Source organism: Dermacentor silvarum, chromosome 5 (assembly GCF_013339745.2).
Source record: "Dermacentor silvarum isolate Dsil-2018 chromosome 5, BIME_Dsil_1.4, whole genome shotgun sequence".
NCBI lineage: Eukaryota > Metazoa > Arthropoda > Arachnida > Ixodida > Ixodidae > Dermacentor > Dermacentor silvarum.
Genome location: NC_051158.1, coordinates 144,767,308 through 144,839,396, shown reverse-complemented (window position 1 = coordinate 144,839,396; position 72,089 = coordinate 144,767,308). Strand labels below are relative to the sequence as shown.

Below are 72,089 nucleotides of genomic sequence, written 5' to 3'. Positions count from 1 at the left end.
TGGTCATGGCACCATCCCCCTTTCGGCCTCCCGACGCAAGGTTTTCCCACATCCATCTCGACATCGTCGGCCCTTTTCCACCATCACAAGGGGCCTGTTACCTACTGACATGTGTCGATCGCTTCACCAGATGGCCGGAAGCGTTTCCCATTTCCAACATTACTGCACCGACAGTGGCTAAGGCTTTCACAAACGGCTGGGTATCACGCTTGGGATGCCCTTCTGTCGTCACCACCGATCGCGGTCGTCAATTTCAATCAGCCCTTTTCACCACACTTGCCAATATCTTGGGCATTCGACACATCCACGCCACTGCCTACCATCCTTCTGTCAATGGCATAGTCGAACGGCTTCATCGACAACTGAAAGCTGCCCTCACTGCTCACCAGCCAAGAGAACGTTGGCTTGATCACCTCCCCTTCGTACTTCTGGGCATCCGATCAGCATTGAAGACGGATCTCGGCTGCTCATCAGCCGAACTAGTCCATGGCGTGTCCCCGCGTCTTCCAGGGGAATTCTTTGAGCCGTCGTCGCCCCCTTCCACTCATGATGCCTCCACGTACATTCGAGACCTGCGCACCATGTCTCACGACCTTGCTCCTGGAATTCGTGCCGACCGACACCCCCAGTCTGTCTTCGTCAGCCAGGATCTGCATAACTGCAGTCACGTCTTCGTTCGCCGTGACCAAATACGGCCCCCACTCACACCGGCCTATGATGGCCCATTTCGCGTACTCCATCGTACACCTAAGACGTTCACGCTGGACATCAACGGCCGTGAAGACGTCGTGGCTGCCGATCGACTAAAACCTGCATACATTACCGCTCTCGTGTCCGCGGAGCTTCCATCTCCAGTCTGGATGCCCACATCCAAGCACGTTCACTGGGCGACTCCTATGGCTCACGCTCTACGGGGGGAGCCCTTTAGCGCCTCAGCATGCGGCGCTCGTCAAGGAAGAAGTTGGCATTTGACCGCGCGGCAGGTGCAGAGCGAGAATAAAAAAATCAGTTCGAAAACTCAACGCTGTCAGGGCTGGATCTATCTCGTGTTAGCTCCGACAAACCCCTTTGATGTCACTTGGGTCACTGGGTTAATTGTCGGAGTCATGAGGGAGGTAGTGGCCGAGTACGTCACCAGGGAGGCCAATTCCTGTTCTGGTGAGGGAGTGACTTTGATGAAGCTTAGTGGGTATTGATGAAGCTTAGCGGCTCTGTAATTCGCCTGCATTGTTGCTGAATAGGACATGGTCCTATTCAGCAGCAATGCAGACGAATTACAGCAAATGTTTCAGGACCTTAATCGAGAAAGTGTAAGAATTGGGATGAAGATGAATATGCAGAAGACAAAGATAATGTTCAATAGCCTGGCAAGGGAACAAGAATTCAGGATTGCCAGTCAGCCTCTAGAGTCTGTAAAGGAGTACGTTTATCTAGGTCAATTACTCACAGGGGACCCTGATCACGAGAAAGAAATTTACAGAAGAATAACATTGGGTTGGAGCGCATACGGCAGGCATTGCCAAATCCTGACAGAGAGCTTACCAGTGTCGTTGAAAAGAAAAGTGTACAATCATTGCATTCTACCGGTGCTAACATATGGGGCAGAAACTTGGAGGTTAACAAAGAAGCTCGAGAACAAGTTAAGGACCACACAAAGAGCGATGGAACGAAAACTCTTAGGACTAACGTTAAGAGACAGGAAGAGAGCGGTGTGTATCAGAGAACAAACGGAGATAGCCGATATTCTAGTTGACATTAAGCGGAAGAAATGGAGCTGGCCAGGCCATGTAATGCGTAGGATGGATAACCGGTGGACCATTAGGGTTACAGAATGGATACCAAGAGAAGGGAAGCGCAGTCGAGGTCGGCAGAAAACCAGACGGGATGATGAAGTTAGAAAATTTGCAGGCGCAAGTTGGAATACGCTAGCGCAAGACAGGGGTAATTGGAGATCGCAGGGAGAGGCCATTGTCCTGCAGTGGACATAAAATACAGGCTGATGATGATGATGGTCATGATGATGATGATGATGGGTCACTGGGTATCTCCCAGTAGGTGTGTGCCGGTCTTGACTGAACGTCTTTGCCGCCAACTTGGGTAACGAGGTTTGGTCCACTGGGATTGGGCCACTCTACAATGGCGAAAGTGATCTCTTAAATTTATCTGATACTGAGTGGAATCGAACCCCACGTCACAAGGTTTCCACAAGGACAACAACCCTACACTTTAGTCGGCTGCGCCACGCATGCACTGGGTATGCGCTGTTTTTTAATTAACTTCTTTGACGCCAACGTTTTAGCGAGCTGCGCCTTCTATTCACTGGGTACCTGCCGAAGTTCAATGGAACTGTCGCCAATTTGGATTATCAGAACAAAACTTGGAACAACAACTTGGAACAAAACCAACAACGTCTTCTTCGTCTCCACGCTTAGCCTAAACGCCCGCGCTACTTCAACCTCGTCCCCAGTGGCACATACCCGCGGCAATATAGTTGTTCCAATTTGTGCCACTGAGTATACGACAAGCACTGGAACAATTCTCAGCGTTCATAGGCACCGGCGCGCCACACTTCGCGCTTTCGATGCCACGCGCGTATGTCTCGGAAGTGCCACTAGATGGCGAATTGTGTCCAGAAGGAAGCGTACGCTAGACGTTTATTCTCTCTCTCTGAAGCGCGAGAAATGAGCGTGCTGGCCGCATGACGCATCTCTCGTGTTCGCACGCTCCGGCGCGTCAGGCATTTCGGAGGTCACGCTCATGCTTCGTGTTGGTGGGGCTGGATGTCACCGAATGTTCTTAGGGAAGCGCCAAAATCTCGCTGCAGTGCATGCCTCGTATATAACTGGTTTAGACGGTGGCAATACGTTGTGTCTCTATATTTATACAACGCTAACGCATTACCGTTGACAGTCACCATGAGATGCATGCAGCCGCAATTTTTAGGGGCGAAGCTCCTTAGGGTTTGGGTCGTTCCCTGTAGTAGTAGTAGTAGTAGTAGTAGTAGTAGTAGTAGTAGTAGTAGTAGTAGTATGTAGCCACCTGTACTTTTATGAAGTGTTCACTAGATGGCGTTCCGGTTCCGCTTCCACTTCCGATTCCGGTTCCACTTTTCGCGGGCTCGGTGCGAACGCGCGCAAAACGCCGACGGCACCGACAACAGTTCTGCGCGTTGCTGGTGCTGCTGCATGTCCAAGTTTATACAGCTGATAAATTTACCTTGAGTCGACCCCATGGCTGCTTCGCATACTACTCAGGGTTCCCCTACGGGAAGATGGTGTAATTTTCTCTCTCGTTCCCGACGCGCGCTCTCTTTATCTCTCGTCCGTAGCTGTGGTTTACCCGAATTATCCCCCGGTGCTTCGCCCACTCATCATCATTCACTTCGTGGATATGCTGTGATTTTTTTTCCGCACTCACTACCGGCGTCCATGCAGATGATCTTGGCGATGGTGTCACGCATCTCCCTGTCGGTTTTGGCTGCTCATTCTGATAGAATCATGGGGATTTCCGGTCAATTTCCCGCTGCACCAACTGTTTCATCAGTCCGCGTTCCTGGCACTTAGGTGGTTTCACCGCGCTGCTCATCCCCGTCGACCTCCACACCTAGCGAGATAACGGGACTGCATTAAGACCTCAACAGCCTCGAATAACTTACCCTTTTATTTATTTATTTATTTATTTACAGTACCTACAGCGCCCTTGCGGGGCATTAGTGTAGGGGGAAGTACTAACATTCAAATACAAAAAATATGAATACGTAGCAAAATGCAGATTGGTGACATGTCATTTGGAATAATCCACAGAACAACTATGAAATTTCGTTTTTCATCTTACCACAGACCTATCGAAATGGCGATCACGACTCTGGTTCTGATTTCTGCAGGAGATCCTCCCCTCACCGTGTCCCTCCCCCTGAAAAACCGCGCGATGTCATTGGGTTCATGTCTACATCCCCGTCGCGGGTGAACGCAGTAATTTGAGGAACATCAGGCAATCGAAAATAATTTTATGGTCTTCTCTAGGGAAGAATGCTGCTGTTCCAGTAAATGAACTCCGAGCCGGGGGAATTGCTCAAGTCTGTTGCTTTTTTCTTATTTTTTTGTGTCTAAGAAATAGGTAAACGTGGCATTACTAGTTAGATGTCTACGTTACGTCTACAGCCAAATTCAATACCGAAATTTATATAGCTTGCAATCACGTGATTGCAGCCTCCATGCTGGCACCGGTGCGACGAGAAGCCATCGTTTATGCCTGGGGCTATTTGCTCCTCTCAGCCATCCGCCGCCTCAGACTGTTAGCTTACCCCATGCCATCCGGAGCAACATCACCGTACCTCCTCTAACTCGCAACATGCACCCAGTGCTCCACGCACAGTGAAGGGAGGCCCGGGCCCGGGCCATACACAAGCGATACGGGACTTTGCCCTCTAAAGCCTACATGGATGCGGGGTCTTACCCCATACGCGCAGCCACAACAGCCACCGTAATCGTCAACAAAGAACATCGGAGCAGCATTTCGCTCACCCGATACAATCCCCTCCAAGCCGAGGAAGCAGCCATAGCCCTCGCGCTCTTCCAAACACAGGCGGAAGTGATAGTGACCGACTCCCAACAGGCGTGCCGCAACTTCGCTATCGGCAGAATTCATGCCACTACGTCAAGATCATCAATCAAAAGCCACCAACCAGATCAGTCATGATCATCTGGGTGCCAGCTCACCACGTCATTCCTGGCAACGAGGTCGCCAACCACGTGGCTAGAGATTTGACCCACCTAGCCGACGCCAAGGAATCTGAACCCGAGCGTATGCACCCTCTAGTCTCGTACCAAGACATTACACAGCACTACAAGCTAACCCACAGAACATGTGCAACCCCTCACAAGTCTACCTAGAAAGCAGGTGCGATTCCTCCGAGCTATACTAGTTAATACATTCCCCCACCCAACCAGAAACCACCTCATAGCCCCTACACAATTCTCTCCGTGTCGATGAGACTATAGAACACCTACTATGCTACTGTCCATCTTTTCAAAACGAAAGACATGACCTCTGCAACGTTCTCAATAGGCTAGATAGAAGACCGTTCACTTTGAGCAAGATCTTGGGACCATGGCCTCGAATATCACAGCTGCAAAAGGCCACAAAAGCGCTGCTGCGATTTTTAAAAACTACAGGACTGAGTGACCGTCTATGACCCGGACTGATTGATAATCAGTGATAGAACAGAGATCTGTTGCTACGTTGGCGATATCAACAGTGGACTTTCTATTCTTCTCTTAATCTCTCTCACCCCTTTTTCCTTCCCCCAGTGTAGGGTAGCCAACCGGGCTCAGTCCTGGTTAACCTCCCTGCCTTTCATTAAATCATTTTCTCTCTCTCTCTCTCTCTCTCCGAAATGCCGCTTCTGCGCAGAGCCCAGGTACCTCAGGCACATAGTAGGGGGTTGTAGAGAGGCACCACTCAATCCTCCGAACCATTACCACACCAACGAGCTTTGGGAGAGAGCCTTGGCCAGCTCCGACCTCGAAGATCAGCAACGGCTGATTGGGAGGGCCCAGGATGCGGCCAGAGCTCAAAGTATTCTGGAATGAGGACGCCTCTCCAAAGCAGCATTTACATAATAAAGATGTTAATTCTCTCTCTCTCTCTCTCCATGACGACACATGAAAGCTATCAAAATTTGGAGGAAATTTAAGCTTCGCCTTTAAGAGTGTACCCCGAAAGCATTCAAGCATCCCTGACTGCTTCTCGCGTTCTCGGCGCGGTGGCTTAGTCAGCTAAGGCGTTGCGTTGCGCTGCTGAGCACGAGATCGCGGGATCGAATCCCGGCCACGGCGGCCGCATTTCGATGGAGGCGAAGTGCAAAAACGCCCGTGTTCTTTCGTTGCAGTGCAGGTTAAAGAACCCCATGTGGTCAAAATTAATCCGGAGCCTTCCACTACAGCGTGCCTCATAATCAGAACTGATTTTGGCACGTAAAACTCCAGAAAGAAGAAGAAAAAAGAACCTGCCCAAGAAGAAAGTGCGGAGCGTCTATAGGATTTGCTCAGCTCTTGTTGCGGACAGGGACTGCCTAGGCCGCGCAAGAACTACACTCGCCCGGTCAACAATGCTGTTAGTTAGGGCGCCTTTTAGTTTACCAAAATGTGATTTGGTCGCATGAGTGGTATAGTTCGTTTTTAAAGGCGAAGAATTTCTTAGAGAACATTTGCCACTTTGAGAGTATCTATCTATCTATCTGGCTGCCTACGTCTTGGTGCTCTCATGGTCGTATCGTTAACTTGGTATTTTCCAAAATAAGCATACTATGACAAGAGTGCATGACGAACATAAATGATAGGTCATAACATGCGTGTCATGTACGTCATAAAACAGCCGCTTAAAATGACATTGACCCCGCGAAAAAAACATTAACACTCTAAAACCACTGAAATGTGTTCGGACTTAAGGTACTAAGTGAAGGCAAAACCAAAGGATGGTGCTAGTAGTAATAGTCATGAGCATGGCTCAGCAAAAATGGGAATGAGTCAGCGAAAAGAGATCAATACTCAGAAACCACTCATACGCGTTCTGACGTGGGTACAAAGTGAAGGAAACACTAAAGGATGGTGGTAGAAGTCATAGTCAGGAGCATGACTCAGCAAAAATGACAATGACTCAGCGAAAAAAGCTTACCACTTAAAAACCATTCAAATGGGTTCTGACATGGGTACTAAGTGAAGGAAACAATAAATACTAGTGGTAGAAGCCATAGCCATGACCATGACTCAGCAAAAATAACAATGACTCAGCGAAAAAAGATTAACACTGAACAACCAATGGAATGGGTTCGGATCTGGCACCAAGTGAAGGAAAAGGCTAAATGTCAGGGGTTGAAGTCATAGTCATGAGCATGGCTAAGGCTTTCGCCTTAAATTCTCCTAGGCATTCCTAAAGGCACTCCTGAGGACTCATGACGTGAATGTCATGACATGCGTATCGTGTAGATCATGAAAAAGCAGCCTACGTCTGGGTGTTCTCATGTTCGTTTCGTTACCTTGGTTGGCTCCCCGCACACTGCTTCGCATAACATCGATTCCCACAGGGCGTGGTATCTGCCGGCTTTTTCAAATTACTGTTAGTTTTCCCGCAGAACGCACTCTACTTGAAATGAAACGGGATTATTAAGCCACAAGGTGTTCAGCGTGGTCCGAATTTCAATCAACAGTGCTCAACCATGATAAAAATGCCTTACTTGAGTCTAGCATATGCGACAAGTACGTGTAACACCGAGTAAACTTCTCCTCCGGAAGATTTTTCATAAACTGGAAAGCTTTTTCACTCAGCACAAATGTCGCGAAGGTCGAAGGGAAGCGCAAACAATTTTAAAATAACGTAAACAAACTTACAGCTCAATAAATAATCGCATTTTGTGAGAGCGTGAGAAAGCACTGCCTGAAAACAGTTACGCATGTGGAACAGCTAGAATGTTCTTTCGCGCTTCCCGGAAACCTCATCTTTCTTTTTCTTCTCTCCACCTTCGCCTCCGCGCGCCATGGCTGCGCTAATGCGTGCGAAATCTGGATGGCGTTAGGAAAGGAGCGGGTCATGCCGCTTTATGAATGGTAGAAACGCTAGAAAAGGCGTGTGTGCTTGCGTTTCCGCGTAACACAATTATGTTTTCTCGTATATTGAAATTATAATCCGACGCTACCATGTCTGTAGGTTGTGTTTTAAAGGGACAATAAAGAGAAACCGGAAGTTGAGCTTAAATGGTAGATTATCCTTTCACGATCACAGCCATACCATTCTTACTGCAAGCAGATATTTAATAAGCGAGAAAATAGCGAAAAACTGAAGGATAGGTGCTGACACCCCTTCGAATTTCCCGCACTACATGTTCGTGACGTCGGAGATTACAAATGCAGGTCGGTCGCGATTGGTCGAGAACGATTTATCGCTGTTAATAAAACGCAAAATGAAATACAATTTTAACGTACATAAACAGCATTTTCCCACTTTTTAAACCGTTTCAAGCGAGAAAGTACAAGTTTAGCACAAAATTAAATAAATAAGAAAAAAATGCCATGGCGATACATCCGGTCGTGATAGTTTCGTAGTTTCGTTTTTGGTCAATGCATCGCCGCGCGCGCCTGTTCCGCTCTACGGTGTTTGGTTGCGTGTTGCGTGGCTCGAAAAACCTTGACTTCGCAGGAAACAGCCAGAAAATGGCTTGTGTGTGTAGTGTTGAGGGCTGTATAAATGGCCCAAGGCGCTTGCTCAGGGGCAGCGGCAGTGTTGACTTGATTGTGTCCTTTCATGTGGTGCCGTGCGGTGAGGCCCGGCTCCCCGGCGTTCGCAATATCTCAGTGCTCTGCTAACGATAAAACGGCAAAAGAGCCAGAGAAACCGATGGTGTGCTCTCTGCATTTCTCGCCCTCAGATTATGTCTATAATCCTGCCCTCGGAAAGTATCTTGGCGTGCCCCAGAGGCCAGTCCTTTCTCGAGCAGCTGTTCCCTCAATGTGGCCTTCGTCAAACCCCCTACCGGTGACCCTGCAGCAGCAAACTGGCGGCTCCGTGACTGCTGAATGTCATTAAATAAAGCCACGAAATAACCATACCGAGTACGTGCGTAACTGTCTACGCTTGTTCCGTCGGGAACATCGTCGCCTGGTGGACCGGACGCTTCGCTTCGCCTTCCGTCGACGAAAACGAAGCTCTGCTTTCCGCCGGCGCGGCCGGCGCCTCACCGCCATCGCACGCGGAAACACCTACCGCTCGAGCACAGAGGATCATTTCGCGCTCCGTTTCGCTAAATATCGCTGAAATGCAGTGCTGCTTCGCTGGCGACCTCTTCGTTGCAAGGTACAGCGGCAGCAACGGTATCCGTCGCTGCGAACACAAACGCAGCGACCATGCATGCAGCCATGATGCATCCAGCGCCTCGGCCGTTTACGCAAGCGGTGAGGTATCATGGCGCATTCTGATTCGCTGAGAGCAATGAAATCTGTGACGACACTGCTTCAGCGCCAAATCTGGGGTGAGAGAAATTGAGGAAGAGATATTTGGTCTTCGTTTACGAATTTCTCCGCTAATAACTGATATTTTTGTACCCAACAGAAACTGCATGCATTGCTGAAGGTCCCTCTTTTATTCCAGCTGAACTTACTGTTTCTCTTTAGTGTCCCTTTAAGTTGTGTACTTAATAATTTTTCTGACGCATTTTACATTAAGAAATTCGATTAGTTCAGTATCGCCTCTGCCCCACGCGGAGGGCCGGCGTGCTTGTGGTTCGGAATGATTTGTCGCCAAACGACGGTCGGCGCCGATCCGGATTTTTGGCGCCACGGGGACCTTAATGCTATCACGTTTATGTGTCATAGTCCTGTCAGATAAGGTTCATAAGGACACAATAGACAGTTTTAGTTTAGCGTTTTCAAGCAAACGTTAACGCATTACGTGCATAAGAAATCGCATTGTTATCACTGTGCATGCTCTGAACGTTATTTGGTTTTTGCTATTATACAGTTTTAGTTTAGCGTTTCTCGACTTACGTACGCTAAACGCAAACACTTTACGGGACGTTAGGGCGTGCGTCGCTTTAGGACTTTTAGTTTAACGTTCGAGAACGTAAACGTATTATAAAACGTAAGCGAACGTAGCGCCATCTCTTGCCTGAATCAACCATCCATTCCTGTCTTGGCTACAAGCGAGTCACTTGTAGCCAAGGAAGTGGCCAATCCGTTTATGTGTGCGCGAGAACGTCGCGAAAACGATTCAGCAGCAGGTTCTGCGTCGCACGTCCTGTTCCTGTTCATAAACTCATCGAGCGGTCAAGTATTCTTTGGGACCGTCCTTGCTTGGCTTGCCTAAGCTGGCACGACATTGAAGCTATTACGATGCGCGAGCGCGAACCAAGACCCAGGTTGTATGCAGCCAGGAATGGGCTCCTCAACATTGATGCCATTCCAAACACACGTTCCGTTGCCAATTCCGGTTTCAAAAACAAGACTTCCCTTTTCTTGTGAAAGCGTTACAAGTGCCGGACTACGTGACACGCGCTCAAGGAGTTAGAGTGACTGCCCAGAAAGCCCTGTGCATGTGCTTGCGTCGCCAGGCCTGCCCTAACCGCCTGAGCGACTTACAGGACTTCTTCGGTCGCCACAACAGCGTCATTTCAAGTGTGTCGAACAAAATGATGTTCCACATTTCACATATCTTAGCAACTTTCAAACAGTAAGAGAGACTCGGAGCTACTCATTTTTCAAGCTGACACGAACAGACGACAAACTACAATTCCACTATGGGGTTTATTTTTTGCTCACCTTCTGCCAACTGTAGCAGACGACGCGCGCTGCGGAAGCGTTATACTGAGCGCAGCGCCAATTTTGCGTCATGACGCGGACTGCACTCCAGACGGGCCGGTCGGCACACCTACCCATCTGGACACAGTAACGGTATTTTTTTGTTTGCGTGTTTGCATTCTGCAGAATCGGGCCTGCCAATTTACTTTCAAGGACATGCTCGGTAGTTCTTGGCGAAATGCGCTAGCGGAAGCTTGCATCTCTCACGCAGGGTTCTTCCGTTGAACACCTTCTTCGTCGCAAGTTCCGTGTTTTTCGAAGTCTCTTGCCCTTTTGATGAATTTCGAAGCTGGTTGGAAGCATTCACTTCACGGAGAAGAGCTAAAATGTCTTTCTCGCTGAAGCGCAAGCGTGTCACACTTGTTGCTGGTACAGCCTCCATTTTGTACACTGTTTTCCAAGAAAAAACTTGCCTTACTATGGCACCGCCAGCGATCTTGAGTTTTGCCAAAGCCGTCCTAGACAAGACAATTCATTAGCATCCATCCTGGACTTGCACATCATAATATGAATTGTCCGCTCTTTCTGCGCATGCGTGATGAGTAGTGGGTGCGAGAGAGAAATGTGGGGACTTTCGGTCCCTCAAATTTCTCTTCGCCTAGGTACTACGGGGACGAAAGTTGTGAGCGCCGTTCTTCCCTAGCCGAGCTGCCAGCACAGAATCGACAGAATGCGTGCCGGCAACGCGAAGAAGCTGTGTCCGAGGTGAGTTTGTTGCGACGGTAGCATATCAAATTTTTATAGTCGCAGGGCGATAGTGTGTGTTGTGTTGTGTTTAATGGCGCATAAGCAACTAAGGCTATCATGCGCCAACCACAAGGTGAAGTTTCTTTTCGACAGTTGGGTCACCTGATCAACAGTCCTTGTCTAGGCAAGGACCCCCAGGATCCCAACAAATTAAAAAACCTCAGTCTTCTTCTCAGAGAAGAGAAGGTGAATGAGGTGTATCATAATGTGAAATGAAGCGCAGGGTCAGATTCATAGTTTTTCGAGGACACCTGCTTCCCTTAAGAAGCTAAAAAGGTATGCCATATTTACTAGTGCGTCTTCGCCTAAAATTAATGATGGATGAAAAGGAATGTGTTCATTGTAAAACAAAGTAAAATATTTTTTTCTCAGTGTTTCGAGTTTCGTGCATGATATTAATATGTGGCTTACGGTAAGTTCATCTCCGCATTTTTCACAAACAGGCTTGTCTTGTTTTGTCAGTAGGAAATTGTGAGTAAGATGCGTGTGTCCAATGCGGAGGCGACCTAATATGACTTCGATGAAGCGTTTTTGGTGTGAGCATGACTTCCATTCTTCTATGTTAGGTTTTACTAGATGTAGTTTATTGTTTACTTCTTTTTTCCATGTAGACTGCCATTTATTTCGCAGTTTATGGAACACTAATTTCATGGAATCTTTGTAAGGAATTCTCACATTTATGATTTCTTTATGCCGCGCTTTCGCAGCACAATCATCTGCTTTCTCATTGCCACTGATTCCGACGTGACTCGGCACCCAACAAAATTTTATGTTGTGTCCTTGGCTTGTGGCTCTTCTTATGTTATGTAGGATGTTGCCGATTAATGGTGTAATTGCATTTCTAGGCTGAAGTGCTGTGAGTACACTTAGTGAGTCTGTGTAAATGATGCTGTTCTCAATGTTCTCATTTATTTTTTTTTCTACAGCCACAGAGACTGCGTAACACTCGGCAGTGAAAATGGATGCACACTGAGGTAGGCGTACAGTTTTTTCCCAATTGCCTTGTATCACGGCACTTCCAACGTAGCCTGCTGTTTTCGAACCATCGGTATAAAATGCTGAGTGTTCCGCGTATTTTTCGTTTAGTGCTAAATATTCTTGTAATATATGTTCATGCGGTGTTTGTTTTTTCTGAAATTGCGTTAATGTGAAGTCGCACACAGAGGGCAGGCGATACCAAGGCGGGAGTGGATCGGGATTCTGGGCTATATGAGGCAATGTGTCCATTATACCTAATTCTTGGCATCTCTCTTCAAAGCGGAGAAGGAGTGGTCTTATTGCATGGGGTTTGTTGGTAAACAGTGTTCGCGATGGGCACCTTGTAACTATTTGGTAACAGATATGTTTTGGCAGTGAACGGATTTTTATAATGTATGAGCATGTGAGCATAGTTCTTCTGTCTGAAAGTGGTGGTTCATTGGTTTCTACATACAGACTGTTTATGGGCGAGGTCTTGTATGCACCAGTTGAAAGACGTAAACCTAAGTTATGTACTGGGTCCAGGCGGTTCAAGTATGACTTCCTTGCTGAACCATACACTATGGAACCATAGTCTAAGCGGGAGCGTATAACGGAGCGATAAATTTGTAGAAGGCATAGCCTATCAGAACCCCAGTGTTTGTGTGAAAGGACTTTGAGTATGTTCAGGGATCGAGATGCTTTCTTTTTAAGCGCGTTTATGTGCGGAAGGAAAGTGAGTTTTTTGTCAAAAGTTATACCAAGAAATTTGTGCTCATTTTGGGCAGGTAATTCAGTTTCGTTCAGGTGTAGGGTGGGGTCTGTCTGTAAGCCTCGTTTGAGTGAGAAAAGAATGGCCACTGTTTTCTGTGGAGAAAAGCGGAACCCATTTCTGTCTGCCCATGTTGCCACTTTATTTATTGTTAACTGTACTTGTCTTTCGCATGTTGATATGTTGGAGGACGTGCAGGCTATCTGAAGATCGTCGACGTAGACTGAATACATAATGGATCTTGGGATAATTTTGCTAATAGAGTTTATTTTTACAATAAAGAGTGTTGTGCTTAAAATACATCCCTGGGGTACTCCGTTTTCCTGAATAAAATTCTTTGAAAGGGTTGAGCCTAGGCGTACATGGAACGAGCGATTAGATAGGAAGTCTTTTAAGCAGTTCAGCATCCTGCCGCGGATGCCAAGCTCAGCCAGGTCTTTGAGAATCCCAAACCTCCAGGTTGTGTCATATGCCTTCTCTAAATCGAAAAAAACAGCAAGACAGTGTTGTTTGTGTATAAAAGCTTCTCGAACTGTATTTTCAAATCGAACAAGATGGTCAGTTGTGGAGCATGCCTTTTTAAAACCACATTGATGATTGTCGAGAAGTTCGCGAATTTCTAGCACAAAGGTGAGTCTAATATTCAAGACACTTTCAAATGTCTTTGCAAGACAGCTGGTGAGGGCTATGGGCCTATTACTCGGGGAAGTTGGTGGTTTTCCGGGTTTCGAAAATGGAATGATAATGGCTTTCTTCCAGGCTTCAGGTATATTCCCCGTCACCCAAACTTTGTTAAAAAGTCCTAAAAGGGCCTCTACGGCAGGTTCGGAGAGATGAGCTAACATTTGATAATGTATCTCATCCGGACCCGGTGCAGTCTGTTTACCAGCAGACAGTACTCTATGGATTTCATGAACTGTAATTAAAGTATTGTAGGACTCATTTGTGCTGCCATTTACCGGCAGTCTTTGTTTCTCAGCGGTATTTCTGAATTTTAAAAATGATTCTGTATAGTGTGATGAACTGGAAACTGCCGAGAAGTATTCCCCCAAAATGTCTGCCTGTTCTTCAATACTTGTCTGTATACCTGGGGCTGTGAGGAGGGGAATTGTGAATGGGGAGTAGCTGCCATTTAGGTTTCGAACCTTCTCCCACATTTGTTTTGATGTAGTTGAGCTGTTTATGGAAGACACGTAGCTTTGCCACGAAGATTTTTCGACATTGCGGCGGACGTATCGGGCTTTTGCTCTTGCTTTTTTAAAACTGATAAAATTTTCCGCCGTTGGGTATCTGCGAAAAGTCCCCCAGGATTTGTTTTGTTTCTTTTTCGCTTCTCTACATTCTTGCGTATACCAAATTTTGTGGTTTTGTTTTACTACTCCAGAGGATTGAGGGATAGCTAGGCGTGCTGCGGCAATAATACAGTTAGTGAAAACTTCATTAAGTTCGTCTATACTCAGATTATTCGAATTTATTTTTTCTAGGCTGGCCTTTTCTTGAAACAGTGCCCAGTCAGCTAAACGGAGCATCCACCGTCGTGGTTTCGTCGGGATTACTTCTGGTGAAGATGTTAGGCTGATTAGTACAGGTAGGTGATCGCTTCCATATGGGTTGTCTAGGACATCCCACTTAAGATCGGTAAAAATTGAGGGTGAACTAAACGATAAATCAATACAGCTCATTTTTCGTGAGCTAGGTGAACAATAGGTTGGTTTTTCCGTGTTCAGTAGACAGAGGTTATTACTCAGTATAAGATCCTCAATAACTTGGCCTCTTGTATCGGTTTTGTCACTGCCCCAAAAGCTGGAGTGTGCGTTAAAATCTCCGACTATCAAATATGGCTTCGGTAACTGTTGTAAAAGGTCTTCCAATTCATGCATAGTTATTTCAAGATGTGGCTCCAGGTATACACAGCATACTGTAATTGTTTTGAATGTGTGCAGGGTGGCTGCCACAGCTTCTAATCTGGTTTTAAGCTGATGTTCTCGAGCTGCGACCCCATTTTTAATTATAATAGCAACGCCACCCGAGAGCCTGCTTGCCTGCTCGTGGTCGCGGCGGAAGACTTTATAGTTTTTGAGTATGTTTTCGTGTTTAGGACCTAAGTTTGTTTCTTGTAGACACAAAGCTACGGGTGAGTGTGTCGCTAGTATGTCTTTTATGTCATTTAGGTTATGTAAAGGTCCCCTGCAATTCCAGTGTATGAAAGCCACCTTGTAATTATATGTGTCGAAGACTTAGGTAGTGTTTTTAGGCCCCGTGATTCGGGGCTTCTCTCTTTTGTGGCGTTCTAGGGAGCCCCGCCGGTCATTCGACGTCGACGGCACAGGGCTGCCTTGACTTGTGTCCATTGTATCCTCAGATACGCTGGACGCCCGTGCTGGACGCACGGGTGTGTTCGAGCTGGGCCTCGCCGTGTGGAGAGAGGCCTTGAGGCTTGCTGATCTGGGGGTCTGCACAGCCTGCTTTTGATGGGGTGGCGCAGAGCTAGCTGCTTCCACCGAAGGCGCTGGAGGCTCTGCCCCAGCCTCACTGTGTGTGACCTGGGCAGGCCCTGGGAGCCGCTGTGCTGCCGGGCCATTTTGCAGCACAACGGAATAACTTTTTTTCTGCACCAACGAAAGTCGCTTCCGCGCTTCTCTGAAAGTGATATTTTCTTTTACTTTGAGTGTGATGATCTCTTTCTCTTGTTTCCATGTTGGGCAAGCACGTGAGTAAGCAGGATGACTGCCCTCGCAGTTTACACAGAGGTGTGGTTGAACTTCACAATTGTCTGAGGGGTCGTCATGGGAAGCACACTTAGCGCATGTGGTTTGGCCCCGGCAGCTCTGTGAGCCGTGGCCATACCTTTGGCATTTGAAGCAGCGTTGGGGATGTATGGTCGAAGTTTCAGTTTGGAGTAGCCTACCTCCACAGTCAGGCAGTATGCTCAATGCGAATGTTAGGACGAAGTGCTTTGTTTCGATTTCCTTGCCTTCCCGTCTGATTTTTATTCTGTACACATTTGTGACATGTTGTTCTTTGAGTCCGTTTAGGAGTTCTTCTTCGGTCACATACTTTAGGTCATCGTCAGAAATGACGCCACGAACAGTATTCAGTGATCGGTGGGCGCTGATAGCTATAGGGATGTCCCCAAAGGCTGTTACTCCTGAAAGCTTCTCGTGTTGATGCTGGTACAACACCTCCAAAAGAAGGTCCCCATTGGCTAACTTCTTTATTTTATATCCTTGTCCTATGGCGTCAAATAGGGTTCTTGTGACATTGAAAGGAGAGACATGTCGTGCAGTAATTTCTGAGTGCTCACTATGGATTACGTGGAATCTGGGGAAGTTGGTTTTGTTCTTCGTGAAGAACTGAGCAGTGACATCGGTGCGCCCCCTTTTGTGCGGAGGGCGATCAGTTGAAGAAAAAGCACTAGCCATAAAAATTATGCCTTTTTCGGCCACGGTACCAGCCACCCACCACGGAGCCCAACGAGGGGACGTGTCGGGAACTTGCAAGCAAGTCCTGCCCACGCCAGCTGTATACCGCAACTATAACCCAATATGGCGTAACTCAGGGTAGTTAGCCACACAAGGTTAACCCTAGCCGCCAGGAAAAAGAAGAGCTAAGAAGTGAGGAGGAGACAGGAGAGTTGAGGGAAAGAGGATAGGAAAGTGAAAGGTGGAGAGGAGGACAGGAAAAGGCGACTGCCGATTTCCCCTGGGTGGGTCAGCCCAGGGGTGCCGTCTATGTGAAGCAGAGGCCGAAGAGGTGTGTTGCCTCCGCCGGGGGGCCTTAAAGGTCCGAACACCCGGCATCGGCTCAACCCCCAGGATCCCCCTTTCCCCAGACACGGCTAAGCCGCGCACGGCTACACGCGGGAGGATCCAACCCCCATGTGCTCGGGTCCGTGGTGTCGCAACCCACCAAACGCCTGCTTACGCAGGCGCCCCTGCGGGGGCAGGGCGATAGGTTTGGAAGTGAGGTGTCTTCTCGGATGGACTTTAGTGGCAAAGCATTACATCGTGCCGATGCATTGTTCATTAGTGTCGTTGAGCAAGGTCAACATGCCGCACACTTCAGGCGATTCGCGGGTACGGAAACTGTTTATGAATTCAACGGTTTGTATGTGAAAATAAGAAAACTCAACGTCGCTATGCACTTTAATTGTCATAGACCATTGTGACGTACAGCAACACTGATAAAGCATTACGCTGCGCCGATGTTTACGAAAAGGCTTCGATGAATTAAAACACACATCGTATCCTGTATGTTAAACCCAGGTGAAAATTTCCAACTGGGATCCAACTGGGATCAGCTGGGATGAACTGGTTCCAGCTAGAAACCAACTGGTCCCAGTTACACACCAACTGGTCCCAGTTGGAAAGCAACTGGGTAGCAACTGGTTCCAGTTGGGATCCAACTGGAACTTTGACTAGTTGTACTGGAATCAACTGGTTCTAGTAGTGAGGCAACTGGAACTTTGACCAGTTGTATCAGTAGCAACTGGAACCAACTTAAACATTGGCCAGTTGTTCTGGTAGCAACTGGTTCCAGTTTGAATCCAAATGAAATGGTGGCCAGAAGTTTAAATGAAAGCAAGTAACATGCAGTAACATGCAGCAGCTAGTCCTACTTATACTGAGCAATTAAGTTTGGCAGTTTCAGCAATCCTAGCAAACATTCTAATAGAAGTTTGTAATAATTAGTCTAATACGTCAGTTTTGTATTAGTTGTATAAGTTTTGTATTAGACCAATAGAAATGTCTATTAGTCGTACTGATTCACCTATAAGACCAAGAGGCCGTGTGTATTAGACTTGTTAGTCTTTTACAAGCAGCGTTGCGTGTCTACTAGTTTTGCTGGTCTGATACAACATACGGCTAGATTCCGTAGCTCTTGTTTGCTGGTGAAAGTTAATTGACAAAAAATTAGACTAGCTGACCGCTTGCTTGCATGGAGGGGTGTTTCTAATTAATCACTGAATAATTAAACATTCTACTGTACAATTGTGCAGCAGATTGCGTTCGCACGTTTGCATTAGTTTCAGCACACCATCTCTCAGCGACGTACACAAAAGCGACGTGCGCCTACATGGTCTTGCCAATTTTGCTTCACTGAGCCTCGCCGCGATGAGTCGAGGAAACAGCTAGTGTTTACAGCACAGCGAATGCTCCACCGCGAAAAAAAAAAGAAAACACGCGAACAACCAGCCATCAGATCGCAGTGCCCGGTCAGCTTACGAACAACCATATTTGTTTGCCGCTGAAGTTTCGTCAGTGTCGTATTTTCTGTTGAAGTGCGCATAAAGTAAACGTTAAACTTTTAATCTAAATTGCTAACTTGATATCGCATATAAAAGGCCGTAATATTTATTGACATCAAAGAGCAGTATCGCAGAGAAGAGAACACGGCGGGTGGGAAGGATATAAAACTGCGGCCGTAGTCAGCCGTAGTTGCGCACAGCACGTGTGTAATGGCGGCCGCCATGCCAAGGCGAGGCGTCACGCGAGGCGTGCGTGCGTGTTAGTGAATGAACGACGTGTTTTTAAGGAACCCGTGGTGTTAGCGCCTGCGCAATCTCATTCGTGCAGTAGTATATGTGGATAGTTTCATCTATGGCTGCTGTTGTGACTTCAAAACAACCCAAGGCAACTGTTTTACCCCTGTCCTTCGGGGCTTTGTGGATTTATCAGCGTGCATCGATGTGCAGTGTTCTCCCCGGCGCCGATTTACCATTTCGAGGTAATTATACTTCTTGTTTATGCTTCTATAGTACAGTATGAGGTGTTTTCTTCTTTCTTTTTTATCCTGACGGTGGATGTAAGTACTTCTGTACAGTGCCGTCGGGCCGATTGCTGTGTGCGTTGCAGCAATGATCGACATGACTGTTTCCGACAACGCTGTGCAAGATTTGTGTCAAGAGTTCTTTATATCTGCCTACTGTTTCGATGGAACACACATCTTATGTTGATTTTGTGTTCTTTATAATTGTCCTATCGTGTCACTTGGCGTCATTTTTTATTATGATAAACATTTTGAGCTAGCATAATATCACACTGTCCTAAAATTAGTTTGGTAATTGCGGAGCCACATTACTCTAATGTGGAAGCAAATATTGCCAGCTTAAACGTTTAGTGGCAGAACTAGCACCGCTGTTTTTAGCTGCTTATATATGTGTGTATTTTTGTGCACAGGTTTTTTTAACCACTTCCTCAAAAGGACGTCCTTTCGTCGAAGTCAACGAAAAGCTCTCAATCAAGATTGCTGACCTGACGAAGATCTCGAAGGAGGAATCTGCAAAAATACATGCTGTGCTAATAAATGCTTTCAGAAATTTTACCTGTTTTTCGTTATGTATCTGGTACATTGCAACATTTTCTTTCACTCCAATAGACCTATTACACTAATGGACCTACTAGACTGTATTAGTGTCGATAACCGAATAGGCTATTACAGTTTGTATTAAAATTTTTGCTATGGAATCAAGCAATAATAGCTGAACAGCCTTAGTTGTATGAAATCCATCAGCAGAATACACTTTTGATAGGCTTCTGCACGGGCCAGTTGCAATGGGGACCAACTGGGACCAGTTGCAACGGGGACCAACTGGGAATTGTTCCATAAACCAGTTTAACTGGAACCAGTTGCATTCCCAGTAGGAAATTTTCACCTGGGAAGTAAGAAAAGTGAACGTCGTCATGCAATATTTCATAGCCGTACATAGACCATTGTGAAAGCTGTACCGAAACACTCATCAACCACGTGGTACAGATTCGTAGTTATTCTGAGGATCTTGTATATAATTAAGGAACGCGTATTTTACACCAATTCCCGGGCCGTTACGATCATTGTATCCGACCCGGCGTGCTAGGTGGGCGAAACAAGTGCTCAAATCACCACAACCACGTCCGAAATATCTCTGAAAGCCTGCCAGCCCATTCATTAGGCGTCTCTGTGTTTGTACTGGGACAGGAGAGGTGACGGCGAGCGCCGCGAGTATCACACTATATCCCGTGACAATGGCCCCTTTACACTCGGCATGCTTCACCGCAGTACTTTGCGTATGCTTGACCGCGTAGCACTCATGCATTGTGGCGAAGCTGATAGTAGGGAACCGGGCATTATGCAGCGCTCGAGCCTAGCTTCTCGTCAGTGACTGCGGATGGAAAACACATACACGTTCAAGAGCTTTTCGTCGATCTTTACACCTCTTTATTGAATGAAAAGGATAACGTAAGCCTGTGTCCGTGAGTTAAAAGATCGATAAAGACTCTGGGCACTTACTTGCAGTGTGGGAAAAATAGAGAACTTTATTTATGCAGGTGTCCATGCCCTGCAGTCCTGTGGTGACCCTGTGAAGCTGGATCCGGCCTCGTGGAAACACAGCCGGCTCATCAGTCACAAAGTAGGAGCAGAAGAGAACAGTCTAATGCTGATATAACACCTGATTGTATATAGTGCTTAACTTGTGGTTAGCAGTGACAGACATTGCACTAAAGATTGAGAGTATGTCTTAATACGCAACGCTTATCTGGCGAATAGGAGAGCAGAAGGTGAGAACAATGTTTTGAGATGAGGTATGACTGCCTTCATCTGTGTAGTGAAATCGTGTTTATTATTTGTGTAACGTCAGTGCACTCACTTGCTTAAGTATAACGTTTACTGCAGCTTACAGCTTCTGTCGATGCAGGTGCTTCTCTACTGGAAACAACCTTTCATTTACCAAATAAAGTTGCCATTTTGTAGTTTTACAAGTTTTCCTCTGGGGTTTTAGTCTCTTCTGAATCTGGAAGATCTGACTGAATGCATGGGTATCAGAGTTTGTACTCCATCACATTTAATAGTACATTCCACCTCGAGATAGCCAACGCACTTCCAAAACCCCAGGATATACTGCACGTGGTTCAGTGCAGGTAAGCACTGCGAATTCATTTATGTTGATAAGACACCTAATGTTTCCTTCTGCTCGCTCTTGCTACTATTGAGTTCTCCAGCAGCTACTGTACTAGTTTCTGTGCGCGCGTATACCCATGCAATGGCGAGTGCCAGAGCAATTCATGTGCTGCTCACAGTTGGCACAAACACTTGTGCATCACAGACTAGTGTGAGCAAAAGAAGCACATGATAACTGTTTCTTTTCATGCCATATAGCGCTGTGCCTGGTAGGCATGAGATATTTCTACTGTGTAAATGCACTTAGCTAAAGCAGTGAAGTTGGCATCTGAGTCCCTCGCTTTAGTCCGCCCTGACATCCAAGTCAGGCCTCCCCTTGTGCACCAATAAATGTGCAAGCACAGTCTCTCTGCCTACTATACCAAGTGTAACATGCTGGCTGACATCACATTTTTATTGCGATAGCAATTATATGGACACTTCAACCGGATTTCTGCCGTCGCCGTCGTCGTCGCCGTCGCCGTCGCCGCGAGGTTCCGTATAGATAAAATCTTCGCCGCGCGCCGTATGCCCCAGCGGAAGCGTGGGGGGACGCGCGCAATCACGGAGAGCGAACGCACTCAATCGCCCACGCGCAAGCAAGGAAGCGGAAAGCCAGCGCCGGAGGGAGCAGGGGGGGGGGGGGGGGGGGCACTTCTCTGCCAACAACCGCGCTCGTCGCTCGTCCGCACAGTCTCTTATCTCTCCCACGCGCAAGCCAGGAAGCGGGAAGCCAGCGCCGGAGGGAGCATGGGGGGGGGGGGGGGGGGGGGGGGGCGCACTTCTACGCTTCCAACAACCGCGCTCGTCGTTCGTTCGACCGCACCGTCTCTTATCTCCACACGGCTCTGACCTTTATTTCGCCGCTCAGTTTCCGTTGAAGCGATAGACAGCACGTACCTTCGCCCGCTGCCAGCGTTTTGACAGTCGTTGGCTGCAGTCATTCAGTGTGATCTATTCATGTTTGTTTGTGCGCGCTCACACCACGCTTGTTCATTCGGTTAGTAATAGTCGGGCCACATTTTCCAACGCACGCTAGACATGCAATGCTGCCCAGATCGGCAGTGCAGCAATATACAGGTGTGTCCCTTCGCACGCGCTGCCCACGGTAAGCGCTTCTCATCAACACCACCGTTTCACACGCGCCTTCTCGTGGTCATCGAGTCTCTCTTCATGTCGGTCTACTTACGCCGCAGCACACCTGCTTACTTAATCAGCTCATGTTTACTACAATTCATATTGCTACCAAGGCCGCTCACCTTACTTCGTATGACATTGCTGTGTTGCTATCGCATTCATTGCTTCGCCCTTAGGGTGAAACTGTGACATTTTTTTAACTGCACAAACTGAACAGCATATCCAAACAAAGAAACGCAAATGGCTAGCCCCATCACAGTCATGTCAAGTCTCATGCTATTTGAAAACTTGGCAGTTTATGTATCATCCCATCTCGTATCGCCCTTGTAGTGGCAGTGATGACGTTATGCAGGGTGTCCTACATAACTTGAGCCAAGGTTTAAAAAATGAAAGGCACGTGAGAAGCAAATTGAACCAAATGCTACTATTCGCATTGGCCTACAGTAACTCAGGCCATTTTTTGTTTTCCCCATAACTCACTCATTAATTATGTTTGATTACCTAACTTTTTAATTATTGGCTAAGAACCCCAAGTATGATTCACAGATTTATAGAGCACCTTCAGAAACCACCGATGGTGTTGTTTCCTGTGCAATACATCTCGCGTAGTCCTTTTTCAGCATTGCAAAGAAAGCCCGCGAAATATGGGACAAAAGCCACGTGACGGAGCCCTTGCGCAGTGGTATCGTGCTGCTCTCAAGCATGCGTTCGGTGAACAAGGCCGGCTGCATCGCAACAGGGAAGCAGCAAGGCGTTGTGATGGTTATAGGCCGCTGGGCTGGCGGCTCCGTCGGATGACGGCGCAAATGCATGCTGCTGGCCGAGTGCTGCCGAGGAGACTAAACAGTCAAGACTGATAAAGAAAACAAGGAAATACCTTTTTATTTACTTTTGAACTTGGAATGTGTCAGAGGGAGGGCGACGACGTGGAGGATGTGGAAGTAGGGGGGTGCTAGTGGGGGGGGGGGGGGGAGGGGACATTAGCAGTAGGTTTTTTTTTTTCAGGGGTCAGCACTTGCGAAATCGTCCCATGATTATAATGCGTGTTCAAACAGATCGCCATCTGCTGCTATGCAACTCTGGCATCTCTTTAGCACATTTACCATGGCATTCTTGATCATGGTTTCGGGAATGAAGTTGCAAACTCGTCTTATTTTTTCCTTTAAGTTGGCTGATGATCTGGTTGTTCTCTGGTATACTTGATTCTTGACGGACCCCCAAAGAAATAAATCCAGAGGGGTTAAATCCGGTAACCTTGCTGGCCAGGAAATGGGCCCATGTGGATTTATCCACTGCTGCGTGAAAACTTCATCCAGCCAAATGCAAATTTTGTGACTGCCATGCGCAGGAGCTCCATCATGCTGATACCAGATATCCTTGATCCTAGCCAATGGAACTTCGCAGAGAAAATCCTGAAGAAGCCCATTGAGGATATTGTTGATGTATCGTTCACCGGCAAGCGTGTAGTAAAAAAATACAGGCGCAATGTTAGTGCCACTGTAAATTCCACACCACACATTAAAGGACCACTGATATTGATGATGCGCCTGCAAAACCCAGTGAGGCTTTTCGTCCTGCCAATAGCGAGCATTGTGGATGTTCACTTGGGCATTGCGCGAAAAGTTAGCTTCATCGGTGCACAGGATCTTGCTAACAAAACCTGGGTCCTCTTCTGTTTTGATTAGAATCCAGTTTGCAAAGTATTTTGTACTCTAGAAGTCGCGGGGCTCCAGCATTTGGTGCAGCTGCACGTGGTAAGGATGAAGTTGTCTCTTCTTCAGTATTCTCCACACTGAAGATTTCGACACACCAGCTTCAGCAGCCACACTACAGACACTTTCCCGGGGGTGTGCAGAAAACTTGGACAGAATATCTGTCTCCGCTTCCTCTCCGAAAATTGCAAATTTGTGTCGTTTAATGGCAAATGTCCCATTCTGTTTCAGCGTCTCATGCGCACGCACAATTGTCATTGAGCTTGGACAGGTACCTGGATGCCAGCCTTGAAACAGCTTAACTGCCTGCCTTCTATGGCTGCTTGACGCACCAAGAGCCAGAACTATATCCGCTCTTTCTTCATTGTAATACGGCATGTCTGCTGCTCTGTGTTGATTAAAGCCAAATTATGAAGCAGTCGAGAACACGAAGGGATATGGGCGCCTGAGGAGCACCTAATGAATGGCGGCGAGGTCTTTCTTTTCCCCCCCCCCCCCCCCCACCGGCGAAATCGAAGCAGCCGTCATCGCCCTCCATAGTCCTCTAGCGCTTTACCCTTTCCTTCCTTAAACACAATGAAAAGGCTATTTTCTTTTTTTAGCACTCTTGGACGCTTTATTGCTATCTCCTCGGCAGCGCTTGGCCAGCAGCACGCATTTGCGCCGTCCTCCAAAGGGAGCCGCTGGCCCAGCAGCCTACAAAAATCACAATGCCTTGCCACTTCCCCGTTGCCACTCGCGATGCAGCTGACCTTGTTCACCGAACACACGCTTGAAAGCAGCACGATACCACTGTGCAAGTGCTCCGTCATGTGTCTCTTTTTTTCACATTTCGCGGGCTTTCTTTGCAATCCTGAAAAAAGGACTACGTAATACGATCGGATCGCACAGGAATCAACTCTACCAGTGGTTTCTGAAGGTGCTCTACAAATCTGCTAATCATACTTGGGGTCCTCAGCCAATAATGAAACAGTTGGGTAATTAAACTTAATTAGTGAGCGAGTTATGGGGAAAACAAAAAATGGCCCGAGTTACTATAGGCCAGTGCGAATGGTACGAGTTTGGTTCAATTTGCTTCCGACGCGCCTTTCATTTTAAAAATTGGCTCAAGTTACGTGGGACACCCTGTATATGTATACAGCAAGATCAGTTTTATTAGACTGTGGTGCTTTACATGCATCTATCTTCAAGCACAAAGATGTCTTTGCATGTCGCCTGTGTTGATATGAAGCCACTGCAGCTGGTGAGCAATGTGCACGCACATGGCGCTGGCTTCGTCCTTTGGGAAACCATCATATTATTTTACAATGTAGTGATGGTGAAGTCCTTTAAATCAATGTCTGTACTTGAGTTTTATTTACCTTTCACCTACTCTTGCTAATAGAAATGGTGCCTTCTGGTAAGTCAGATGCCTGTGAATGTTGCAAGGCACAGTGTCGGGCAACCTTTCATAATCATAAACATAAGACTGTTGAAGGCTGCTTTCTGGTTTGTATACATGAAATCAACAGCAAAGCAAGCTAGACAGACTAAAGGCTGGCTGATCTGACAGTCTGACAGCTCTACACAGCCTGTACTGCTTAGAGCAGGCAAGTCACATTGGTCATGGGACCTATAGCAGTGGCATGCAGATTGATGTAGTTGTTACCTTCGTATATTGTGCGTGTACATAACCTTTCTTTGAAAAATATGTTTCGTCACTTTTCATTAACTTTACCTTGTCAGCACATGCATAACCACTTAAATTGTTTGGTCTTCAAATAAAAGAAGTGAGCACTTTCTGCATAGTAACTTTTATTATTCACATGAAATATGTAGTGGTGTTGACGTGTAAAAGGGTAAACAATACCGAAATTATTTAAGCAGAACGTTCGAACTGTCAAATTGGACTGTGAAACACAGTAGTATAGGGCATTTACAAAGACTTTCTTGATAGCCTAGTTCCTACAAAGTATTCTAGAACGAGAACATTGCAAACTGATTGGAAAAGGAAAGGAGACAGACACGGCACTGACTTGTGACTAAATATTTTATTTTGTGTGTGGCAAAGTATATGCATGAAAAGGATGGGGTTCAAGAACACAAACAAGAACATGTCTGTTGAATGTGGGGTAGGAGTGAAATGTCTAAACCAAGGCAGCAAGCTAACCTTGAAATGATTAACAGAACAGGAATGCTAGGGGAGCTGCTGTACCCTTAAGTGCAACAACTACTCGAATGTTGAAGTGTCTTTTCAACGTCCCATTAATTTCCACTGCTGTCATTCTAAACGGGCAAATGCATCTCCAGTCATTTACCAGAAGACGCAAGTTTTCTTCAAAAGACAAAACCTACTAATGCTAGCCCTTTCTAGGCCACTGAAGCAAAATAGTATTTGGCTCATTGAGAATTGAAGTAACTTTCCAATCACTCCCATCATGAAATAGTTCAGTCGTCCACCTTGAGCAAGGCAGTTATTAGGTCGTATAATGTCAGGATTTGTCTATTGTTTACCGCTGATGACCTGCTGATCCTGGTGATAATGTAGCTAGAATGCTGTTGCAACCGCTCACAAAGCGTGAAAAGGAAAATTATTGCATTGTTCCAGGCATCAGATCCTCAAAAGGCCACGTGTGCACTTCTGGGCAGTTCCATTAGATGGCGTATTCAGAAAGAAGCGTGGGAGGAGCCTGGTTGCCGCATGCCGCATTTCTTAGCGTTCGCACGCACCTGTGTACCATTGTCACGGTGTAGATCTTTTTACCATACTAGGTTCTCTAACGTGGTCAGTACATACCGATTTAGGAAATGAAATATGACGCGTATGTTCTCTGTCGCACACCCACAAATAATGCTATATATCAATTCGATGACCTATAACTGCTGACAAACGTAAATATGGAACACCTTTAAGTATGGAGTCTCAAAACAGTCTGCAAACTACTGAATCAAATGATTAATGTTCACACATCCCCATATGGTTGGTGTGAGGCGTCGGACAAAGTCACGGCTGGAATGTTGCAGACGAGTGGGCTGCTGCTGAGGTACCCCAGCTGGAGTCGAGAGGCGAGAAGATGTGGCACGACGGGACAGGAACATAAGCCTGGAGGGAAAGCCGCGAGCAAAGCCGTGGTCGGTGCTCTGGTGGACAGCCCGCAGTTGAACACCAGCTGCAGACGTTGAGCCGCAAGCTCAGGAACACCAGACACAGGCAGAAGCCTGGACCCAAGGGCTAACGGGCTGCTGCATCCGCCGTGGCTGTCTTCTTCGCTCACTTTCCTCTCTCACAATGGCGCCTCTCCAGCATTCCACGCTCACGCGACGAGGTTCTCTATAGATTCTTCTTTTGCTTTCGTCTTTTCTGGATGCCAACGCACAGTCATGCTCGCGCCTTCATCGTGGTTTTCGCCTTCGTTGCAATGCAGCACGTGCACCCCATGACAGCCATATATTTCAGAGGTCAACGCAAAGGCTTCTGGGCAGTGGCATTACATGGCACCAAGTGTGCTTGCAGAAGGGCGAAAGAGGAGTACCACTGCAATACACGCCTGATGCATAACTTGTTGCGATGGTGGCAATACGTTGTGTCGCTATACTGATTCAATGCTAACACATTACCATCGAAAGTCATCGTGATATTGGTTCTGTAGCGATTTTTACACTCTCCGCTTTCATTCATGCCACCTCACACTTCTACAACTGAGCCTAGCTTTTTTTGGAGAAACTCTACATGTCTCGAATTTGTGTGATTATATTTACGTGATCCTGATCCTGATAAAGAAATTTAAAGAAGAATAAAATTGGGTTGAAGGGCATACGGCAGGCATTGGCAAATCCTGAGTGGGAGCTTACCACTGTCATTGAAAAGAAAAGAGTACAACAATCATTGCATTCTAACGGTGCTAACATATGGGGCACAAACTTGGAGGTTAACAAAGAAGCTCGTGAACAAGTTAAGGACCGCACAAAGAGCAATGGAACGAAAAATGTTGACCTAACATTAAGAGTCAGTAAGAGAGCGGTGTGGATCAGAGAGGAAACGAGGATAGCCAATATTCTAGCTGACATTAAGAGAAAGAAACTGAGCTGGGCAGGCCATGTAATGCATAGGGTAGATAACCGATGGACCATCAGAGTAACACAATGGGTGCCAAGAGAAGGGAAACACAGTCGAGGACAGCAGAAAACTAGGTGGGGTGATGAAGTTAGGAAATTTGCAGGCCCAAGTTGGAATTAGCTAGCGCAAGACAGGGGTAATTGGAGACTTCAGGGAGAAGCCTCCGTCCTGCAGTAATCATAAATATAGGCTGATGATGATGGTTTACAGGTACACAAATTACTATGTATGCATATACTAAAAAGAAGCTTAATAGCATACGATTACCAGTCTCCAGGATAAACATTCGTGCTAGCCACATAAGCTCCACTTTGTGAAAGCACATTTAAATTTTTTTTCTGGGCATTGCAAGATTGTAAAAACTGGCATTGTTTACACCACACTGTGTTTTGTGCTCCAGAGAGTATATACACATATATTAAGGGAATGCCTCCAGCGTCAAATTGCACGTAGCTAACCTGATTTGTTTAATGTTGGGGCCATGCCAAAAATCGATCAAATTGGTTAAAAGATGCAGAAGAGAACACAAATGTCAAAAGAGTCCCTGCGTAATGACAAAAGGCTGGTATTTTTGTCGTGTGTGCATAAATTTTCATACTGCTTAAAGAGTATAGCAGTAGGATATGGTGTGCATAGTGGCATCAGTAGGGGGGGGGGGGGGGGGGGTCGCCTTGGGTGCTGCCCGCTGAGTGGCGGCTACTCGCTCATAGCTGAATGTGGTAAACGTCTGCGCATAGGGCAGCTGAATTGGCCACTAAAGAAAATAAGCTGAAGCAGAGAAGCGCTGACGGAACAGCGTGCTTGGTGTAAGCTTTCAGGCACTTCTATAAATGGCGCGAGATGAGACGTAATTACACCAGCAGCGTCATATCAGAAGTAACATGCAAATGTGGCTTAGAGTTGTTCTCTTGTGATTGTTTTAAAAACACACACCTGATCTGCTTATAAACAAAAGCATCCGGGGAACAGAAATTAGAAATCCAACACTCTCCCGTCTCTTACTTTCAGAATAAAGCGAGGTTGACCGTCAAATGTATCATCTTTCTATTTGCTCTCTATGTCACTAAATATTGCACACACATGCTCAACGTTGTGCTTACATGAGCAGAGATTTCTTGAAGACCAGAAAGTTTGAAGGTTGTGCTTATTACTAAAACTGAAAAATTGCTACTCCTATCCCACAGGTATAAAAGGTGGGCCATTTAATGTATGCTAATGTATAAAGGTCAATTTTTACCATAATTAGCAAAGTCTGCGTGATCTACGACTGAATGTAATTTATCAGTTGTCTCATACAATAAGTGCAATAAATCCTGGAAATTAAGGGACAAGCATTCAATCATTGGCTCAAAATTATTTAACTCCTATGAAATATACAAAGCAAGATGTTCATGCAGCAGCGCTAATCAGTGCTGCATTTAATGCCTGAAACTGCAGCAAACACTAAATTCCACAATAAAGTCGCAAAGAAAACAGCAAGTTGAATTGTTAGTAGTGCATAAAAGATAAATATAAATGTCGAATTACGGGCAAAAATAGGAGCGTTGCCTTTTAAAATTATTTAACATTCACTCTACAATATGTTCGTTAAAATATAGGACGGAGTGGCCAAAGAAAGAGGGGAGGGGCTGGTTGACATACTGCGCAGCAGCCCCAGGTGCCGGGAAGCCAAGTGACGTCACTGGGTGTGCATATGGTTATAATTTTTCTGAAAAAGCTTTCTGGTCAGAATTTGTCTTGCCATGCAAAGAAGGCTATGTCCTTCTAATACAGGTTCCATTCTGTGTTCCGAGAGGCTACGCAGTTTTCAACACCTATTGTTTACGGCTATCAATATTTGTGGACTTGTGTATGTGGACAAAATTGGTCAGTACACAGCTAAAGAAACACTTATCATCCTTGAATGCTTTTGTGGCAACTGCCAGCATATAGGAGGAAATGTGGATGCCATCTAATCAGAAAGAAAGTGATTTTGTTGAGTCACCACAACCAGAACTCAATGGAAATATTGGAGGCCTGGGGTGCGATCTTGTACGCGTTCCATTTTGGAACCCGTACAAGATCGTGCCCCTTATATTAAAAGGGAAGAGGACAACTACATTAGCAAGCCACCAGCCGCATTTAATAAAAAAGAAAAAAATACAAGAGCACACTTTTCTTCAGCTTGGATTCCTCTCGCCATTTTTCTGATTACTAGCTGTGTTGGCAAGTACTTTATTTATGAATATTTCCTGGGATCGGCTGAGAGCGAGGTCCTTAAACATTCTTGAAAACCCCGATCACCTAGTAAAATTAGCCCACTTCGGCATTGCTAGCGGCCTGGCTCGCGCGATCTAGTGGGTGTCTACCTCTCCTAGTATGTCCCTCCTCCCCCACCAGCGACCTTCGGTCCTCCCTTTTCTTAATAAAAGAATTCATTCATTCTGTTTTGATACCATGTGTGAACTTTCTACTTTTGAAGTGGCCAGGTTTTGTCTCTCTTGTTGGATGTACCTGGGAGTGTGGTTATAATGCTGGTACAATTTTTATTATCACCAGTTCTGTTTTTCAATTGGTTATGCATATATATACTTGTTCTTTCAATAATAAACTTGTTTTGAGTCGGTGCTTGCACGTATACCTTACTTAATCCTTGTCTCATATAGTGTGCTTTTGTCTGCAGTGAACATTCACCAACTAGCCCAAGTTTCCCTGTTGCAGCATAGCCTCATATAAAAAGCTGTTTTGCCAGTTTAAGTGAAGCAACCACGCCACCTCAAGTCCAGCTGTAGAATGATTGTGCAGACAATGCTTGGCAGATCATTCAACAAGCTAGAGCCAGTTACTTTGAATAAAACAGCACAAACGAATGGATGGGGAAAGACAGATGAAGCACTGGCTTCGAACTGTTCGCTGTTGCCAACTGGTACACTTATTTCTCATGCCTGCATTGCATTGTTACATGTCAGCCAATCATGGGCAGTCTTCTCTCGCCTAGAGCGGGTACACTTTTTTTCGCTTGCAACTACACCATCTTTGCAGCCTCATTTGTTGTGAAGCAAGACTGTTAAGGGGACTTGACGGTGGCGAAGGCCAACAGCAAGTGGCAGCATGCCTGGTATTGAATGTCAAAGAACCAGCAATTTATTTATTTTATTTTTATTTATTTGGTACCTGCATCGCCTTTGCAGGCATTACAGCAGGCGGGTATACAAATCGCGACAAAAATTGTTTTTCAATTTTAAACACACAAAGCGCGGTAAAATTCATCATTAGATTCAATACCTACAATATTTGACGGAAGAGCGTTCCAGTCCCTCGTGGTTAGACAAACAAATGAGTATCGCAAGGCATCACCTTTAAAAGGAAGTTCGTAAAGTTTCAAGTTATGGTCCCTTCTGCGTGAAATATACGATGGTGGCCTAATATACTTTTCTCATTCAATGCCTGTTTTAGAATAATATATATTATGAAAAAATTTCAGTCTAAGGTTCTTTCTTCTGGCCTTTAAATCCTGCCACTGAAGTTTACGCTTGCTTTCAGTGATACTGAGGTTATTATCGTAATTTCCCAATACAAATCGGACTGTCCTATTCTGGATTTTTTCAAGTAAATTTACTGACTCACCAGTATAAGGGTCCCAACAAACACACGCGTACTCAAGTACCGTACGTACGTGGGTAAAATATAGTCGTTCTTTCAGTGTACTAGGTAAATGGCCAAAATTTCGACGTAGGAAGCCCAGCTTACGTGCCGCCTTTCTTCTAATCTCCTGTACACGCCTGTTCCATCTTAAATCTGAGGTAAACAAAACACCTAAGTATTTGCATTCGCTAACCCTGCGTAGGGTAACGCCATTTACTTTGTACTCATGACTTATGTGATTGTTTCCTTGTAAAGGTGATGTTTAAACATTTAGAAACGTTAAGTGACATTTTCCATTTGGCACACCAAGATGAAACGCTATCCAAGTCAGTCTGAAGAGAAGAAAAATCAGAATCCCTATCAATAACCCTATACACCACACAGTCATCGGCGAACATCCTGAAAGTCGACGTAATACCTCTAGTAATATCATTTATATATAACAAAAATGTCACAGTTTCGCCCTAAGGGCGAAGCAATGAATGCGATAGCAACACAGCAATGTCATACGAAGTAAGGTGAGCGGCCTTGGTAGCAATATGAATTGTAGTAAACATGAGCTGATTAAGTAAGCAGGTGTGCTGCGGCGTAAGTAGACCGACATGAAGAGAGACTCGACGACCACGAGAAGGCGCGTGTGAAACGGTGGTGTTGATGAGAAGCGCTTACCGTGGGCAGCGCGTGCGAAGCGACACACCTGTAGTGCTGCACTGCCGATCTGGGCAGCATTGCATGTGTAGCGTGCGTTGTAAAATGTGGCCCGACTATTACTAACTGAATGAACAAGCGTGGTGTGAGCGCGCACAAACAAACATGAATAGATCACACTGAATGACTGCAGCCAACGACTGTCAAAACGCTGGCAGCGCAACGTACCTTCGCCCGCGCAGCGGGCGAAGGTACAGTGGTGAGCACTGTTAGGGTGAACACGCGAGCGCGTGGCCGACGGCACTGTCAGCGCCCCGTTACGGTCATCACTGGAAACATTGCGCATGCGCATCACGCCTTCCGCGAAATAATTGTTCCACCGCGCGCATGACGTCATGAATGCACTTGTTCGTCGTCTGCTAGCCGCATTTTTGTTTTCTAAGCCCATGCATCCTGCATTTTAAGATTTCTTTAAACATCTGTGCTTGAACAGAACAAGACAAAAAAAACTTGTATATCTATGGGGGCGTGTCTATTCGTTCCCTTCAAAGTTGTTGTGCATGCAACGCCGTATATAAAACAACCAAACATCTTTCGCAGCCGTTCATTCTGTCGCCAGATCGTATTATGGCTAGGGTTCCCGATGATGAACGGCGCTCAATTGTCGATCTTTCCCTGAAAGGTTATTCCCAGCGGTATATTGGCGCTTTAGTTAATAGGCCCCTGAAGACTGTGAACAGGATAATTCAAGCCTACAAGTATGAAGGTCGCATTCAGGATGCACCCCGAGCGCCCCGCCCTAAAGCTACCACAGACGATGAAGACGCCCTCATAGTTGCAGCTGCTGGTCGTAACCCTTTCGTGCCAGCCCCAGCAATACGCGAGGACTTGGATTTGGACGTTTCGGACACCACTGTTCGACGTCGCCTGCGTACTGCGGGCCTTCGCAGTCGCGTCGCAGCGCAGAAGCCACTACTAACGGCGGCAAACAAGGACGCACGACCGCAGTTCGCTGAGCTGCACGAAGCATGGACATCAGAAGAGTGGGGTCGCGTCATCTTTTCGGATGAGTCGACGTTTTCGACGCGACAAGACCAAAGATTGCGTGTTTGGAGACTACCAGGCACACGGTGAGGAAAACTTCCTGCTTTGAAAAGCAATTGTTTTAGTTAACGTCACAATGCCACGCAGGAACGACCCGGACAACGTGCAAGGTGTTTCTGCCAGTGGCAGATCGAGTGTGAACGTGTGGGGTGCTGTTTCAAGATATGGTTTAGGGCCCCTGCAACGTATACGTGGACACTTATCGTCGGAACAATACTGCAACATTTTGAACAATGTGCTGTTGCCATATGCGAGCAGTTTATTCCCAGACGGTGATTACCTGTTCCAACAGGACCTGTCACCGATACACACGGCGCGGGCTGTCAAGGAGTTCCAGGCGGAGCTGCACATGCAGCTACTGGAATGGCCTCCGAAAGGAGCGGACCTGAATGTGATAGAAAACGTGTGGGGCCGTCTGAAAGCTTCTTTGGCAAGGAAGCCCCTTTATTCCGCGACTTCGGACCAGTTGTGGGCGCAAGTCAGCAACGAGTGGGAAAGGCTGAAAGCCGATCGGGAGTATGTTCGATCACTTTACGACTCGTTACCGTCCAGAATAGCTGCAGTCGTTGCTGTAAGTGGTCACATGACTCGCTATTAGATTTGCTCATGTTTTTATATTTGTTCTCATGGTCTTGTTTAACTTGAATTGCAAAAGTGCAATTTTCTTGAATAAAAAATTTAATAATTATCCCTCTTACACTCACTTTTTTCCTTCACGCGCCAATCTTCAATCCAGATGGACCTTGAAATGCAGAAGGTATCAGCTCAGCGAACAAAAAATGCGGCTAGCAGACGACGAACAAGCGTATCGATGACGTAATGGGCGCGGTGGAAAGAGTGTTTCGCAAAGCACATGCTGCGCATGTGCAATGTTTCCAACGATGGCTGTTACGCGGCGCTGATAGTGCCGTCGGCCACACGCTCGCGTGTTCACCCTAACAGTGCTCACCGCTGTACGTGCGGTCTATCAACGGAAACTGAGCAGCATAAAGGTCAGAGCTGTGTGGAGATAAGAGACGGTGCGGTCGAACGAACGACGAGCGCGGTTGTTGGAAGCGTAGAAGTGCGCCCCCCCCCCCCATGCTCCCTCCGGCGCTGGCTTCCCGCTTCCTGGCTTGCGCGTGGGAGAGATAAGAGACTGTGCGGACGAGCGACGAGCGCGGTTGTTGGCAGAGAAGTGCCCCCCCCCCCCCCCCCCCCCCCTGCTCCCTCCGGCGCTAGCTTTCCGCTTCCTTGCTTGCGCGTGGGAGATTGAGTGCGTTCGCTCTCCGTGATAGCGCGCGTCCCCCCACGCTTCCGCTTGGGCATACGGCGCGCGGCGAAGATTTTATCTATACGGAACCTCACGGCGACGGCGACGACGACGCCGACGTGTCCATATAATTGCTATCGCAATAAAATAAGAGAGGCCCCAAGACTGAGCCCTGGGCCACTCCAGAGGTCATCGCAGCAAGATCAGACGATATGCCGTTGAGAACCACAGACTGTTGTCTATTTGACAGGTATTCAGATATCCATGCAATTACCTTTTTGTTTAATTTGTAGGCGTGGAATTTGCTAATAAGTAGATCATGAGCCACAACGTCAAACGCTTTTCGGAAATCTAGAAAGATGCAATCAATTCTTTGCCTTTTGTCAATTGCTAGTACCAAATCGTGTGTGAATTCCACAAGTTGCGTGGAGCAAGAAAAACCTTGCCGAAAACCATGTTGGTTTATATTCAGTAGGTTATGTTTAACAAGATGTGACATAATACAACTGTATATAACATGCTCCATTACTTTACATGTAATACTAGTCAAATACACTGGTCTGTAGTTCTCAACACAATTTTTAGGTCCACTCTTATATACAGGCACAACATTGGCTAATTTTCAGTCGGCAGGTACGGCACCCATATCTAAACACTTTTGGAAAAGGCGGCAAAAATAGAGACATAAAGATTCAGAACAATTACTAATGATTGCTGCTGATATATCATCTGGCCCATTTGCCTTTCTAGGAGAAATATTTGCTAATAGCTTCCGCACACCTGCCAAGCCAAACTTAACCTCGGGCATTTCTTCATTCCCCAACGAAAAATCCACAGCTAGAGTACGAAATTGGCGTTGACTAAATACGGAAGAGAAGTAACTACTGAATAATTCAACTTTGCGCTTGTCATCATCTATTACTGTGTCCAAGTATTCTAGAGGGGGGACAGAATTGTCATCCTTACCATTTCGCCGGATATACTTCCAAAATTCCTTTGGATCTTCTACTAAGCGTTCCCCAAGCTTAGAAAAATAGGATTGCTTAGATGATTTAGTTAAGTTTTGAAAATCACACTTCAGTCTTTTTAGTTCAGATGAGTTTTCTGGGGACCTGTGTTTTTTATACTTTACGTACACCCTTCGTACCTTCCGTAGCAAGATGCGCAGTTGCTGATGAAACCAGGGCTTATCTTTACCTCGTCTAGATGAAAGCATCCGCGTCGGCACGAACTTATCACGAAGATAGAAAAGCTTTTCTTTAAAGTTTTCCCACAATTGTTCAGCGCTCAGCTCATCCGCTAATGTGTCAAACGTTGGGAAATAAGATTCCAACGACAGATTCATGAAACCGCAATCAGCCTTAGAATACAAGAACACTTTCCTTGGCGATTTCTTCGTCACGGATGCATTTTTCACACTAGCATCAGCAACAACAATGTTATGGTCGCTCAAACCAGGTAAAGCATGCACATCTGATACAACACCAGGCTCATTACACAACAGCAAGTCCAAGACATGGCCCGTACCATCATCTCGCGACGCACTGAGAACGTACTGCTGAAAGGCATGAGTGTCCATTAGGTCAAAAAAGGCGGAGTATAAACAACCACTAACGCTATTTCTGGGAATCTCACATGACCAGTCAATTTCAGGAAGGTTAAAATCGCCTCCGATCAAGACACGGTCATTTTTTATACTCTCAAGAAACTCAGAAAGCCCAATGAACTGCTCATACGACGCGTTTGGCGGCCGATAGTACGAGCCAATCACCAAGCCCTTGCCGTTCGCCAGCCGCATCTTACAAAAAACCCTCTCGACGTCAAGAAGAGGGCATGCCAAGTAGACACAGGGTATGCTATTTTTCCCAAGAATAAACACACCTCCTCCGTGAGAATTTCGATCGCGTCGAAACCAGTGGTAGCCTGCCGGGAAAATTTCTGAATCAAAAAAAGAAGAATCTAGCCATGACTCCGTGCCCAGAACAATCGTAGGCTGAAGAGTGCATAGAAGGCATTGAAAGTTGTCAGTTTTATTCTTTATGCTTCGGCAATTTATCAACAACACTCTGAGCGGCTGCTCAGTTTTACGCAACTGCCAAGGTCACAGCTGTGCTACATCTCCCGTTGTATTATCGAGTCGAAAGCGCTTTCCCCGTAGATAAAGCGTATCATACTTCAAGACAGCCCTCTCACCTTCCTGCTTGTTTAGCCTCGCATAGTCCCATAGCTTCTTTCTTTTGTCCCTAATTGAGCGTGAAAAATCTTCAGATATGCTGTAACTGGTGCCTTTGAGTTTAAAAGCTTTCAACAGCACCGATTGACGGGATTTGAAGGAACAGAATTTTGCTATGACTGGACGCGGTTTGCCTGCCTTATATGCTCCTATACGGTGCGCATGTTCAATACTCAGGCCTGTGATACCAAGCGTGCTTCTGCATAATTCCAAAATGAGTTCTTCAGATGTGGCTGCTGTCTCGTTTGCAGTAGAATCTTCTATACCGCGGAAGACCAAATTGTTCCTTCTTTGTCTCTTCTCGATATCGTCAATCTTTTCGGTGAGAGCCGTCAATGCGGCACGATCATCCCGTTGTTGGTCTGCAATTGTCGCGACGGCATTGCGTACGTCATCAACTTTTTCGATCTTAGTTTCTAGTGATTGAATACGACCCTTCAAGTCTGTAACGTCTAGAGTAAGTTGGTTTTGTTTTTCTTCAATCGAATTTAGCTTCGACATCATTTTACTCTGGCCAGCTAGAAGCTTTGAAAATTGCTCTTCAGTTGGCCCTGGGTTCATTTCGATATCCCCACCACACAGCAACAAAAGCAATAAATAAAGCGCTGAACTGCGAAAAATTACAAATTGGCGTGTACGTTGCGTTCTTTTCGAACGTGACCGAGAATAAAGCATACAAAATAGCACTTGGGGTGGATCCAGCACAGCAGAACATGGTTTCTTACAGGAAATTTCAAGAGCACCAACCTGCGTAAGCAGTAGAAAGCTGGTCAGCGCTCCCGCCATACCGCCGGTTCCACGCCCCATCATTGAACTGCCGTTGCAGTCCATTTGTACCCTTGGTAGGCGACAGTCATTGTTATCAGGCGCACATTGTTGTCCACTTGAGTTGAGGAAAACGTCAAATTCCGTCGTGGGGGAGCATACTTGAAATGTCTCCGGAAAAAGACCAGGCACTGCCTCGCTCGCACGGCGCACCGGGCACACGTCAACGGGAACGGATGCTGTAGGCTGGGCTGAAGAAACACCCACCAAGATCCTCGGGTGCATACTGTCGCCGAAAATTGATCCTGAACACATCGTTGCCGAGGAACCATCCGCCCATATAGCCTGCGTAAGCAGTAGAAAGCTGGTCAGCGCTCCCGCCATACCGCCGGTTCCACGCCCCATCATTGAACTGCCGTTGCAGTCCATTTGTACCCATAGTAGGCGACAGTCATTGTTATCAGGCGCACATTGTTGTCCACTTGAGTTGAGGAAAACGTCAAATTCCGTCGTGGGGGAGCATACCTGAAATGTCTCCGGAAAAAGACCAGGCACTGCCTCGCTCGCACGGCGCACCGGGCACACGTCAACGGGAACGGATGCTGTAGGCTGGGCTGAAGAAACACCCACCAAGATCCTCGGGTGCATACTGTCGCCGAAAATTGATCCTGAACACGTCGTTGCCGAGGAACCATCCGCCCATATAGCCTGCGTAAGCAGTAGAAAGCTGGTCAGCGCTCCCGCCATACCGCCGGTTCCACGCCCCATCATTGAACTGCCGTTGCAGTCCATTTGTACCCATGGTAGGCGACAGTCATTGTTATCAGGCGCACATTGTTGTCCACTTGAGTTGAGGAAAACGTCAAATTCTGTCGTGGGGGAGCATACTTGAAATGTCTCCGGAAAAAGACCAGGCACTGCCTCGCTCGCACGGCGCACCGGGCACACGTCAACGGGAACGGATGCTGTAGGCTGGGCTGAAGAAACACCCACCAAGATCCTCGGGTGCATACTGTCGCTGAAAATTGATCCTGAACACGTCGTTGCCGAGGAACCATCCGCCCATATAGCCTGCGTAAGCAGTAGAAAGCTGGTCAGCGCTCCCGCCATACCGCCGGTTACACGCCCCATCATTGAACTGCCGTTGCAGTCCATTTGTACCCATGGTAGGCGACAGTCATTGTTATCAGGCGCACATTGTTGTCCACTTGAGTTGAGGAAAACGTCAAATTCTGTCGTGGGGGAGCATACTTGAAATGTCTCCGGAAAAAGACCAGGCACTGCCTCGCTCGCACGGCGCACCGGGCACACGTCAACGGGAACGGATGCTGTAGGCTGGGCTGAAGAAACACCCACCAAGATCCTCGGGTGCATACTGTCTCCGAAAATTGATCCTGAACACATCGTTGCCGAGGAACCATCCGCCCATATAGCCTGCGTAAGCAGTAGAAAGCTGGTCAGCGCTCCCGCCATACCGCCGGTTCCACGCCCCTTGCAATGTTCCACGCCGGTTCCAATGCATCTTGCATCAGAATCCCCAAATTGGCTTTGAAAAGTAATTATGAAGTGTTATAGAATAAAAGTTACCTTGCATATAACTCACTTCAACAGACTTATTTGAGCATTTATCTTGGCTCGTTTGTCACATCCTATTTAACCAGCTCCAGTTTGATGGTCAGCTAGAAGGGGCCCAAATCGACAAGCATTTTCTGCATATTGCATATAGGCCTTCTGGCTAAAATCACCTTTACTTTTGACAGCATAATAAGCAATGCATTGTTTTGCCTCTCTCACATATGGAGAGCTTTTGGATAATATTAATTTTAGTTTCGACAGCATAATAAGCACCTCATTATTCCGTGTTCATGCACAACTAGCGTCTCGTCAGCGTTGGCTTCGGCATCCATAGACCTGCTGGGGATCTCTCTCGTTGCTAATCTAGGGGACCTCAGCCCATCATTGCCGGCCCTCCCAAGAGCCATGCGAGAATAGAATCGAGACCTCTGCTGCTGTTGCCCTCAAGAAGCACTACTTTACATTCAATTTGCCAGAAGGCACCACGTCTATTCATGAAATCTCAGGTAGCATCGAAGAAATTATTGATGAGGAAAGGGCTCAGGTTTTTATGATTTTAAAGGCCGAACAAGGGTATGTTTACAAAGCTAGAATATACAGAAGCATATGAAAAGGGTCAGGTATAGTGAAAGCATTGCACTAGATATATCGAAGCATTTGGTAGATTCTTTGGTAGATTTCGAACAGTTGCAAGACAAGATTCCGAGGACTTCCAAAGGGTGTGAGAACTCTTTTATAAGCTTCAATCTCCTTGATGTAACAAGCTGCTCGGATAGGCATACATCGGCAGTTTCTTTTCTTTTGTGCAAGGGTTGTGAAACCTTGAAGTATGGAGCTGTTTATTGTGCACCTTCAATTTATTTAGACATGTATGTTTATTTAGCCTGCTCAATGCTAAGGTCTCTTATCCTCCCAGCAACACATTCAGGCATGTCTTACAACAGTTCTTTAAGCTGTGCGCATTACAGGTGTGACAGTGCCTACCCACCAACGTACTCCCTCCCCCTTATTTTTTTTAAGCGGAGAGGGATAGAGGTGAGCCTTGAGGAAGGAGCATGTCCTGGATTCCTGCCTGTTATCACCTAATAATTTTATTAGAAGTACATGCTGATAAAGTATTATGTCCTTTATTTATTCATTCAGTTCTATGCATCCAAAATAGTTCATATGTGCCATCCCCACAGGATTGAAGGGACAGTGAAATGATTTTGAAGGTTGTGTACAAATGCATCGAATTGGTAGGAAGTCCTTTTGATCATCAAGAAAAAGATTCAAGTGCTGTGCATTAAGTGGATTTATTATTGGGTTTTAAACATCTACGTTGCTTGAGATCACAGCATCACCACTTCTGCATTTTCAGCTGCCTCTGCTCACATTAAGTAAAATGGATGAGTGATGTCACTCAAGTGAGCGATCGGATTGGCTCTCCATCGATGTCATCAGGAATGCTTTAAACAAGCAGCCCCATTAAGCTTATATTTAATAGCATACTTACACATACTAATTTGCTCGCTTGTAAAAATAAGTACACAAATGTCAGACATGTAGGTGTTTCTTGAAACCAATGGCACACTTCTGCCTGAGAATGCAAATCAGCTGCTAAAGCTGTAGTTGTCTGTACATGTGCATTTGCACATGCATGCGAGGGAAAGAGGGGAATAACAAGCTTTTTTTAAAATTTTGCTCTGTTGCAGAAGTGTGAAGTGGCAGGGGCGGGGGACAAAGAATGCGACAAAAGTTAATAGTCGAGTGGTGGTAGCAGCTGATGGGATGCAGAGGAGTTCTGACAAATAGGTGTAACAATATCTTTTCAGGTAGCAGAAACATGAATAGTGCCAGCACTGTGCTGTGCTCATCATCTTGCACTACAGATGTGTGCAGAGAGTAAGCTGCAGCAACCGCACCCTGTGGATAACATGAGCTCATCCATGTAAACTTTTTGAGGCTGCCATCACAACAGTCACAGTAAGAAGATATACTGTGTGAGAGAGCGAGAGAGAGATGCGGGAACACAAAGTTTAAATCAACCGCATGACATTGTGTCTAAGGAGGCAGGACATGGCCGCAAGGTGCAAAACTGGAGGGGGAATGACATGAATTGAGAGGAGGGCAAGTCTTTTTGTAGCTGTTTTATTATATTGCACTGCCACAAAATGTTTGTGAGAAAGCACTCCATACAATATACTCTCGATGTTTAGGCAACACTCTTAGGTACACCAAAAACAATTTCAGGGATAAACTTTGAATATGGATATGTAGGGCATGCTCAACTGTTACAAGCATGGTCAAATAGAGAGCTAGTCTTTAAATGCCTAAGTCTCCAAAGAAAGAAGAATGTAGTTTTTAGTACATGTAAAAATATACACAATGCGTAGATGTTAAGTGTGAGTAAGTCTGATTTTGAAGCATCAGGAAGATGTCAATGTTGTATGCAGAGATCTTGTGTTTAGTCAACATCATTTAATCTATTGCATCTGTTCATTTAGCCATGTTCCTAACATTTGAAGCAGGCCCTACCCATACCCTTTCAAGAAAACAGACTTGAAAGGAGTTTTTTCTAAAGATCTGGAAGGGTGTGCAAATGTGTGTGAGCTTGTACTCGCTAGTAATTCATGAAAGGGAGAAATTGCCATGCACTCGACTGTAACATCTAACGAAAAAGGAAACTCATATAGGTTTCTCTAAAAAGAATGCTTCATAGTTGAAGAAAGATACACTCTGATCCTGGGTTTGAACTTAGAACCAACGCTTTTCTGGGGTGGTCGCTCTACCATCTCAGCTAACCAGGAGGTTAGCAAATTACAGAACAAGGCCGAGTTCATTGCCAACTTGAAGTACAGGCACGCGCAATATGACAAATCAGTTCTACGGAAGGACTCAAGGCAACAGAAGGTTCATGTAAGGGAAAACTGTCAAGTACCTTACTGGAATACAAACAAAGCAGAGGCTTCAGAAGCTGCAGGACAGAGCAAGCAATCTATTTTGGGAGATTGCAGGTTTTCTGCTGCATGCAGTGTAATAATAATTGGCTTGTATGTTGACAACAGCATTGTCTACAGACCAGATGTCTTACCCTGTTTAAAGAGGCCCCAGAACACTTTTCTGGATGATGCTATTATTAAATTACGTCACCTCACGAATCTCCTGCCACGAAAGCTTTTCGTATCCTTCAAGTACAAGTGAAGTTAGACAGGGTTATCGGAAGTCACAGGCTTAAATGCAGACTTGTACATGTTACAGAAAAAAAGTAACTACTTACAATTACCTCACACGACAATTTCATTCATTACAGTTATCAATTACTGCCACATGAAAGTAATGACGGAATTACTCAAAAGTAATCAACTACTTGGAGGCTACTATCCTCTGAACTTTAATACAGGGGTGGGACTGTCCATTCATTTGGGCACAATTTCTGGAGCATGTCAAAATGCGTTTTGGAGCAGTCTGGAGCAGACAAAATAGAGTTTAGGAGCAGCTTGGAGCAGACTAAATTTCATTTTGGAGCAATTTGGAGCAGATAAAATTTTAATTTGAAGCAGTTTGGAGCAAGCCAATCTGATTTTTGGTAGAATAATGGAATACGGCAGCGCACTTCTAAACCACGACGAAACAAAGAATAAACCAACAGGAAGCTCGTAGTGGAAGTACACTTCGTAACTGCAGCGTACTAGAATATGGAAGAGTGGGTCGAGCGGCGGCTCGGCGCATGCTTTCCTGTAAAGCCGGAAACATCCTGTTGCACAACGATAAAACTACGTATTTCCGCGCCTACGTTCCTCACGATAGCAGAAAATGTACTGAAATTATGCGGTTCAATCAACACTGTAACAATTTCTGTGTCACCATATTTCACCACAGACCAAGAGAGCTGCAATCAACCCTGGCCTGGTATAATGTAAAACTATTCCAATTTGTTTTTGTTGCGATAGCAATTATATGAGCACTCCAGGCGCATTTCTGGCATTGCCATGATGTTCCATACACAGTCCAGGGGCGATAACATCATCGCTGTATGTGCGAGTGATTGCGTGAGGATGAGCCGACGATGGCGGCTCAATCTCGCGCGCGCGAGGGAGGTAGGCAGGGACGAAGCGCGCCATCTTCCATCGCGCGCAGGGAACCGGGGAGAGGGTTCATTCTACTGCGGTGGCTGCTGCATATGGTGCTGCCGCACGGGCCCTATCTTGAGAGCGATCTGTGATAGGGACATAGTGCGACTGCTGATAGCTTCGTGCGTGCTGTTTTTTGCCACTTAGTTCGCGTTGAAGCGAGGCAGCACAAAGGTGAATTCGCTTGTTGCTGCCGCCGCGCTTGCTCACTCCAGCGTTTCCCAGCGAGTTTTTGCCGTAATCGAGTGAGCTGTGTTCATGTTTGCTTGTGCACGCGTGACACCATGATTGTTAATTTAGTGAGTGAACACATGTTTACAAGTTTATAAGGCCGGTAAAAGTACTTCTTGCTTCGTATAGCAGTCTACTAATTTGCTATTGCAATCGATGCTTCGCCTTTTGGGCAATACTGCGACGTCTTATTCCACATCCGCCATTAGCCCTTTATGATAGATCAAAATGGCTCACGCCTCAGCCATATGGGCACAAAAACAGATTGGAATAGTTTTATGTCATACTGGCCTTGGGGACACAAACACCCGCCCGTTCCACCCACTGCATTGCATGCCTCTGAAATATCAAGTTCGCTCGCAGCGTTCTCAGCATACTCTTTTGGTGTTTTGCACCTCAGCTAGGGAACGCTGCACCGCTCGGCCCACTAAACTGTGTTCTAGTACACTCTAAGCACAGCCGCCCTAGCCGTAACGACAGCAGCGACAGCATCCAGCAGTGGCCGCGTGCTGAAAAGTCCAGTGTTATAAGTGCGAAAATTACGATAAACTCTGCGGGAGGTGCCGTCACCTGGTGTGCGTAACGTGAATGGTTGCACTCTTTTTCAGAGGATCGAACTGTTCGCGGCCACTGTCGAAGCCGTTCTGGCGCAGCATGGCACAATTTCGGTCAGTTTTCTGTGTTTGGCGCAGGAATTTGCTTCTGTAACAAAAATGCACAATTGGCGGAGGAGTCTCACCCCTGTTAATAACATTGCACAGATACCGTATTCAGAACAAGCTGGCCTGAAACATTTAGTATATCCTTTGCAGCCCTTCATACATTGCTTAGCTTTATTAACAATTGCTTCTAAAAAATTGCTGACAGTCATCTTTCCTAGTTTTTGCCGTGAAGACGTCAGCAGTGACACTGAAAACTTGCTCTATGTGCGCTCTGGGGAGTAGGGCAGTTTTGTAACATATGTACATCTTGCACACAAGATTGTCGTTGCTCAGCATCTGGGTCCTGTGTGAAGCGCAGTGCTTTATTGTTGCTAGAATTTGAAAACCAATGAAAACCTGTAAAATTCATCCATATATGACATCAATGGCATTAACGTCCTAAGTGGCCGTTGCTGTCGAGACATACCAGCACCGATTTAATTCGCTGGCCAAAATCTGGTGGAGCGTTAAGATAAAGAACCAAATATTGCGCCTGTCTGAACTGGCTGCTGCGTGGCACAATCTCTGATGTTCTACTGTAGTACCCGCCAAATTCAGATCACCAACACTGCGTCAACTGCTATAGCTTGTCTCATCAGTAAAGTATCAAATTACATGTAGAAGGTTACTGGAAAAAAGTAATTAAATTACAGTGAGTGCTACAGAGTAAAAAACATAATTGTTAAATTACACATTTACCAAAAAGTTGAATAGATTACAAGGATTAATTACATGTAATTTGTTATGTACGACGAGTCTGCTTATAAGGGAATGAACAAATTAAATTGCAAATTAGAATATTTCTGTTGGGCTAAAAAACATGCCTTATACCTTCTGCTGCTGGGCCCCCTACTCATCTCTTGCGATTCACAGCGCTGCACCACACGGTGTCATGTACACTCACTAGTTTTATTCAGCTAGCGAAGCATGGCATGATGTGCCAGTGCAAGGCAATTTAGATCTGCTACGTAGGCACAATTTCATATCATTGATTCAAAATTGGATTCATGACTTGTGGCTCCTCCACCATAAAAGTTGTATGTGAAAACAAATTGTGCAAGCTTTTTTAATACTGTATTTTGCGAAGCTAGACGGAAATTACATGTAGTACACTGTTTAACAGATTCACCTCTTTGTAACTAATTTACACACTTGGGAACTGCTCTTTTTGCGCTTTTACATCTCTGCTGGTACACGTACCTACAATTTTGAGCAAGCCTAGTAAAATACACATTTATTTCTCACACCTTGTGGTTTACGCAATGTGAAAAATAAAAAAATTTACATTCATGGCAGCTCATATAACGGGCAAATGTGAAAAGATATATATGTGCAGCCCGAGACGAAAAAAGGCCCTCACATAATAGATTGCTTGTTGAAATGATTTTGTACAAGCGTACTCAGTCGTTAGGTAGGTCCTTCTGATCATAAATTGACGCATCTAAGCACTCCATGTAAAGAGTGTAATTTATTATGTTTTACAAAGGTACATCGCTACCGATTGCAGCATGCCAATCAGATGAGTTTTGTGACCAAGTGACGCGATTTGACCATATCACGTCAGGGGGGCCAGCTATCCTATGGGCTGCCCAGGGTGCGCATCGATAATTTTTCCAACATTATGGTGAACAAATGTTCCTAATAGTTTAGATGTTAGCTAATTTGATTCTATAAAAAGAGAGTAACAGAAAGAGAATGTACAAGGACATGTATCACTACACTAAAAGCACTTCCGACCCACAGCAAGTATCGTCTGCTTGTGTTAAAATGTGCTCCGTGTTGACGAGAGCTGCGCGGTCAGTGTTGGTCTTGTTCTTTCTTTTCGCGAACACCACGGTTCACAGTTGTTGCATTGTGTGCTGCAAACGTAGCAATCGGCGGCATGTCAAGCTGCGACATCGTGCTCTGCTCCGAGGCAGCAGACGAGCGGAGTGGCTGCAGCGCATCGGACTGTGGGTATCCAAACGGCGCCTGCATCTACGCGTTTGCGGCCGTCACTTCACGCCGAAGGATTGCCACAATAGAGTTTAGTGTGTCCGGTATTCAGGTAAACGCAAGCGCAAGTGTATTGGCCGTTTTACCACGTTTTATGTGATGAACGGAGGCGCAAACGTGAACTGCTTGCACGGTGCAGTCACCTGGCGGCACAAAGCTCAACCAAACACACAGCTAATATAGCAGTAAACAAGTTTTTTCTACTTTGCTGCTGGCTCAAATTTTCGGCAGGAGTGTAATCTTGAAGACGTCTTTTTACATGTTTAAAATGTTTTACACTTGGTTACAGCAATATTACCTCTGTATTTGGCCGGTGAAGCTCGGCGCCATCCAGATGGCTGGACCGTGCATGTCGATCAGGCTGCTCACGTACTTCTACGAAGCTCCTTCATCACAGCAGTATGAACGGGCTTCAGTTTACGCCTCTGCCTATCCGTCAGAACACCCAGCTCGCCTGTGGTTACCAGAATACCGGACACACTCGGCGCTGCTACAGAACGCTCGCTGCTTGATCGCTCTCGCTGAGGATGTGCGGCTGGGCGGCTAGTGGAGAGGTTGGAGAGCCTTCGAGCACTGGCTCCAAGACAACCGGAAGTAGACGACAACACGTCACAACATGACGTAGAGCCAGCGAAGGCGGAGCTTATCGTCAATCACTCGGTGAACGAGTTGAGGAGGAAATGGCTAGGGAGGAGGGTAACTTGTAATCGCCCGTAGCTCTCTTAATATGAGACGCTTCACTTAAATTGTGACGTGAATGTTTTACTGTAGTTGTACCCTAGGTGTCTACAAAATTTATCCGAACCATTTCAGGGACCCTTTAAAGTGTCCTTGCCCTTAAAGCTAGATACATCAGCAGTGGTGTCGGAACTTTTTTTTTCCCCCGGTGGGGGAAAAAAAAACAACACTACGAACACATCACCATCATCCCTTATTCTCCTTGAGTGCCCAACATTTATTAAACACAATCAACACAAAGACGTAAAGGCAATATTATAAACAAACTACAATTTGGTTTACTAACTGCAGCAAATAATTAAAGATATAGTGCCTGAACTGTCCGTGTTGTGCAACGTTTTGTGAAGTTTTTGTTACCGATATTCTATAGATTTCGCCAAACTGTCTTTATACATTCATCATTTGACGCGATTCTGCTTACCCGCGGTAATAGAGGTTGTCAAAGAGACTAAAGATGAGAGAGCTGGCAATGAGAAATATATAAATCAATGGAATGGTACGCCTGTCGTCCAGGTAGCGTTGGGAGCGACAGCAAACTAGTACACACATACAAAAACACACCTGTATGGATGTAAGTGTAGAAAAGAGGAAAGTAAACCAGTCTGAGAGATTTTCACATGTTCACTCTTCGGCGCCATAATCTACTTCAGCAGCAAAAATAACATATTCCAAGCTACAGCCAATACATGGATTATTATGAGTGACACATCATAAAATCAGAACTTAAAATTTCAACTGCATGAGACAGTACTAGACAGGGAGAACAACCAACCGCAAATGGTAAACGTGCCCAAGAAAATTACGATATGCGCATATTCGTCATAGACTCACAACAAAATTGTGGAAATAATATGTATGAATATGCCAATGATAAAGTAGGGTTGATATAATCACAAACAATTTACACATCTTGAACCGGACGTTCCAAATACAGGATTGTTAATGAATGCTATACCAATACCATGGACAGCTGGGCTAGTTATTAGCACATATTCATACTGAAACAGCGCGAAGAAGACACGGACAAAATGAGTAAACCGGAAGGAACAGCGCTCGTTCTATCCAGTTTACTCGCTTCGTCCGTGTCTACTTCGCGCTGTATCTGTATGAACTATACCAAGTAATCAATCTAGGATCCAAATGTATATTCCTAAGTAATGTTTGAAATGGTACAAAGCTGCACAAACACATTTATGCGCTCTTGAGTCTCGTTGTCACACTGTGCCAAACGTGGACTTTCTTTCCGCGGTTGTTACAACAAACGTGTCAATTACGGAGTTTCAACAGGCACCGAAAACAGCACGCGCACCTGCGAGCTTGTCCGACAGAGAGGTGCACGAATCAGACAAGGCTAACATGAAATAACGAACGATGCGAACCGAAATCAAACGAGAACTGAAGCAATAACTTTGGTTTGAATTTCACTTTTTGTCATGCCCTGAAGGAAGGACAATGTTGGTTACATGCAGCCGTATACCGATAAACCATGCCGTTAATTAAGATTAATAATAAAAATTGGCCTTGCCACATGCGGCAAGTTGGTGCAGGATACCGTGACGGTTCGCTTACCTCCCGGTATGACGCGTATACAAAGACTCGCACAAGTATCGATGCACGACTTTCCAGAGGTTCCCCAAACACTTGTAGCGTAGACACATATGTATTTAATAGCACTGCGTTGTGAATAACCAGCACAAGAAAACTTCGAGCCTCAGCTACTTCAACTGAAAGTCAAACAGGAAGCCGCCATGACACCTTTTCTACAGGAAGCAGATGGCGCTTCGAGCAGCAGAAAACCGAAACCGAAACTGTTTTTCACATCAATTTGGAGATTTTCTTTCTTCATGATTTGCAGCCAGTTCAACACGCCGTCACTGCAGAAGCGTCCATCGCTGGTGAAGCGATCACTGCAGACTGTGCTTTGCGGAGCAGGGGACGATGCCGGCAATCTGACATGTTCGGACTAGCCGAGCTACGCTGCGTAACAGCCGAACAGCGACGAGTTAAACAAGACGAAGGGGCGACGTGCGAAACTAAATTCTCTCTTTATTGCTCGCTTTAAGTACATTAGGCACATGATGGCAGCAGGCAGTTGCTTCGTGTCATCCGCCCGAGGAGGCATGCACTTCACCAAAATAAAGACGTGTCGCTATACGATCTCGGCCTCAATGCAGCACACATAAATACAGAGCCTATACCTCTAATAGTTTTTGGGAAGAAAAAAGAATGGGAAGGGGGGTGGGGGGTGGACTAAGTTAACATTAAATTCAAAGCACATTCAACAAGCTTGAATCACTTGTATAGCAGCTAGAATAATATTGTTGCATGGTGCTGGATAATGACACTTAATTAACACTGATAAAAACATATTACTTCGCATGACGTGTTTAAAATTACGGGGTTTTACGTGCCAAAACCAGTTCTGATTATGAGGCATGCCGTAGTGGAGGACTCCGGAAATTTGGACCACCTGGGGTTCTTTAACGTGCACCTAAATCTAAGTACACGGGTGTTTTCAAATTTCGCATGACGTGTAAGCAATCAATGCTACTTTATGCTAAGTGGTTCATTATGAGAAAGGAAGGTTGGCGCTATCTTCTGCAGCCCTTGAGGGAGCACGAATCAGCGCAACTACTTTATACCTATTACTTAGATTCGCCACCGCTTCTTAGAGAAAGCAATTAGAAATATCCAGAGAAAAGCTGCTAGATTCATACTCAACCAATTTTCAACTTCTCATCCCCCGCACCTAAATAAGAGCAATTATAACGACATCAAACTGTTCAAGCTTAGAATAAAGGAAAATAGACTCCAATTCCTTAAGTTATACTTCATAACAATTCAATTTATTGCTCGACCCATCTTCATATTAACCAGACCCACTCGTCGCCGTTGGCAGGATGCTATAACACCGTACTTTGCATGAACCAGCACATATATTCTTTCTCCATACTATAACAGAATGTAATCGTGTAATCAGGTCACAATCTTGTATTAATAATTGTCCGTTTTTCATTGCTGTGTTATCCTTCACTGTCACGCTTGTTGCATGTATTTGTAGCCCTCCCTGCTAGAACCATGTGTCTGCAGAATTCATACAAATTAAATAAACACATACAAGCAAGAGAGAAGTTCACAGGAAGGTGGAGGCTTGAAGTGATTAACTGTGGTCGAACTAGAATGTCACTGGAGCCAATTAATGTTTCAACAAGGGAATTTGTCTCGATCACGTCTGCCCTGAAACAGACAAGTCCCCTTGTCGATATGTTGCCTCCAGCAACAAGTATGCTGACAGAGGTGGCCTGGACTGAGGTTGCCTGCTTATTAATCCACTGAGCAATAATATAAAGTTTTATCTCTCGCTCTCTCTCCAGCAACATTAATGTTTGTTTGACAACAGTTAATCACTTAACACATATATGAATACAAAATAGTGGCCAGAGCGAGGTAATGTTTCAATGTGCAATTACAGCTATTGAGTTAGTTGTGCCTTTCAGACATAAACTCTACTGGGAGCAGCTCTAAATTTCTGAACCCTACGAGCAAGAACCACTAGCTTTAAAAAAGAAAATCTTAGTTTGTTCCGATGCGACAACCGTAACCAATAGCCAGTTTTCCTTTTTTTGTTGTGCGTATGTCAAAAAGGTTTCATTTCAGCAAGCTGCTTCATAATAACTGTAATGTATGGCCGAAATTTACAAACCGAAATAAGGCAACATGACTGAGTATAGCAACAGGTCATAGATAAGAAAGGCACACACAAAGATTCTTATGTAAATCTAACTGCCAACCTAAGAAGCAATTGCTTGCTTACAGCCTGACAGTATGCACTGGGCACAGACAAGTACCCCCCCCCCCCCTCCAATTCAAAAATAAATAAAAAATAACAACATGTAAAGAATGCAGCAATAGCAGTAAAGGAACATAAACTTATAACCAGGCTCAAAAAAAGGTGCTCATGAAATCTCAAGGATAAAAAATAAATAAAATCCAGGTGCAGTCATCCACAACCAACACAGGGGTGCTTGTCAATCTGATAGCGCAGGTCATTGTCTTGATCAAAAATGACATAGTGCTTGTCAAAGGTATTGCTCCTGCTTGTCTCTGAGTGAAATTAAAGGAGTGTGCATGTTAAAGAACCCCAAATTGTCAAAATTAATCCACAGTCCTCCACTGTGACATGCCTCATAATCAGGTCATGGATCGGACATGTAAGACCAGGCAACTATTTTAATTGGAGGAGTGCTGACGGAAGTGTCATGGTGGTTTTACTTCCATTAACACTCGTGACAGCTGGTGCTAGCAGTTCGGAGTGATGAAATTGGTGCTATGAAATTGAACTTTTCATTTGTGCTGTCGTATGTGTTCAGACAAATTTCTTGCTGAAAGCAATTTAATTGAACCTTTTTACTCTCTTGTCGATTCATTAAAACATCTTTTGGTCTGTCCAATATATACTTTACCACAAGACAAATGTGTCTGGTAAATTACGCCTAAAACTAGAATGTTAACGTTGTTCTATGTGCTTTTTTGCAAGGCTTTTTGCTCAAACGTGCCATTCACCAGGAAGCACATAGACAAGGCCTTGCTCGGGGCTGAAGCTACAACCCTGACACCAGCCCTCGTCGCAATTCTTAAAATTGTGAGTGAGCCCATGCACGTAAGGCACGACTGCAACCTTTAATACATATGCACTTGCATAAGGATTAAGTACATTAACCTTTCCTCATTCAATGATTCAGGTAGGAATGAATGTTTTGCAAGAATTTTAATTGAATTGAGTTTATTCTGCAACAACAACAAGGTTGCGTGGTTGTATACCCAACACTGAGAAAAATAAACAATAAAACTATTTTCAGGAACATGGGTGTTGGCAATCCTTATCACATAATTTGATTTTGTGATGCAGATAAACATGGATCTTGAAATTTCACAAATGTCCATGGGTCCCATTACGCTGAGGTTAGGCCCCTGCACTCTAATTTTGGAGCCTGCTGCTTAATGCATATAACGTACCTTGGGTAGCAGTAGCACAAAAATGGTATTCATAAAATATATATATTTTTTAATGGGGTTTTACATGCCAAAACCACCATCTGATTATGAGGCACGCCTGCTACTTTATGAACCAGACATTGCGGCAATAATGGAAACCTGGCTTTCACCAGCTGTACTCGACCAGGAATTCGCTGCCCCTAACTACGCTGTCATCCGAAAAGACAGACCATCTCGTGGCGGAGGCGTGGCGTTAATTTGACGTTCCATTTCATATACACTGCTGCCTCATGTCCCGAACACAGAGGCAGTTTTCTGCAAAATAATGTGCAATGGTACAAGCATAGTGGCGGGTTGCTTATATCGTAGCCCATCCTCTGGTCCCGAAGGCATAGTTTCCACCCACGATTTTCTTCAGCAACATGTCCGTAGCTCTGCAGTTATACTAATGGGTGATTTTAAGCTTGCTGATATAAACTGGAGTAGCATGCACCACACCTCACAGGGTTCAGAGGCTTTGTTCGATTTAATGCTAAATTTCAACCTCCATCAAGTTGTTTCGTGCCCAACGCGTGTTCAAGGAACAGCCACCAGTATATTAGATCTAATACTTATTAGTAGTCACCTTAGCCTTATCAACGCTCAAGTTGATGTTGTAGAAGGTATTTCGGACCACAGAGTGCCCATTTGCGGATTAACACTCGATCACAGCTTACACTTTCAATCAATAGTAACACATGTTCCGAACTTCAGTAAAGCAGATGACGCCAGCGTACTAACTTGTTTAGCTCATGAATCTTATGAGTTCATGGAATTGAACTGTGATCCTGTCACAACTGTAAATGACCTCTGGCTACGATTCAAGCACATTGTTTATTACTGCATGAATTACTTTATTCCACTACGGCTTACACGGCCCCAAAGAAATAACCCTTGGATAACAAGAGAAATTCTACATGCAAAACGAAAAGTTAAGCGACTACAGAAAGCGGTAAAGAAAACGTGCTGCAGTGCGAATGTATCAAAACTAAAAACAGCCATTTCAAACTTCAAGGTCAAAACAAAACAAGCAAAAGAAGATTACTTCAAAGTCACACTACCGTCATACATTACTGGTAACCCGCAGAGGGTCTGGAAGCATTTCCGCCCTAGAAACACAGGCAGTCCTGAACTAACATTAGAACAGAAAAGGGCAAAGTCCAATATATACAACAACTTTTGCCACTCTGTCTTCACAAAAGATAACGGAAAAATTCCGAAGCTTTTACTTCTTTTACTTTACCCCCCCCCCCCCCTTCCGATATCACGGGTATCAACCCAATAGATGTAAGTGACGAAGGAATATTTAGTCTTTTGCTCGAACTAGACCCAAAAAAATCTTCGGGACCAGACAACTTCCCCAATCCCTTTCTTAAACGATATGTGCAATGGTGCAGTAAATACCTTGGTTTGGTTTTCCGCAAATTTCTCGCCGTATCAGAACTTCCAGAAGATTGGAGAAAAGCTAAAATAACACCGATTCCCAAAGCAGGAAATAGCGGTGACCCTTCTAACGTCAGACCAATATCATTAACCAGCACGTCGTGCAAAATATTTGAACATATAATCTTAAACATTTAGCCGTTTCCTTGGAGACGAACGGCATTTTGTCATCTTGCCAGTACGGGTTCCGTAGCAGATTATCAACTATAACGCAACTAACAGAGGTTGTTCATGATTTAGCACTGTCTATTAACAACTGCGCGCAAACAGATATTATACTACTAGACTTTTCTAAGGCCTCTGATTCCGTATGTCACAACAAATTAATTGCCAAGCTCCGAAATATCATTGGAGATGGATTATTAACACGTTGGATTTAAGACTTTTTAACTGACGATTCCCAATATGTTCTGTTGGAGCAAGTACCATCAGAAACCCTGCCTGTCATGTCCGGAGTACCACAAGGCTTCGTTCTGGGGCCTTTGTTATTTCTTATTTTTATTAATGGTATCACAGACAATATATCTTGCAACATTAGGGTCTTCGCTGACGACTGCATTATTTACAAAGAAATTAACAGTCATTCAGATCACCTTGCACTAACTGATTCCTTCAACCATCTCTCCAACTGGTGCGACATGTGGCAAATGTCGATGAACCCCCCAAAAACAGTATGCATGACGATAACCCGAAAGAAAGAAGCTATCAAATACGAATATCAAGTGAATGAACAAAATTATTTAGGTGTCACGCTTGCTTCAAACCTAAGATGGGATGTGCATATTTCTAATATTACTTCAGTTGCTCTGCGCAAGCTGTTTGTCTTCGCACATGCCTCCGGCTGGCCCCTCAATCTACCAAACTTCTAGCCTATACTACCTATGTTAGACCGGTATTAGAATATGCTAACACAGTATGGTTTCCTTATACAGTCACTAGCATCAAAAAACTAGAAAATGTACAGAGGAAGGCTGCAAGCTTCATCTGCAACAAATATAAGCGCACTGATTCTCCCAGAAATATGTCAACACGCTCTGGCCTCCAAACACTGGCGATTAGAGCAAAACAAGGGTGCCTGAAATTTATTTTTCAGCTACTTCACAACTATTACAAAATTGATACATCATTATACATTCGTCCATCAGAATCCTGCGTAACCCGGCACAAACATTCACACACACTGACAGTACTCTTACTACAATGACACTTTCAAGCACTCTTTTTTTCCACTTGCTATCAGGGAATGGAATTGTTTAGATCCCTCGGTTACTAATGCGAACTCATTATCGGACTTTGCCTCAAAAATAGCAAGTATCATCTGTTAATGCAGTAGCGCTCTCCGCCCCAGAGGCATTTCACCATCATTGGAAGAATATTAGTGGCCAAGTGCTCACTACAGAACGTTTTCAGGTTTGCTGTTATTTGCCTGTGTACCATTCCATTTCATGTATAATTTCTGTTATCTGTTGCTGTTGGTTACTTTGTGTTATCTGAGGATAAAAATGTGTGCTTTGTATATTATTTCTATTATAAGTGTGTATAAGTTATATGTGGTACAAGTGTGTTGTCCATAGAAGTTCAGCTCGGTATTCATTCCTAATTATCATTATTCAAACTTATTTGGATACCTTTTAATCTTATACTTTTGTGATGACTGTCACTGCATTGGATTTCTGTTTGTTTTGCCGTGTGGTGCTGATGTATTATTCTACCTGCATGTACAATCTGTACGCCCACCTGCTATGGTCTCGGAAGAGACTGGCAGTATTGAAAATAAATTTGGACCACAGGGGGTTCTTTAATGTGCACCTAAATCTAAGTACACAGGTGTTTTCTGCATTTCGCCCCCATTGAAATGCAGCCAACATGGTCGGGATTTGATCCCGCTACCTCGTGCTTAGCAGCTCAACACCATAACCACTGAGCAACCACGGCAGATTTCGTATAGCCTGTGGCCATATTTCATACCATTATGAGTTTGAATTAAAATGTCTGAAGAACATGCCGCTTACAACACATTTCAGTTTTCGGCAGTTTATGAGAAAACCGTTCGATTCATTGCAAAGATTATAGAGTGGAAATTCTTACAATTTTTCCTTGGCTCGTGTCGTTCAGATGCATGTAATATAGTTTTTACTTCATTAAAATAAGTTCAGACCGGAAACAGTTACCGCACACAGCCTCATATTTGTGGCTGGCAGGGTATTGCATGAAAAAACATTCAGAAAGTCACTACAGCATCTGGATAATGCTCCCAAATATATTCAAGCACTGAGCAATGTGCATAGTATGGTTAGTCAGTGCTGAAACCAACCCAAACCTAAGCATCTCCAAATGCCCAACCACAAGCTCGTGCAGGTTAACCAATTCTACACTTCGTAGCCATTCAGCCATTGCAGGGGCCTCAGGCTTGAGCAGGAAAACATGTAGCTTGCTAATTCATGCCTGTGCTTTCCTGAGAATACAATCGTCCAGTAGTTCATGTAGTGGAACGCTAAGGCAAAGGTCGGTTCAAGTACTGAAATACATGATAAACTCAGTAGCATTTAGGAAGCTATTGGCTTCATGAATGAGCATTTTGCGCTATTCAAGGCAGATGTTGAAGCTTTTCTTTTTTTAGGAAATGGCTGCTGCTAAAGTTGAAATTGCACAGTGTCGTAGAGAGAATGAGGAATTGCAGAAAGATTTGAAAGAAAAGCTAGGAAGGAGGTTATGTAGCTAAAGCAATACAGCAGAACCATTAACAGTGTGGTTCCAAAGCTTGCACTGACTCACATGGAGAACTTGAGGGTGACTGTTGCAATCATTGCTATGTCCACAGGTACTAACGTTGCAGCTAATGACATAACCATCACACATCGTGGACCATAAAGGGATAAAAACAAACACGATTTGTCATGTAAACACATAATTTATGTGCGGGCAGACGTGAATGGCATGAATTGTGAATCAGGGTTCGTACAGGTTTACAAGTAAAAAATTCAAGGATATTCCAGGACTTTCCAGGACCTGTCACAGGTTTTTCAAGGACTCAAAGCAGCATCCAAAGTAGGATTTCTTTACTCTAACATTTCCAAAAATGACTAGTTTTATTGCACTTACAATAAATAAATGTACATCACAATTATAATAAAAATGTCTAGCCTTGATAACTTCTCAAGATCACAACACAAAATGAACGCTTACAACAGCGGCTGAGATTTCTCCAGTATAGGGTGGGTAAAGTTCTCAAAAAATATTCAAACCAAAGAGAAATAAAATGTATATCCCCAATGATCTTAACGTCTAGCCTTGATCACTTTGCAAGTTCACAATACCAAAAAAAAAAGTTCACAAAAATGCACCCAACAGCTACTCTGACTTCTCCAGTATTACCTGGGCAAGTTTACTGAACATTTCCAAACCATTCGGTGTAGTCTTGCTACACATCCATTATATTATAACAAATATATGTACTATATTGCAATTTTGCAAAACATGCCTTGTCTTGATTATTTCTCAAGTTCGCAATATTAAAAGTTAACACAACGAACACTCACAACAGCTTCTCAGGCTTCTGCAGTATTAGCTGGGTTGGTTCATCAAACATTTCCAAAACATTCAGCATACCGTATTTTTCGGTGCATAAGACGCATTTTTCTTTTTCTTAATTTTCCGTGGGTGCGTCTTATAGAACGGTGCGACCTATGTACGTTTTTTTTTAAACTGCTGTCATAATCGAATTTGATGACAATTATGGCCACGCAAAGTGGGCCGGTTGACTTAATTGCTACGGGTTCTGTGCGCACTATCGAGGTTCTCGTGATCTGTGTGTGCTATCGGGGTCTCGTGATCAAGTTCCAAAACACCGTGCGAGAAGGATGGAGCAGCAACACAAGCGGCGGTAGGCCGACCGTGAGTCGATCGACCCCGAAGTCGACACATCTGCACATAGCTGTCAAGATACGGCGCACGCCACTGCGCAAACTACGCAGTTGCTACGAGAGTACAGGCAGCCCCCCCCCTCCCTCCCGGGCTGCCTTCCTGCTTTCCTCCTCCCTTGTGCGCGAGTTGGCTCACCGTCGCATGCTTTCACTCGCACATACAGCATATGGCACGCGGGGACGATGTTATCGCCCTTGGACTTTACACGAAACATCGCGGCAACCACAACAGCAGAAATGCGCCTGGAGTGGAAATACATGGCACCCATACGCTTGCGCGTGACCCACATTCTCGGAGCGAAACGTCACTAACTTGTTTAAATCGCTTACTGAAAGAACACGTGCGTCTTATACATCGATGCGACTTGTATACTTTTTTTTTTTCGGAAAAACTGCCGTTGTGAGGGAGTGCGTCTTACACAAAGGTGCGACTTATTGACCGGAAAATACGGTTATGTTATTGCAAAGGCACTGAGCATCAGTTGTAAAGTTGCTGCACTTTGCTCTCTTTAGCTTCACTTCACACGCAAGAGTGAAAGCGGAAAGGCAAGCCGACGGGCGAAGAGTGAAACGAACGATAGGGTGAGGAAAGCAGTGTAAACACTGCCAGCTGAGCCAGCAGCGTTGCGCGGCACGGGTCTCTCACTCCGTTCGCGGTTTGACGCGACGAAGCCTTTCATTTTTTCTTGTGCAGTTCTGCAAAACGTAACCATGTGTGCTCGCGCCGGCGTATTGTTTCTGAAATGGGGAGTTGGTCAGATCGATGCCGATCTACCACAGAAAGGAGGTCCCAATGTTGATATCAGAGTGCATTGCTCATGAAATTCAAGGATTTTCAAGGAAGGAAAAAATTCCAGGACTTTGAAGGGCCTTGAAAACACACTTTTCAATTTCAAGGGTTTTCAAAGATTTCAAGGACCTGTACGCACCCTGTGTGATATTTTGGTGCGGTGAGGGACAGGTCGCACTAGCCACTGTGACCACTGGTCACTACGAGTGAATCTTTAGCCACCAGTCGCATTCGATCATGTGACCTCTGTCAATCGCCAGTGTCAATTCGGTCTTTCACACAATATGCCATATCGCACTCCTATGGCTGCCTGAATTATTTCAAAAATTAAATTATGAGGTTTAACATTCTGAAACTGCACAGGTTATGAAAGATGCAGTAGTGGAGGACTCCGGATTCGGCGAAGCATTCAGACTTCAAGCACTCAGCAAACTATTGAGAACCACAATGCAGGCACCACTTTGACACGCATGACTCGCACCTAATATGGCATCCCCATCACGTCAAACTGCACTGCATTATATTAGATGGCAGCTGCGTTGGCTACAGAAAGTGGACAACACAGTGCTTGTGCCCTGCTAGGGACCAGGAGCCATGGCTGGTTTATAATAATGGACGAGTCAATAGCTAGACCCTCCATACCTCGGAACAGAGCACCTGAATATCTCGCTTGGCAGAGTTGAGAGCCCTTAGACATGACACCAATGCACAGATCAAGTTGCCTAGGAGAGCTGACTCCAAAAAGCTTATAATACTCATGAGATTCTTGATGTGTCCAACAGCATAAATGCTAACATTCACAATGTTTATGCTCTGTTTGCCACAGATGTGCCTCTTACTGTACTGTCATCCTAATCAACAAGCATTATGTCATCGGTACATACCTCTGCACTTGCGCAGTCACAGTGAGAGCTAAGTACTCAAGCGAAGCTTTGTGGGGTGATGTTTGGCTGTGCAAAGCAAACTAACTGATTAGTCTGATGCCATAGCAGATACAAGCACAAGTACACAACAGGAGTGCCTGTCAAATGTCTCAGGAGCACCTGTCAAATGACAGGAATCCAGGAACAGTGATATTCAGCTAATTTTAATAGAAGAAATGACTTCAAAATTTCTGCACTAAGTACCAAGAAAACGGCCTTTCAGTTATAAGCATCTGAATTATGTGTCATGTAGGCCAGCTCGAAAAACATCAAAAAAGGATTTTTCCGAGTACGATCCAGATATAGAGACAACCAACATTTCTTTCTAGGAAATGCCTATTGAAGCAATGGCTCCTAAGAAAGCCTGTGCCACTATCTACATAATCAAGAAACAGCAATGAAGAAAACTCCACGAAAAGATCGCATCAAACTAACTCAGAGCTTCCAAAATTAACCAACACTGCCAGGCCTGGCTTCAGGAAAATGTCTTGCAGAATCTGAATGGAGCTTTCATAAATGCCATTCTGACTCTGCCATTCTTCTGACTACTACTATGGTTTTCAGGAAAATAAGCCATCCTGGCAACTCAAGAGGTCAGGACAACACCATTGTAGCACAGTTCCAGCGTCTTTCACTTACGCTGTCTGACATAACAATTCAGGTCATCTGACAGCGAACATTTTCCACCATAGGACATGTTAGCAACCACAGTATTTGGTGAGGCCTTAAAACAAACTAAGAAGTGTGGAAAAAAGTTGGAGGCGGAAGCAGTTCTTTTGATCAAGTATTTAACTGAGCTTTCAACTTTACATGGCATGCATGTTATGTACTTATCTGACTTCCGATAGAGAAGTGAGATCAACATGACACAGTGGCATGATGAGGCAAGTGGACAGCACAATGGTTTTAAAGCATTCTTTCATGCTGAGTACTATGTCATAAATTCGGTATTGCCAAGAAGCAACCCAGTCAACAAGATCAACAGTTGACATAAAATGCCGAACTAAGTGGCAATAGTATGAGACAAGACCTATCAAGCTGTGAAGTCCTTGAGGCATGTGTGCACTATGGAACTTGGCAACTGTGTGAACTTTCGACGCACAAAAAATGTAGCCATTGGAAACAACTCGTGAAGTATGATCAGTTGTATGTCACCAAAATGAAATTTCATCACAAAGGGTTAGAGGCCTTCCCACACAAAAAAAAGAAAAACTAAAAGCTAATTCCCTTATATGATATGCTCGAGATTTAATACCCTGCGATTAAATTGTTTATGGCACACCTACAAAGTCATCGGGATGTACACCTAGGCAAGAGAGACTTAATGCCAGTGACTGGCACAGCAAAGGCGGAAGCACCGAAAATAGCAATGGCAGGCTCTCACATGAACAAAAAAGCTAAAAAAAAGAAAAAAAAGATTGGTGTTGTGACAAAGGATGAAAAAGAAAAAAAAAACACTGAGAAAAAAATGATGGAGACACCATCACGCATCATGCATGCCAGGCAAGAGATTTCTGCAACTGTTTGCACAGGCCTTGACACTGTGTGTCAAAATGTGCTCCACAAGTGGACGACTCGATCACTTGGCAGTTTTTCTAGCCTTGTGAGCAGCAAGAGCAAGGTGTTTCATAAAAACAGTTGAATTTGCAGTGTGTCGGCTATCGCGAGGTGAAATGTACCATTAAATGTGATGGAGTACAAACTCTGATACCCATGCATTCAGTCAGATCTTCCAGATTCAGAAGAGACTAAAACACAAGAGGAAACTTGTAAAACTACAAAATGACAACTTTATTTGGTAAATGAAAGGTTGTTTCCAGTAGAAAAGCACCTGCATCGACAGAAGCTGTAAGCTGCAGTAAACGTTATACTTAAGCAAGTGAGTGCACTGACGTTACACAAATAATAAACACGATTTCACTACACAGATGAAGCATACCTCATCTCAAAACATTGTTCTCACCTTCTGCTCTCCTATTCGCCAGATAAGCGCTGCGTATTAAGACATACTCTCAATCTTTAGTGCAATGCCTTTGTCACTGCTAACCACAAGTTAAGCACTATATAATCAGGTGTAATATCAGCATTAGACTGTTCTCTTCAGCTCCTACTTTGTGACGGATGAGCCGGCTGTGTTTCCACGAGGCCGGATCCAGCTCCACAGGGTCACCACAGGACTGCAGGAGCATGGACACCTGCATTAAATAAAGTTCTCTATTTTTCACACACTGCAAGTAAGTGCCCAGAGTCTTTATCGATCTTTTACCTCACGGACACAGGCGTACGTTATCCTTTTCATTCAATAAAGAGGTGTAAAGATCGACGAAAAGCTCTTGAACGTGTATGTGTTTTCCATCCGCAGTCACTGACAAGAAGCTAGGCTCGAGCGCTGCATAATGCCCGGTTCCCTACTATCAGCTTCGCCGCAATGCATGGATGCTACGCGGTCAAGCATACGCAATGTACTGCGGTGAAGCATGCCGAGTGTAAAGGGGCCATTGTCACGGGATATAGTGCGATACTCGCGGCGCTCGCCGTCACCTCTCTTGTCACAGTACAAACACAGAGACGCCTAATGATTGGGCTGGCAGGCCTTCAGAGATATTTCGGACGTGGTTGTGGTGATTTGAGCACTTGTTTCGCCCACCTAGCACGCCGGGCCGGATACAATGATCGTAACGGCCCGGGAATTGGGTACAATACGCGTTCCTTAATTATATACAAGATCCTCAGAACAACTACGAATCTGTACCACGTGGTTGACGAGTGTTTCTGTACAGAGTTCACAATGGTCTATGTACGGCTATGAAATATTGCATGACGACGTTCACTTTTCTTACTTTATACGATGTGTGTTTCAATTCATCGAAGCCTTTTCGTAAACATCGGCGCAGCATAATGCTTTGTCAGTGTTGCTGTACAGCTCTGTACGTCACAATGGTCTATGACAATTAAAGTGCATAGCGACGTTGAGTTTTCTTATTTTCACATACAAACAGTTGAATTCATAAACAGTTTCCGTTCCCGCGAATCTCCTGAAGTGTGCGGCATGTTGACCTTGCTCAACGACACTAATGAACAATGCAAAATGCTTTGCCACTAAAGTCATCCGAGAAGACACCTCACTTCCAAACCTATCCCCCTGCGACTATAAAAATTGAATATACTACCGTCGCAACAAACTCACCTCGGACAGGGCTTCTTCGCCTTGCCGGCACACATTCTGTCGATTTCGTGCTGCCAGCTCGGCTAGGGACGAACGGCGCTAACAACTTTCGTCCCCGTAGTACCTAGACGAAGAGAAATTTCAGGGACCGAAAGTCCCCACATTTCTCTCTCGCACCCACTACTCCTCGCGCATGCGCAGAAAGAGCGGAGAATTCCAGTTATGATGTGCAAGTCTTTATACGTGCCCTATAGGCCGGCGCGCAGGCACAGCCGACCCGAGCCTCCGCCAGTATGGTGGCGCCATCTAGTTAAGGCACCTGCAAAAGCCGCATGCACAGGCGCAGAAGGCGAGATGCGATTCAGGCGAGGCGCGCAATTAACACTATCCCGAAGTGAGATGTGCGCCACGTATTCTCGGTGCCTCTTCGGTACACGGTATGGCGTCTCCTCGCAAGGTACGAACTGCTGCTGAAGAAGCGAATCGTAGAGCTACGCGCGCGGCAACAACCAAGCATCATCGGGCTCAGCAGACTGCTGTGCAGAGAGCATGACAAACCGCAGCTCGCCGTCGACGCCGGGCGGACAGTTGAGATCGCTCTCGTCAAAACGAGGCCAAGAGACTGCCGCAAAGACCCTGCTGTGCGTGGTGCCGAATTTGCTCCTCTTAAGCCGCTCCACCAGCTTACGCTGTGACTGTGCTGCGTGTGCCGCACAGGCCTGTGACGTTTTGTAAATCGTGGAAATACATCTTTATATGTGACTTCCGCAATGTAACAATAAATTAGGCTATTTGCTTCAGGCAGCCGTGTAAGCTTTGCCTCATGGATGACTTATAAGTTTTGTTGCTCTAGAAGCGTGAGTTTTTGAGACAAATTCAGATTGTAGTAAATACATCTCTCGCATGTTTAAGCAATGATTTAAGCCCTCTGAGATCGGTGCAAGTCAAAAGCTTGGGAGTTATTATCTTTCGCGCGTAGCCTTCCTTTTTGTCTGATCACAGAGAATTGACATTTAATATTAAGCGAAGCCACCAGCTTGCAATTTGCCGAAAGGATGTGCACTACAGCGGTAACGTTAACTTCAACGTTCCTGTGCGGAAAGGAAACGTCATTCAGAGGTCACAGGGGGTCTGAGAAGGGCCCAGTAAATATTGCTACATGCATATTGCGCATTGTCTTGGAATATGTGTGCAGGCGCCCAGATGAAAAAGCCTAAATGCCACTTGGGCTCGAGCTGTCGTCTGAACTGGTCAGCGCCGCAGCTGTTTTAAAAATATATATTGTAAATAGTCTTCAGTATAAATAATGGGGACACACGCAGGCCAATAAAATATTGGCCATTTTGCGTATGGGCCTGTGAGCCGAGAAACTATGTTGCAAGTATTCAACTTTTCATTCTGTAAGGTACTGCCCCAGTTCTGTTTAACTGCAATTACATTTTGCTTAGAATTTAAATAAAACGTGGGTGAAGGTAGCCGCGGGTCGTGTTAGCAAGGTTGGGATTTAAAAACATTCTAAATAGGATGAATGGCTGGGCTAGATGATATTTCATTGTCATTAAAACCTTAGAGCGCAGGAAAGACGGGGCGCGAAAAAGGTGCGTTGTGAATTGCCTGCTTCGCCTCCCGTCTTTCCAGCGCTCTAAGTTTTTAATCACAGAAATGAATTGAGAGAAAACTCTCTCAATTCATTCTTGAGAGAACATGCCAGTGAAAGCGTTGTAAATACCCTGTAAATATATTATGAACCTCTCTTCTCCCCGTAACATTTTGGTGGAGGTTACGAAATCTCCAAGGCGCACGACGGATTCACGCAGCGGCCGCTGCTTGTCTGCATCTACAATGCCAGCTCCAGGTGAGAATGTTTCAAGCACGTCATCACCCGCGCCCACCGTAATACTGGCACAATTGCGCGACCCAGGAAACTTTTCCGGCACGGACAACACCGACATTGCAGATTGGCTTCAACTATGCGAACGGATGAGCGCAAGCAACCACAGGGACCAGACCACCATGCTTAATAATCTCATATTTTACTTTGCGGAAACGGCACGCGTTTGGTTTGAGACCCACGAAGAGCAAATCACCAGCTGGACTTGTGCAAACAAAAGCTCATTGATTTATTTGGAAATCCTGTTAGCCGCCGGTGTGCCACGCCTTGCACGCCGAGTTCAGACTTGCACTGAGTCTTATGTGACATATTCAGGACGTATTAGCGCTAAGGAATCGCGGACGACGCGTTTACTCTGCTCGTATTGAAGAGCTTTTCGACAGTGCAGTACATCATTGCTGAATGCCGCCGCTTCGAAGAAGCCAAAAGCCGTTGACTCCTCACCACTTTTCTCGCCTTCCTAACGCGGCTGCGGCATCTACCTGCCAGGACCTCTATCTCCCACCCGTGCCTGCTTCATCCGACAGAATTGTGCGCACCGTTAGCCGGGAGATTGAAGCGGCCTCTCCAGTTCCTACGAAGGTTCGCGCACCAGACGATTCCCACGAAACAGTATCCCTCATCCAGACCACTATAAGGCAAGAATTGACCAACGTCGGACTGCTGCCACTTTGCCCAGTCAACAGACCCAACTACCGCACATCCGGCTTACCCGATCTACCACGAAGTTCGTGCGCTCGTCCTCGTTATCAAAAGTACGAAGAATGGCGCACTTCTGATGACAGGACTATATGCTTCTGCTCTTGACGGGTTGGACATATTTGCCGCCATTGTCGCAGCTCTTTGAACTCGCAGCCTTGGCCGAGCTTTCGAAATACCCGGCGTACGCCCGGTAGTCCCCGCTCGCCGACAAACATTGAAGAAGACACCTCTCCAACATCTCTGGCCGCATGAGCAAACCGTTCCCCTTGGCCACGCCCACGCCTTTCCCGTCTCTGCCTTGTCGCTCACCGTCTCCTTCTTACTCCCGCTGCTCCTGGAAAAACCAACGGGCGCAGCTCCGAGAGGTGAGCCTGCAATGACCACCCGACCCGAAATTTATCTGCTTATCAGTGTAGACATTTGGGCTTGTTGGTGTAACGTGTTTGCAGATTTTCATCTTGTAGCGCAAAAAATACACGGACGTAGATGAAGAACGAATACACACACAGGCGCTAACTTCTAACTCTTGGAAGTTAGCGCCTGAGCATGTCTTCGTTCTCCTTTCACGTCGGCGTGTTTTTTCGCTACCAGAAGATCATCTGCTTACACTGCCCAGCCATCACAACCTTATCAACATGAACGTGGACGATTAAGTCGCCAGTTGCCCTTGCGCCCGATCGCAAAAAACGCATTTGGTGCCGCAGCTAAACGTCGCCTCCCCTCCCTCCCTCCCACGGCCTTTCGCGCAACGGTAGAAGTCGCATTTGCTCTCCACCGTGCGTTCGCTCCCCGTGAAAGCGCGCGTCCCTCGCGTGCTTTCACTCGCACATACAGCATACGGCCAATGAGTGTTTTTTTTTTCTACAGGCGGACACGACCATCGGAGACTGAGCCCTTAACAGCTTCGCTGTAAAACTACAGCTTGAATATCTCAGACCAATCTCGCTGACTTCGTGCATTGGGAAACTGAAGGAACACGTGGTCCTCGAGAGATTGAACAAACACATGGAGAACAGAAAAGGCTTTCCACACACAATGGTCTGCTTCCACCCGAAGTTATCAACGCATGACATAATGCTGATAATAAAGCATCAAATAATAGACGGAAACGGCTGCTCCCGTATGGACACCAGCGCCATGCTGGGCCAAGACCTAAGCAAGGTCTTCGACAATGTGAAACACGAAGCAATATTGGAAAACCTGGAAAAGTTAGGTGTTGGGCGTGAGAGGTACGAATATATCAAAATGTTTTTGTATGACAGAATAGCAATCTTGACAATAGGAGGAGTCGAGTCGGACGAACTGCACATGGGAAGCAGAGGTACGCCGCAAAGCTCTGCTCTCGCCTTTCCTCTTCAACGTCGCCATGATAGGCCTCTCAGATATACGTAATAACATTGAAGATCTAACTATTAGTCTATATGCCGATGATATTATGCTATGGATAGCGGGAGGCAGTGACACACCGCAAAATGCGATTGATGCAGTGGAAGCATAATTTGGGTCGAGAGGTCTCGATTCTCCAAGCAGAAATGCGAGCTTCTGCTATACAAGCCAACATCAAGAGGGAAAAAGAAAACGAAAGTCCCCAATATACAGCTCTTTGCAAACCAAGGACAACCCATACTGCTGGTTACAAGTATAAAAATCCTCGTTATGCGGATTCAGAAGAACGGCTACAGTATTGAAACCATCTGGCAATTAGAAAACAGTACATATCAGACAACACGTCTTATTTCGCGCATAGCAAATAAACACCGTGGTATGAAAGAAAATAACTTGATCAGACTAATTCAAGCCTTTTTCTCAGCCGGATCGTCTACGTAATGCCATTCCTAGACCTTAAAACTCAAGCAAAGAATCAACGTCATGATCAGGATCCCGGGTCTCCACTTCGAATGAACCTTTTCGAGGCACTGTGATTCCATAACATCCTAGAAGAATTGATGAAAGGTCACAGAACTGCCGAGACGGAGAGGCTCTCCAAAAGTAAAACCAGAAGACATATTCTAGAATCACTGCGCATCAGCTATGAAACCAAAACTGACATCATAACAGATATACCAGCGGATATTAGGAGACGCCTATATATCCCTCTGTTACCCAAAACACACGCATTCTTCGCACAACGAAGAAGAACGAAGAAAAGAAAGAGCCAAAGCATTAGGAAAAAGTTCCAAAGTTCTAAAGACGTACTCTATATAGACGCGGCCGACTACGAGCAACAAGATCACCAAGCCGACTACGCGGCCTACTACGAACAAGAAACCAAGGACAACCCACACTGCTGGTTACGAGTGTAAAGATTCTCAGTATGCGGATTCAGAACAACGGATACAATACTGAAACCGTCAGATATATTCTAGAATCACTGTGCATCAACTATGAAACCATAACTGACATCAAAACAGATATACAAGTGGATATTAGGAGAAACCTATATATCCCTCCGTTGCCCAAACACATGCATCATTCGCACTACGAAGAAAAGAAAGAGTCAAAGCATTAGGAAAAAAGTTTCAAAATTCTAAAGACGGGCTCTATGTAGATGCGGCCGACTACGAAGAACAAGATACCAACGCAGTGGCAGTAGTCAGTTATCAAGGATATGTAATTGCGTCAGGCACAGTCCTAACAACCACGCCAGAGGTAGAAGCGATGGCCATTCCACTAGCAATGACAACTTCCAAATATAAAATAATAGGTGATTCCAAGACGGCCATATTAAATTACGCTAAAGGACGCATCTCGCCAAAGGCTCAAAAAATTCTCCAGGCCAGTTTCCACAGAGACTGAGTCAGGGGAGTACAAATAATCTGGGTACTGGCCCACTCTGGCCTGCCAAGGAACGCGAATGCGCATGACGCGGCTCGAGGTTTGCAGACCGAGATGACGTCACCAACAGGGACGCATTCGCAATCCGTCGGTCGGGCAGAGATAGGCTCGTGTCCTATAGGGATAACATAGATCATTACAGGCTAGCCAGGCCTACCACTGAACCCACATTGGTATATAAGCCGTCTTCAAGACGTCTTGAAAACCATTTTAAACGTTTTCAAGACGTCTGGGAGACGTTCTAGCAAGATATTAAATACATCTTCAGGACATACTACCACGATTTTGTCGGACGTCTTAAAACGTCTTGTAGCCGTCTCTACGACTGCCTAATGCAACGCCAAATTTGGAATATCAGACGTTTTACAAGACGTCTTGCAGACGTATTGAAGACGGTTAGAAGACGTCTTGCAAGACAGTCTTAGGAACGTTCTGAAAACGGCTACAAAACGTTCTTCTGCACGCTTTGAGGATGTCTTGAAAACGTTTTTAAATGCTTTGAACATCTACTGGTAAACTAAGGCATGGCCTTTTCTAGTCGCTCGTATTTAGGTAATTAAGCCTTAAATTTTGTTTTACAGTATTTATAGTATTCACAAAAGATAGTGACAGTGAAAATAAACTTAGTGTAATGTGCAAAGGACGTGAAATCTGAACACGACGTAGGTTATTTCAACACAAAATGTATTCACAGAAGTCTTCACAACAAGAAGTCTTCACTTCAAGGAAGAAAAAGTGAAGAACAAAATAAGCATTAAACATAGTCACTGTGAATGTATACATACTAAAGTACAACAGGCTTGACCTCCAAACAATAGTTCAACACCTAATCTATTGTCAGCTAACGGAAGCACTAGCACAGAGATGACATTTTAAATAGTCTCTTGAAGCTAAAATTAGGTCATATAGCAATTCAGATGGTCTGTCTCTTTCCGATGTCAACTACCCAACGAAATGTTGCTTACCTTCAGTGATCTGGCTAGAAACGGCATACACTGCCCATTACGGTCCGGGATGACCCAATACAATTTAATTACCTTGTCAACACTGATCTAGATTTGCAGATGAAATAATATTACCAACATTATTACAGTAGTTTTCCTTGCAGGGATGTTTGGCAAGCACAAGAATTGAGATACACAAGACACCCTTCCATTATAGGAATAATTATAAAGGAATTGAGTGCCTCCCTGTTATCTGCTACATAGAAAAATCAATGAGGATGTTCCTATTCCTCGCAATATCGAAAAAAGCTTGGCTTTACCGACAGCACCAATCTCTATGGCCCATTTAATACAACCAACCATAGCATCACTGAAATATTGGCAAAGCCACAAAAACGATAAACACGTGTCGAAGCCACGATTAACATAAAGCATGATTATTCACACAAATGAAGCGCTAAAGTGGCCAAAGGTTTCAATGAATTTTAAATAAATCAGTGCCATGCCACTACATAAGTAAAATGTTTCTAATGCACCTCCCAGAGTTTTGCATTGTGGCTCTCTGTTATCACAAAGTGGTCACCTCACGATTCAGGGAGCTGGCTTAGACAGTTCCACAGATGCACCCGCAGAAACTTCAGCGTGTTCCAATGATGCTTGACCTAAGATTCGGCACCTGCAATTAGAAGGTAAGACAAAAGATTAACAAAAATGTTACAGTTAAACTTTTTTTATAACCAAACGGGATTTAACAAATTATTGTATACAGCAAAATAACATTCCCGCTGAAATCCCCGAAGATATCCATGTTTTTATAACCTCGTTTCAACGATGTAAAATTATCCCGCCAATAGATACACCAAGAGATTTCTCTGAAACAAGAGATGCTCGACCCTTGCAGGCTCGCTTCTGCTTTCCGCAGGGTAGATCACACATTCTGTGCCGATGTTTAAAACTTTTAGGTATTTGCGTTGAATCCACCGTCGAACACTGGTCCTTGAAACCACTACGCGTAGTTGCGCGTAAGCAGACTCTAGATCGCCATCGCAATTTCTCTCATTGCGGCACCGCGCAGGCTAGTTATTGCAGCTATAGGCGTGGCCTCAGAGATTGCGCCGGTGCAATTTCGGAGGACACGCCTCCCTGGGTGTACCACGTGCTGCTCGCACACGACGAACATTGTTGGTTTCGCAGCGTGCAACCTATTCAACCGCGTCACGGTTTCGCCCGATTCGCGATGCTAGAGACGACCCAACTAAAAGCGGTAACGAAAGATCATCACATTGAAACAGGAGGCAGCTATCGGAGACGCAATCGTGTCAGATGCTAAAAAGTGGTGTGTTAAGGACGCCGAAGTTTCTTTTGCTGTTTTATTAGAAGTTCAGCGAGCACGTGGCCATGTAGTCGTTCTGCTGGCCGAAAAGCCGTCTTCTTCTATACAAGTTCAAATTTGTGCACGACATCGCGCACATATTGCAGTGAACGGCAGTAATCAATATAATGACGTAATCTTGACTCCCCCTTCAACTTCCCTATAAAAAGAATTTATTGCATATGACTGATGAAAGTTCCCACCCAGGCGGCACGTCAGCTCGGACCAACGTTCGATACGTATTGGCACTTCCTGGCCGAGTGATGGCCTAATGTTAACAGCGTGGTTCCAATATGGGCTGGGCCATTCTAATTCCTGGCCGAATGATGGCCTAAGATTAACAGTGTGGCGCGAATATAGGCTGTACCATTCTGATAGAGATCCAACGCTGGCCCGCATTACACATTCAGTAAACAATATTAGCTCGTCCATTCAACAAGGCGGGAATTATTGGACCAACTTTCATATGGACTTGCCAACATGGGTTACTAAGTTGGCTATCTTTGGGCTACATTGGTCCGTAATAAGCGAATTTACGCCTTATCAATTTTTAATACTTTCTGGTACGACTTGCTAAGGTTAAATAGCATGTTTGAAAGACTAATGCACTGATCACAGGCACACTGTGCAGGAACCAGAAATACGTGTGCAAGCTGTGACCCCTTCAACAGAGCTGATACCACGTTGGTTAATTAATTAGTTCGCTTGACGATACTACTTTTGTTGAGATTTAATAACAGCTTCGCTGATATGCTTATCTGTCACGGGGGACAGGCTAATCGATTTGCTGTGACAGACCGCGGGTTGTTCACAGCAGGGCACGGGTATATACTGGCGCCTGCCGCTTAAGTGTGCTCCACACGTGGTAATTAAGCAATGGTTTGTGAATGACCTTATGATAAAAATTAATTACGAGGAACGTATGCTTGCATTACGGTCAGAGGATTACGTAGTACAGTAATCGCAAGTGGCTCCATGTATGGGCGGTTGCCGAGTGCTTGAAGCGTGTACATGAGCACTCAAAATTTGTTTCGCGTCACTTTGGGCAGAAGCAAACAAAAAACAGTGCGACCTTGCAATGTTCGCTAGAATGCTATGCTTCCAAGTTTTCGCACGACAGCCGATGGAATAGCAAATTTGGTCCTTTTCTTGCCGCCGTCGGCAGAAAAGGCACTCGACTCGATCATTGCTGTCGACGGCATGTCGATGCAATGTCTTTCTTATGAAATCGAACCTTAAAAAGACGTTTAAGCGTGACTGACTCTGTAAACCCAAAAACTGATGAAAAAAGATATATATGTATATATATATATTACTACGTAAAATGCACCACTGGCTGCTTTGTGTAAGTGGTCGTGTGCGTGGGGTGCGGGTACCTTATCACCGTTCTCGGCGAGACACGTGTTCGAATCCTCCTCTTTACTTTTTTTTTTTCCCTTTTCTTTTTTTTTAAGTTGCTTATTAATGCGCGGTTACCGTTTGTAATTCCATGCGTTTTCACCCCGATTAATCTGTGGTTATTGGGAGAAATGCGGCTGAAGTGCTAGCATTTCTAGGGGACTTCCGAAAAAAACAATTAAATTGTGGGGTTTTACGTGCCAAAACCACGATCTGATTATGAGGCACGCCGTAGTGGGGGACTCCGGAAATTTGGACAACCTGGGGTTCTTTAACGTGCCCTGGTGTTTTCGCATTTTGCCCCCATCGAAATGGGCCGCCGTGGCCGGGATTCGATCCCGCGATCGGGGACTTCCGAGACATGCTCACAAAAGTGTGGATGGATGGGTGGATAAGGCTGCACCCTTTAAATCGGGCGGCGGCACACGCAACCTAGCCCTGTCTAATAAGTTATTTTGTACTTAGCGGAGGGTGAGCTTGCAGTATAGGCCGCCCCCTGTCTTAACAGGCGACTATATAGCAGCATTGGTGAAGTGAGGTTGAGGCTAATGTGCCTGGATTAAAACATGTTAGAAGTTTGTATGGCAACAAATCATATAACACGAAACATACGCATACTCACGTGTCATCACAGACTTTTGAATTCATCATTAAAAAAATGCCACAGTCATCCATTACACTGTGCACAATAATAACAGCTCATACAAGTGACCAAATGCTGTGCATAAAAAGATTTCATTCATGGGGTTTGATGTCCCTAAGCAACAGGCGTGTATGCATGTAGCTGTGATAAATGGTGTGGTAGAAGAAAATGGATTCATTTTGACCTCCTGGGAGTCCAACATGCAGCCAAAGTGCATTATACACAAGCATTATTTTGCATTTTGCCCACATTCATTACATTGTGGCCACTGCTGGTAGGATCGAGTAGTATTTTCAGTGTTATCCATACAGAAAGGCAATGTAAACTTCCATGGCAATTATATATCACAAGGCCTCTTTCCTG

At 45.3% G+C, this 72,089-nt stretch overlaps 1 long non-coding RNA gene across 3 annotated transcripts; it reads right to left on the bottom strand.

The window, feature by feature from the left end:
* Nucleotides 1-25,994: 25,994 nt before the first annotated feature.
* Nucleotides 25,995-62,172, bottom strand: LOC125946045 (uncharacterized). Of its 3 annotated transcripts, XR_007467347.1 has the most exons (3): nt 60,739-62,172; nt 48,232-48,860; nt 25,995-26,928 (listed from the first exon to the last, which is right to left on the bottom strand). It is a non-coding gene; the product is annotated as an uncharacterized LOC125946045 (long non-coding RNA). The 3 variants fall into 3 exon arrangements; XR_007467346.1 differs by lacking the exon at nt 25,995-26,928 and having other exon boundaries at nt 48,034-48,860; XR_007467345.1 differs by lacking the exon at nt 25,995-26,928 and having other exon boundaries at nt 48,034-48,787.
* Between the last annotated feature and the right edge of the window lie 9,917 nt (nt 62,173-72,089).